This window comes from Neolamprologus brichardi, chromosome 14, assembly GCF_056152115.1.
Source record: "Neolamprologus brichardi isolate AB-2024 chromosome 14, ASM5615211v1, whole genome shotgun sequence".
Taxonomy (NCBI): domain Eukaryota; kingdom Metazoa; phylum Chordata; class Actinopteri; order Cichliformes; family Cichlidae; genus Neolamprologus; species Neolamprologus brichardi.
In genome coordinates, this window is record NC_142117.1 from 28,834,243 (window position 1) to 28,904,023 (window position 69,781).

The following is a 69,781-nucleotide window of genomic DNA, read 5'->3' on the forward strand; positions in this document are numbered from 1 at the left end:
GTTTCTCTTCAGCACTGTAGCCAGGCTGACAAAAAGTCAGAGCTCTTTTGAGCCAACCATCCCTTTAACGTTAACTAGTGATGACTTCATGAACTTCTTCACAAATAAAATTTTTATCATTAGAGAAAAAATTACCAATAATCATCCCACAGATGTAATATTATCTACAGCTACTCTTAGTACCATTGATGTTAAGTTAGACTCTTTTTCTCCAATCGATCTTTCTGAGTTATCTTCAATAATTACTTCCTCCAAACCATCAACGTGTCTTTTAGACCCCATTCCTACAAAACTGCTCAAAGAAGTCCTGCCATTGATTAATTCTTCGATCTTATATATGATCAACCTATCTCTAATAATCGGCTATGTACCACAGGCCTTCAAGGTGGCTGCAGTTAAACCTTTACTCAAAAAGCCATCTCTAGACCCAGCAGTCTTAGCTAATTATAGGCCAATCTCCAACCTTCCTTTCATATCAAAAATCCTTGAAAGAGTAGTTGTCAAACAGCTAACAGATCATCTGCAGAGGAATGGTTTATTTGAAGAGTTTCAGTCAGGTTTCAGAGTTCATCACAGCACAGAAACAGCTTTAGTGAAGGTTACAAATGATCTTCTTATGGCCTCTGACAGTGGACTCATATCTGTGCTTGTCCTTCTTGACCTTAGTGCAGCATTCGATACTGTTGACCATAATATCCTATTAGAGCGATTAGAACATGCTGTAGGTATTACAGGTATTACACTGCAGTGGTTTGTATCATATCTATCTAATAGACTCCAATTTGTGCATGTAAATGGAGAGTCCTCTTCACACACTGAGGTTAATTATGGAGTTCCACAGGGTTCAGTGCTAGGACCAATTCTGTTTACATTATACATGCTTCCCCTAGGCAGCATCATTAGAAGACATAGCATACATTTTCACTGCTATGCAGATGACACCCAGCTCTATCTGTCCATGAAGCCAGATAACACACACCAATTAGTTAAACTGCAGGAATGTCTTAAAGACATAAAGTCTTGGATGGCCACTAACTTTTTGCTTCTTAACTCAGATAAAACTGAGGTCATTGTACTCGGCGCTGAAAAGCTTAGAAATATGGTATCTAACCAGATTCTTACTCTGGATGGCATTAACTTGGCCTCCAGTAACACTGTGAGAAACCTTGGAGTCATTTTTGACCAGGATACGTCCTTCAACGCACATATTAAACAAATATGTAAGACTGCGTTCTTCCATTTGCGCAACATCTCTAAAATTAGAAATATCCTGTCTCAGAGTGACGCTGAAAAACTAGTTCATGCATTTATTACTTCCAGGCTGGACTACTGCAATTCATTATTATCAGGATGTCCAAAAAACTCACTGAAAAGCCTTCAGTTAATCCGAAATGCTGCAGCAAGAGTACTGACAGGGACTAGAAAGAGAGAGCATATTTCTCCTGTTTTGGCTTCCCTTCATTGGCTTCCTGTTAAATCCAGAATTGAATTCAAAATCCTGCTCCTCACATACAAGGTCTTAAATAATCAGGCCCCATCTTATCTTAATGACCTTGTAGTACCATATCACCCTATTAGAGCACTTCGCTCCTGGTCTGCAGGCCTACTTGTTGTTCCTAGAGTATTTAAAAGTAGAATGGGAGGGAGAGCCTTCAGTTTTCAGGCCCCTCTTCTGTGGAACCAGCTTCCAGTTTGGATTCGGGAGACAGACACTATCTCTACTTTTAAGATTAGGCTTAAAACTTTCCTTTTTGCTAAAGCATATAGTTAGGGCTGGACCAGGTGACCCTGAATCCTCCCTTAGTTATGCTGCAATAGATGTAGGCTGCCGGGGGATTCCCATGATGCATTGAGTTTTTCCTTTCCAGTCACCTTTCTCGCTCTCTATGTATTAACAGACCTCTCTGTGTTGAATCATATCTGTTATTAACCTCTGTCTCTCTTCCACAGCATGTCTTTTATCCTGTCTTCCTTCTCTCACCCCAACCGGTCGCAGCAGATGGCCGCCCCTCCCTGAGCCTGGTTCTGCCGGAGGTTTCTTCCTGTTAAAAGGGAGTTTTTCCTTCCCACTGTCGCCAAAGTGCTTGTTCATAGGGGGTCATATGATTGTTGGGTTTTTCTCTGTATCTATGAAGCGCCTTGAGGCGACTTTTGTTGTGATTTGGCGCTAGATAAATAAAATTGAATTGAATTGAATTGAATTGAAGCTACAGTTGTAGCCACAGCTGCCCTGGGGCAGACTGACAAAAGTTTTAAGTCATGAAATTTTTCTATGATCAGTTCTGTCTGTGTCATAGTTATGACATAGGTGTCACTGTGACTTCTGCATATTTTACAGTTTGAATTCTATTTCCAACCAGAAAAAAGATCTGAATCTCTTTCACAGCTCTTGTTTGTGACTATTAGACTTACAGAGTTCTTTTATTAATGTAAAACAAAACATCCATCAGGACGTTCCTTCAACCCCTGTTTACACTCAGGGGCAGAAAACCCAGATTAGACTTTGCTAGAAAACACTTAAAAAGGAGCTGCTGCTTTGAGAGGATAACTGAAAGATTCCCACTGGCTTGGAAAAACATGCAGAAGATGTGAAGTTTCCACAAATATGCCAAGAAAGGTAAAGTTAGTGCGGCAGCATGACTCAAATAATATTACCCAGCAGCTTTTGGTGACATGAGGCCCAACCATAGATTTGAAATGTAGAGATATTAGATATCAGAATGATCAATTTACATGATTCATGTTTAGTTTATAGATTCCAATCTGTAGGGTTTCAATATCTATAAATATGCTGTCTAAATAAAGTTTTACTTGTGTGACAACCCACTGCACCCTGCCTTCCTTTTGGCCTACTTGTGTCTTGTTTGCAGGCACTGGAGAGGCAGAGTTCCTGTTCACAGTTAGTGACACTGGCAACACCGGGGCCCAGTGTGCCAGGACTGCACAAAAAGCCATTAGAACCTAGATATGCGTCAGCTCATTCCCCTGAGACACCCTGTTGGACTGTGGTTGCTTTTGGTTGGGTTCTTGCATTTAACAACATTACATACATCATTTTTCCACCCATGCACTCCTCTACACCACTGATGGTACTGACTACACACACATCATAATTTATTCAAAGTTTATTTTTTCTGTTTTATTTACTTTAAATAAAATAGTTTGGATGACATCGCTATGCATCTCTGTTTTTTTGTCATGCATGCAGCCTGGTTTGTGACACTTGCTAACTTAAATGTTCCATGCTGCCCTTTTTCATTTTTTTATAATTTAATATTTGTTCAATGTCAGTACTGCTAATTATGTTATAGAATTTTATTATGATGACAATATTAATCTTTGCTTTATATTTCATCATCCTCTTCATGAATATTTCATATTTCATTTGTTTATTTTTTTCCATTTTGTTTTTATACATGCCATGGTTTTTAGCTTTTATTTTTCTGTTTTCTCCTTTAAAAGAAGGAAAAAAAATCTGCACTTTATTCCCACTTTTTAAAAACAGTCCCTACTGTTTTTTTTTTTTCTTTTTTGGGGGGTGGGGTATTGGTTAATTTAAGTTAATGCTGTTAATGCAAAATTTTTGTCAAAACCTGTAATTTAACAGTAATGGTCTGCATTTTACTCACATCTGCATTGCTTCATTTCAAATCCATATTGGTGGTATTGACAGTTATGAAAACGAACATATACCTGTGGGCATGACTGTAGTTATGTGTCGCCAGTCTATCGGGAAACCTAGAAAATATGAGAAAACACCTACACTTTGTTTATTTATTGATTTTCCCGGCTCTGCAACACACAGAGAGTCTGAATGAGCTGTTCTGGTTTGCAGCCTGCTGCAGCAGCAAAAGCAGAGAAATACCAGCCTCAGCTTGCATCGTCATTGCTGTCCACAGCTAACTTTCTTTTCCATTTCCTGTTTATCGCTACTATATATAAATAGATATTCTAATATTGGTTTAACTGCACTTATTCCTATCTTCGGGAGACACTGCTGGTCTGCAGCTGATCTGTCTGTGGCTGTCAGTAAGTGGAGTGTAACTTATCAATATGTTTCATCCAGACTCACCTTTTCTGTTTCACTCTGCCTTGTTACTTGACTCCACATGAACGCACAGTGAACAGCGGGACTATTAGGCTCTTTATTTTTCCCAAACCCCTCCTGCAGTGACAACATTAATTCATGAGAACACCCCCGCCCCACTCAACACTTGGTCGAATGTTGCCTCTGGTGATTTTACATCACTTCTCTCCACCTTCCAGAAATCCGATTTCAGTGCCTTGAGTGGGCTGGATCTCCGCCTCTAGAGCTCAGAGTAAGACCAGCCATGTGATATAACACTGGGCTGATTAGAAACTTGCCCTGCCAAACATTTTTCCCTCCCTGTGAGGAAAACTCAGTTGTAGAAATATGCTGTGCATCATTCTCTTAGTTTGGGAAAATATTAGGAGGGTTTTTGTTGATATCAGACATGAATAAACAATAATTTCACACATGAAATTTGTTCCCTTATTGAGGTGATCACATAATGTGAATAAACAGTGCAACTACTGATATATTATTAGTCAAATGAAAGTTTTTACTCACCTGTCAAATATACTATATCATATTGTGTGAAGGATTATAAGATATATGACTAAATTCTTGAACCACTAAAAAATTAAATACTGTATTAAAGTGGAAATATCAGGGAAAAATACCCATTTCGTCTTTTGTCCCAAATTTAAAAGTAACTCTATTATGTTATTCATTGCTTTCCTGTCACACATACTTTATCCTGTTATAATGACTGAAGCTCACATTAAATATGGCTAAAGCTTCACGTAATGAGTTCCAACAATCTGATTTGATTCTTAGACCTCATGGTGCTGGTAGGAATACAAGGCTGTAAAAGTTCAGTTAAGTCATATGATTTCAGAACATTGAAACTCTTAAAAATAAGTAATAAAATTGGACAGAAATGGACTGGAAGCCATGAGCAGCACAGGTGTGATTTGATCATGATGTATCTTTCCTGCAGCTTCAGCATTTTGCACAGCCGGCAGGGGACAAAGTAACAACTGATCAGAGTCAACAAAGTGACAGCAGTCTAATCGAGGGGTAATAGAGGCATGAATTACTCTACTAGTCATGTGAAGGGGCTTGTGTTTATCACTTAGAGGACAGCATATGCACAGGTAACCCCAATCAGCCAAAGGCTCAGCTTTCAGACTGCTCTAAACACAGTTTCAGACTATTTGTTTCAGATCTTGGCTCTGTATGATGGAGAAGGTAAGCTAAGATTGTTCTTCTAAGATGGTGTTTGGCTTGAGGGGCAACTCCTTGGACTAAGATAATAAGGATTATTTTTGATGTTCAGTCATGCAAAGCTATAGTAAGATCAAGGAACAGAAACATGGAGCTGGGATGGAAAATAGTGGGTTTATTTTTTTAAGGAAAACTGGCATCTTACATTATTATAGTGAACCCAGACTGTGCTACAGTACACACTTACTTCTTTGATAATCTGTGGGGGAATGTAATTTTTAATTTTTGTTTTGTTTTTGTAGTTCTTCATTACTGGAGAAAAAATTACAAAAGCTTCTTGAAGCTCTACATTTGGGTTCATTTGAATGATTGGCAACTAGTGTCAGCTTCTTGGGATAACTGGAAGCCAAGCAGTCATCTGATACCTCCATTATTTCAATGAGTTTTTTTTCTTTTCTGTGTCGGCCGTCAGACTCTGGGCCCCTTCAGTCACCCGGTGCAGAATGCGTGCGACAGAGGCAACCTTTTTCCACATTCCTGCGTAAATGAGTTTTGTCCCTACACTGTAATTTAGGTCATCACCAAATCAGCGCTTGTTTTGTGGTATTTGAATAATGTCCAGTGTGCTTGGTCGGCACAGTCACCCCATGCCTGTTACCATGGGAAACGGGCGTGAGCTGGAACCTCCTCCATGCATTTTCCCAAAGTCCTATATCTCAGCCTTCTAGGGTGGTGCTGAGCGGGGAGGGGTGGGAGGTTACTTGCGGTCATCTCTTTCTCTGCAGCTAAAGGTGCAGGTTTACGCGCCGCACACCCACTAATTAACCCTCCGTGGGTTAAGTGAGATAATTAAGGTGGTGGGGGGCGGAGGGTGGGATGATACCTGTTCACTGTGTCTAACAGATAAAGCTACTCTGCCAGGGCTACAGAGGTTAATCCTGCTGACTCCTCCCAGTCATTCATCGTAGCAAATATCGTACCACTTTAGGTTCGCCTTAAAACTGGGTGGGCTGCTCGAGAGCGCCGGGAAATCGCGAGGAGCTGTCTCCGTTACGCGTGGTGCTGAAAGTGCCACTCGCCGCATCATGTGGTCGGTCTTCTTCGTATTTTTGTCTTATCTGGACACAAAGGTCGTCAATGGCGACCTCCTGAGTGGCGCTTTGGATGCAGAAAATGAGGGCAAAGAAATGTTCTCCACGCTCAACGGCACCGTGTGCGCAAAAATGTCCACGGTGGGGGAGAATTTCCTCTACCAGGTGTCAGACGGAGCCGAGGTGGTGGGCTCAGTAGTCAGTCCAGCCGGGAAACTATTGAACTGCGCCGTAATAGTGGAACAGATGCAGGTGAAATCTTTCATGCACGAGTGCAGGTTGGGGCTGAAGAGACAGAGTGGCGGGCGGCAGGTGGAGGCGAGTTTTGCGCGCATGGATGAAGCCAAGTTGATGTGCAGAAAGTTTAAGAAGAGGGTGGAAAAGGAGGATTCGACTGTGCAGGTGCAGGTTCTGAAGAGATCCAAGAGAGGCTTTACTTATCCGGGGACCCTGTGGTGCGGAGCCGGGAACATGGCTGATAGCTATGACCAGCTGGGTAGGTTGAAAAGTTTTTATTCAAGCTGTCTGACTCCCGAGTGCAATACCTGAAATAAATAATAACGCTGACCTCTCTTTTACAGGAGAGTTTGCAGGCACTGACAACTGCTGTCGTATTCACGACCACTGCCCTCATGTCATCCACGCCTTCTCCTCAAACTACGGTTACACCAATTTCAAGTGGCACTCCATCTGTCACTGTGACTGCGATAATGCGTGAGTTAAAGCTTTATTTCAGTGATGCTCTTCTTCATTTCAGCAATAAAGAAGAAAAACTGGAGAGTGCAACTTAATTAGGAGCAGTTAACACATTAAATGTTTGGCAGGTCTGTATGTGGAATAGCTGATAAATTATGTTGCCAGATGTTAATATTACTCTATTGACTGGCATTATGGTCTCTTAAACTAAAACCTTCCTGGCTAATTTTAGATAGTAATGCCAGCCCAGTAGATACATTGCTGTATTAACAATATATAGTACTTGCTTGTCATTACGTCAGTTGTAGTTCTCTTATAGAGAACTCAAATCATCCCTTTACTCTCTCTGCAGGTTGAAAGACTGTTTGAGGAAAGTCAACGATACATCTTCCCGAGTTGTTGGTCAGGCATTTTTTAATGTCATCGGTGTCCCTTGCTTTGAGCTTGCTTATGAAGAGCAGTGCGTAGAGCGGCACTGGTATGGTCTGTAAGTATTCGTGTAAATCTTTAAGTAGATTTTAAACATACTGAGCCATTTTACTTTCGTAATACGTGACACATTGCCTCCCCTCTCTGTTTTCTCTCTCATAGGTGCAAACGATACAAGAAGCTCCCCGTTGCTGTGATGAGAGAGGCGGTGCCGTATGACTTTGGAGGCATTGACATCATTGATGAGCTGACAGTAGCTCCTCCCAAGTCAAAAGGTTCTAAGAAAAGCAATGAAGAAGAGAAACTGGAGAGTGCAACTCAGTCTACGATGTTGGGTCCCGAGGAGCCGTCGCTCAGAAACGTTGTCACCGCCGCCGAGGATTTCCTCAAGGTTCTCGCTACTGTCTCCACATCGCAAAGCTCCAGTACCAACTCTGATAAGGTAGAGGAGCAAAGTTCGGAGAAGAAGAAGAGGAAGAACACAGGGAAGAAAAAGAAAACCAACAAAAAGAAAAAAGGAAAAGGAAAGGGGAGGAAGAGAAAAGTGAAAACAGAGGCAGGTGTGAAAGCAGAGGAAGGAGCTGCTGTTTCACCCTCTGGCAGCAAAGCAGAAGTCAAGCCTCTGAGTAACTTCATCAATGACTCACAAAGATATGATCAGTCAAGCAGGAGCACAAAAAGAGTCGATGAGAGCGAATTTGAGCTCAGAGGAAAAGACGAACCCCTTAATGAAGTCATGAAAGATGAACCAGCCTTGGATAAGGAGATGGTTTCCATTACATCACCTGCAACAGTCCAGAAGAGGCCAGCAGAGTCGATCACTGCTGTGCTGACAGAAGAAGTCACTCCCTCAATAAGCACTACTGTTCCACATAAAGCTAAAACAAGAAGGCAAAGAAAGGAGAAGAGAAAGAAGAGCAAAGAAACAACTCTTCTTTCTTCTCCCAAAGATCTTGTAGCAAACAAAACAGAAAACTTAAGCCTTGTCCCCACCATCATTACCATAACCCCACCAGCGCAGCCTGAGCAACAAAACTTTGGGAGCGACACTGAAAAGCGACCTGTTGTCAGCATTGCCAATGCCCCCATTGTTATCTCCAAAGTCAAAAGGAACAGGTCAAAGGAGAAAACAGACACAGAGGGGAGAAAGAAAAGGAGGGAAGGCAGCTCTGCTTCCCCCATTGTTCCTGTTGCCCTGCAAAATTCCTCTCTGGACAATCTGAAAGTGATCCCTCTCACTGGGGTTCACACCACACCGTCGATCCCCACCGCAGACTACCAGCTTTCCCACAGGCTGGACGTTTACACAGAAAGGGTCAAAGTTACAGCTTTGAACACTTCCTTTAGTATTTTGAAAAGGCAACGGTCAAAAGAAAGAGGGCTGAGAAACAGCAAGAGGAAAGCCAGTGTGCCTTCTTCATTGGAAATCCCGCGTTCTCACAACAAGTTTGAAAATGTGCTCCCTGTTCTCACGACTCCAGACACTCGTGTTCCTCTCAACAGCCATGAAGCCACTGCTGCAGAAGAAGAAACACAAACTCAGAGTGAATGGAGGCTTTTTGCCACAGCTGCGCCCACTGTCGACACAAAACAGCAGCGGCAAGCAGCCAGACAGCAGAGAAAACCAAGAAAGAAAGCTGCAGCTCTCAGTGATGCATTTTCTGATGCTAAACAAACTGAACCAGTCACATTTTTAAGCATGCCATCCAGAGCTGCCACTACAGCAGAGCTTAGATCTAAAAACCCCTTTGTTACCACCTTAGCACCACCTGACATGAGTCCACTTCAGTTATCTATTGAGAGAGCTAAAGCACAATTCACCAGGAAGAAGAAAAGGAAAATGAGACTGTCTAACCGACAACAATGAGCCGTGTTTTTCAGGCACAGCAGGATAGATGGAGAAACACACAAACACAGCTTTAATTACTTAGATTAGCACCTGATGACCAGACATGCTTTACAGTTAGAATATTTACATATCACAGTACACTCTTTTCTGGCTTTAATTGCTGGAATTGACATAATCATATTTAATTGTAATATGAGAATCAAGTTTTGCAATACTTTATCCTGCATGTCAATAATAAAATTATTGGTTGATTATGAATGTGTGGCAGTGTTTCACTTTATTTATTCAATAAATAAAATATTAAATAACAGTATTCCATTTTAACATAAAATAATAATTCAAAATGTTTTCTAGCAAAAGCATCTTCCAGCAACCACTTGCCATCCTGTCAGGGAATACAACAGTACAACTCCCTAGCAATTAGTGGTTGCCAAGCAGTTGCCAACTGGTCTTTAGGACAGTATGAAAAGGCTCTAAAACAACTTTGTTCTGTCTGGCATCCCCCTGTCTTTTGTGCTAACAGTCAACGCTTTGCCCCTAAAATGAGTATATTAGGGATATACACTCTACACTGTGATATCAAAAAGGGATAAAAGTAGTGTTTAATACGAGCATCTACCAGTGTAAACGTATGTATGTCTGATAGCAAAATTAGCAAAGATGTAACAGAAGCTACCAACTTTAATGAGAAGCTAGCACCAGTGAATGTTAGCTTAAAACCACAACATATGCACGGATTAAATTTATTCAAATCTGATGTGCTATTTGGTGAGATTTAGCTTAGCTGCTGAGAGGATATGATTACCACTGACTGTACAAAACTAATGGATTACAGTCGACCCCCGATATTTGTGGGGGTTAGGGACCACAACCGCCTGCAAATAGCTGAGATCTGCAAATACTTGAAATCCCATCTAAAACGTTTATAACTGGTTATTTTAATAGTTCAAACACCAAATATATCTTATACTATCACCCTAATGAAAATAATTACTTTAGATATGCTTTCTATGCTTTCCAAAAAATCAGTGAATAGGCAAATTTTCCGCAAATAATTTTATTCGTTCCTCAGAAAAATCTGGGAGTAGGTGATTCTGCAGATACCGAACCACGAAGAGGCGGAGGTCAACCGTACTGCCCTTGGACAACACCAGGCTATACTAAGCTAACAGGCTGCTAGCTATACCATCTTATTTAACCTTAGGAGAATGGTAGAAAACTGCAGCTTTAACTCCCAAAGAAACAAAGCAATGTGAATGCTCCACATGGCAACAAATAGTTTTTCAAACTTTGTAAAAATGATATAAATTTGAATAACATACCAAGAGCTATTCTTATCTAGCTAATAAAATATAATCTTCATTTTGTAATTTTGCATGCACATCTTATCTCAGCTGGAGACATTTAATCAGAAGGAGGAAGCTGAAAGGCTTAAGGTTGACCTTCTTAACCTGACTCTCCTAAGTTTCTTCTGGGTCAGAAATAGCCTTTAAGGCAGTGGTCCCCAACCTTTTTTGCACCATGGATCGGTTTATGTCGGACAATATTTTCACGGACCGGCCTTTAAGGTGTCACGGATAAATACAACAAAATAAAACCAGTATGAGTACAAAAAAAAGAGAAGATTTATTCATAACACACGGGAAAAGACCCAGGGAAAGCGAGTTAACGATAAAAACTATTTTAAAGAGTAACGATAAAAACCCGCTAAAAACCCTGAAACCCATGAATTTCACACCTGAGCATGAACTCTCGCGGCCCAGTACCAAACAACTCAAGTATTATACTATCGCCCATCCTGTCCATGGCCCTGGGGTCCTGGACCGCTTCTTTAAGGGGTCGCTGAACCATGTATGGTTAGCATACTGAACAGGGAGTAGGTTTCGACAGAAACATGTGCATTTTCCTGTTAGCTGAACATTTGATAGTTGTATGTTGTCAGGGGGATGGGGTGAAAAATTCCTCAGTGCAGAAAAATCCCTGCTTTTCTTTCCATACTGCAAAAAAATCTGTCAAGAAAAAGCTGAATATATACATGCATGCTCTTTTCTCCAAGGTGACTGAGGACTTTGGTCAAGCTGCCTCCCCGTGTGTGGTTTAAGGCAGGGTCACATTCTCAACACTGATTAGAACCTCATTATTTTCACCTCTTACCATTGAGGGTTGTAGAGGCAAATCCTACAGATCAGCTGACTGTCACATGCTTGCATAAGAGGACTTTATCTGGATGGTTCTGGACATCCAACGTATTTCCAAATTAGACCTCAATCACTCAATCATTTAAAATGTGCTCTTAGAGGAAGAATATTCACATACAATATGGACATCTACATATCTTGCAAACAGTGGGAGTAATGTAAAAGTGCAGATTTTTATGCTGCAGCTCAAGTTCCCAGGACTTTTTGGAAGCCATCCAAATATTCAAAGGAGCTTTCAGGTGCAGTCCACAGTTGAAATGGGCAGAGCGACTAACACAGTTGGATGTGTGATAAAGCCATTTCTCACAGCGGGGGAAGAAAAAGTAGCAGGAATTTTCCAGTTCATCAAGTTTATGAGTTTTTTGGGTTTATGTTCGTATTTCAAAATGCATTACAGGTTGTTACTTGCACGTACAGATTAAAAAATATCACTGAAGGCTAAATTTTTTGTATAGTAAAATTTTCACATCATTAAAAAATATATATTTTAAATACGTTGGCATTATACATAAAAATGTACCCTCACAAATATTTCTGATTAGTAAATGCAACTGACTGCATAAGCTCTTTTTGATACTAGACACTTTGCAGTTCTTTCAGACTTTCAGACTTTCCCAAGGGGTCAAATATATATTTCAAGGGTTGTGAGTAACATGTGCAACAGGGTCTCACAGAAGAAAGCTCACATTTTGTGACTGAAAAGATCTTTGTTTTGTTTTTTTGCAGTCTTGTGAATTCTTGGATAATTTCCTCCATGTAGGCCTCCAAAATTATTAGAATTTTCGAGCATAAACATTGTGTAGAAATAAAGATATTCATGAAAACGTGATGTTTTTATGATTTTCTTTTTTCTTTCATATCTTAGTTATATTTATATGTTTGGGAAAAGAAATAAAACGAATAAAACAGTCACACATTAAATACACAAACTGAGAGATAACCTTGTCTTCACTGTTAGTACATCCATCAGATCTCCTTTTTCAATATTTGCTGTTTTTCATATTTTGTCTTTTAACTTTTAACACTACAATCCCATTTAAAATAAACTCACCGATTAAATCTTCTTGCTGTTTGATATCATGCAGCTAGTGTACAGTCACAGAGCAGTGAAAGTGAACCAAAACAATACATGCACTGTCCTTGCATGCAAACGAAGAACTGAACCTCACCGTAAAGCTGTAATTGTACAATGAAAAGACTGAAAAAAGAAAGATTTGCTGTCCATGTGTCATGTGTTGACCTCTGGTTACTATTGTGGCGATGGCTTTTAATATCCAGGGAGGAGGTCAAGCAGAAAATCAAACGAACAATGTGTGGTTTGAGGGAAGACATGATAATGAAAGAACATCGTGTTCTGTGGATTTGTTTGGCTGAAGTAGCCAATAATCCACTGTGTTCACACATGTAGAGGATTGACAGAAAATGACCTGGCTCACATTGCTGATGGAAGAAGAACTGCGGCCTATTTCTCAAAGAAGCTGGCACTCTGATACAGACATTGTATTCATTTGTGGTTACTCTGCATTGTTCTGTGTATCTTTTTGGTAATACGCCTCTATAGTTGCTTTGTGTCTGTTTATTGTATTGAGTCTCAATGTGGTCATTTTGGGTCTCTTTGTTTTGTGTTTCTCTGTATTGACTTGCTGACAGTCCCTTCATGCACAGCAGAGTGAAGTGCCAAACAGTGGGACAATTTCCTGACTTACACTTTTTGTTTAGGTGCAAGGACCTGCAGCTGCATTTGTGGATATATACAAATGTATGTCCAGTGTAACTGAATATATATACACTGACATGAGAAAGGTGGTGGACTGAGGCCGGGAGTCCTTAGCTAACCTTTGCTTTTCTCTGGACTGGGAGCCCTTCTGCCAGCTCTACATGGACTGAAGTACAGATTTAGATTAAAGCAGGCTTGCCTTTCATCAGAAAATCTTCCACGCTGTGTTATTCAGTAAAGCTTAATCCTACATCCATGTTGACATTTTAACACACAGGTCAAATATCTTTTGTCTGGTAGTTTGTCCTTTATTTTTTTTTATAAACGTACATACTCAGGGACCAAGAGAGCATTCTCAGCATTATTTTAATCTAGTTTATTTTAATCTGACAGATTCTCTGAGCGAATCTTCTAGCAATAAATATTAACCTGCACCTTTTATGACCCCTAGTGGTCAAAACACAAAGGGGTGGAATCAAGTATTTCTGAATTTGAGTGTCCCATTACCATCGCTAGCCACAGCCTGACACTGTCGCACTGTGAGTTTCTTTTTTTATACTTTGTATAAAATTGTATGTTTTTCACCATGCACTGCTCTTTAAATGAGATTTCCTTCAGGAAAATAAGCCAGCCAGTCTTCTCTCATTTTATTTTATACATTAGTAGAAAATTTCATTACAAACATCACAAACAAAACTGTTTTGTGAACAGATCATAAATCATCATTCCCATAAATGTAGTGAAGAAGTGCATAATTTCAGGGAGGTCATGTGGTTCAACTCTAAACCTGCTCCGTACCTTGCATCCGAACATCTCCGATCTGAAGGGAGAACAGTGTTTTAATATAAAATGATATTTATACAGAAAAAGAGTAAGGCATAAAAATAAGAGAAAAATCACCTGAACATGAAGAGGGGCACTGAGCACATACGTAACAGCATTGGCAACATCTGTTACTTCCAGAGGCTGTCAGAGAAGTGAAACATGATTAATGACTTATTATTTGAGTTACCACATCAACAGTACAGGAGGTGTAGGAATAATTATTTTACCTTGTATGCAGAGTATGCACCAGGTGCTTTTATAAGGATTGTTTTTGTAGAACCGTGACAAAAATTCTGTCTCCACCAAACCGGGAGAAATACAAAAAAGAGTGGATACTGTGTGTGAGTGTCTCATCACAGTAATGTTGGTTTTAAAGTGACTTTTGGAGCTGCCTACAGTGTTTTTAAAGCCTTACTGTGGCTCAGATATGGCTGTTTTCTACACGCAGCGCCTGCCGCAGGCCCTCTGTCAGGGCGGTTACAGCATACTTTGTGGCGGTGTAGAAATGTAGATCAGGATTGGTAATTACACAATGTCCACACATGCTGCAACAGATTTATAAACTGTTAACCAGGTGAGCATTAAACAGCAAGCATTAAACAGCAAGCATTAAACAGCATGCACAAATGTGCAAGTAAAGTAAGTCTTTTAAAGTAATGTCTCAATGATGTAAGAAACATGAGGCCTACAAAGCTGTTTTGTTGATAGTTAACTGGAAATATTCAGGTTCTGGATTGCTGGGTTTTAAGAGATTCTCAAGGACATTTTGAAATACTGCATGAGATTTTTGCTTATTAATTATGAAGACTAATAAACCTTTTCCCCAACGAGATCTTTAAATTGGGTGTCAGTTATTTTTCTTCCTAAATGTTGTAATAATAATAATATGATAAAATCCTGAGCTGCAGACCTTTTTTACTGCATGAGTGACACTTGTCATTAGACTAAAGAGTCTATAATAAGTGGAATTAGATATCTGCATTGATTCTGTTCCTGGCTCTGCTTTTAAAATCAAGGCTGCACTGGGAGATTTTGGCACAGTTAAGAAGTAAATCCATCCCTTCATCTATTTCCTACTGCTTATCCAGGGCCAGGTTGCAAAGCAGCAATCTGAGCAGAGATGCCCAGACCCCACTCTCCTTCCACTGTCTGGCTCTTTCCTCAGTTGGAGTCAGCAGCACTGCTGCAAAACTTGAACTGTGTGTTGTGGTGAGCCCGACTAGACTGAGTCAGTATGTTTTAATCTTGTGCACTAGCCCCATCTAAGAATTTTGGCAAAAAATTCTCAGTTTTGACAAACGGGGATCAGACCGCCAGGGCATCTGCCCCTGACCAGAATTGACTAACTATGGCCTCTGCTGTTGATGTAGCTCTTTTGGGCCCCCATAAGCTAAGGCCCAGCCACCAGGTAGTTTCCCTCTTCTAAAATGTGAATTTGTGGTAAAAGAAAACATAATAATATTAATAATAATAATGATACAGGTTGATATCACCAGTAAAAATATCGAACCCGTTTATGTTTACGATGTGTCCATCATCCACATTTCTCTCTTTCATCGACTGATACGCTTCGCGTGTGCAGATACTCAGAGCAAGAACATTTACCTGCAAGAAAAAAAAAACAGAAAAGGAAATATCAGGAATCAGCACATTCTGGTTGATGCACTTACTTGTTGCTTCTTGCACACAGTGGGTGAAAAACGGTTATAAGCAGCTTCAAAAACTATTAATGAGTCAGTTTAAGAGCTGGAGTCACTGTGAGGTTAATGCACACTGATCAGCTACAATATTAAAACCAGTGACAGATGATGACATGTTTCACTTTTTTACAGTTCAAAGTTCTGCTGTGACGTTATTCCTGTGAATGTTACTTTTGATAAAATGCTACAACAAATATTATATTTCTACAATAACTCTGAGCTCTTACATCCATCATGTTCTTCCAGCCACTGGCTTTGGACAATTTTTATTTGAAAATCACTCCCATTCACTTTTTAGACTCTTTAACTCATTACACATGTCACATCAGAATTTTGAAAACAGACCTGATTTGTTTGACACAGTAATATATAGGGACAGCTATATTTTTGTTCAGTGATATCAGCACAAACTTCTACAGGCCATAGTCATAGTCTGGTTTTCCATCAACGAAGGACTTGAAGAAGGCCTTGTGGGCATCTACGCTGTGTATTGTGGCTTTGACAGCTGGATCTTCCAGCATGCGCTCTGTCCACATCTTCATCTCAGGTGTGCCATCCAGACAGCTAGGAGACAAAAGTAAATTACAGCATGTGAACCCACATTTGTTTGCAAAACATCCAGCAGACAGGAAATAAATATAAGATATTCAGTAGATGCTACAAAGGAAGAAAAGCTCAAATTAGATATTAAACTGTTACTTTAGTTGTGTTACAGTTTTGCAGACTGGGCACTGTTATTTCTTCATTTGAAAGGAAGAAAAATAAGTCCACATGGAAGACGTAAACCTTTATGGAACAACAAGATCTGGAAAACCTACTGTTGCAGCTCAAAGACCTCCAGTCTCTCAAACCACGGCCACATCATGTAGTCAATCATTGTTATGGAATCACCACCAAAAAACTTGATCTTCTTGTTAACAAGGTCCTAGAAATTGAATATTACTTTCATTAGAGTTGCATTTAATACTCTAAAATAACCAGGTATAGATAATCTTAATAATCCTTTGATTAGTAATTATGAGTGGCAAGCAAAGTTGCAAGCATACTCATTCACACACAGTCTTTCAAATTATATGTTTATGTGTAAAGAAACTAGAAGCCTCAATTGTGCCACCTACCTCATTCAATTTGGAAAGCTTTTCTTTCAGTTCAGCTTCCAGTCCTGAGACATCCTGACCATTCTTTCTCCCTGATGAGATCCTGTAAAAATATCCTATCCTCTAAAACAGTGACATTAAACTGATTATTTGGTAATTAAAAAAAAAACAAAATATAAAGATTTATGTGCAAGTTTCCATGTGACCTACTTTGGAAAAATACTCCAGCATCATTCTTTGCTTTAGCAAAAGGAGAAGAAGGAAGCAGCTGCTTTTCAGGGTAAACTTCATCCAACTATTCACAGGTGATCGGTGACTCATATATCAACTCACCAGCAGGTGTCTCTAGTGTCGGGACAATCCCAAATGGATTCTTTTTAAGGTACCACTCAGGCTTGTCTGCCAGATGGACATTTATGATTTCATGCCTGAAACACAAAAACAGGTTGCACATACGTGTTTAAGTAAAGGTTAGGATTGTCATGACTTTCCATTCGTAAAGTAAAGCAGAATAAAAAGTAGCCTTACTTGATTCCTATGGCTTTCAGCACTAATCTGGCCCTATGGGCAAAAGGGCAGAACCTCATGCTGTAAACTTTGATGTACCCTTTAGGGACTGGGCCAGGTGCTGCACTACCTGAGGGAAACAAAAACCTTCATCCATGAGAAAAAGCAGCTTGGAGAAGAAGTTAACTTGTGTTTTCAGGCCAGTAATGCAACATTTTAAAATGCTGAATTGTTTTAATGTATCCATTGTACTTCCCATGGAATATAGGAATCATTAGGAAAGCACAAAATTCACACAATGTTCAATAAATTAAAGGAATTCTATAGTTGTCAGTTTGGAACATGTTGTGCTTCCACGAGGGCAAAGTGAATTTTATATTTGTTATTAGCAGGTGGGCCCCATGTTTATAGTTAATTGTAAGGATTTTAAATCGTTACAATACATTCCTATTTTAATTTTACACAACATCCCAAGATTTTTGGAAACGAATTGTGTATAAAAATGTGAAAAGAGCACCTTCTTTAACATTACAAATACCTCCATGGTAATATTTATATACTGTAGACTTTAAATGGATGTTGTATATTTACATATTTGTACCCTTTCTTTAGCAGGAAGAAGTAATTTTCTGACGTCTGTTTGTTTTTAGAGAAGCCACAGTGTGTCACTATTTGTTCTGACTTTTTTTTAAAGTCGTTTTCAGTCGCATGCTTTTAATCGTCACGAATAATATCAATATTGACCTAATTACAATGCATGGTAAAACTGCAACTACACCCTAACCACAAGCTAGGTAAGGGAGCATGACAGAGCTCAGTGAGCAGAACGGGTCAGGGAACGGAACAGCGCTTACTACACTTCAGAGGCTTCACTTAACGCAGTAATATCTTAAAGTCTTACCTTTAGCGAGATGCTTTTCAGCAGACGTGTTGGCACCTGAAGTAATGAATGAGACAAAAAGAAGACGGGCTGTGAAGACTGAGCTCAGATTTTCACGAGTGAATAGTGCGGCTGAAGTTCTGAATTTATACACCGCGATGTGCGTGTATGAGAAGTCTGTGTTGTTCTTAGAAAGAGGACTCTTTTTCCCTCTCTTTCCCACTCTTTTTCCCAGTGTGTTCTTAGAAATGATGCTCCAGACCAGAAAACTGGTAAAAACCTCAGATTTTATAGAGGTGCTCATACTTGCTGATGATCAATATATTTAATAGCAGCACCTAGCTGCTACTTAATTCCTGTAGAGGCAGTGTACAACAGTGAACATTCTTTTTTGTGATGCACGTGTGGGAATCACGTGTTGGATGAATTCTCTGAACTTCGGGCTGAAGTGTGTTTGTGTAGGCTGAAATAACAATCTTAGAAATAATTCCTTGACTAATCTATTACAAAACACATATTGCATACATGACCCTGCTTTCTACAAAGTATTTATTACCTTATTTCTTATGAATTTGCAGTAAAGAGAAACCACATTGTCCACTGTGACAGGCTGTGCTCTTCTGATTCAGTCATATAAATATCATTATTGTAATAGACAATACTCACGTCAACAGTGACTCAGCTGGTCTACATTTACAACCATCAGGACAGATTATGTAATGCTCATAATGACTTTGCAAATACATCACTCCCTTACTTGACATGCAGACGGGAGGAGCCAGGGATCGAACCACTAACCTTCCAATCAGCAGGTGACCTGCTCCGATCCCTGGCTCCTCCAGTCTGCATGTCAAGTATCCTTGGGCAAGATACTAAGTCCCCAAATTGCTCTCAGATGCTTCCATCAGAGTATGAATGTGTCTGAATGTATTTAGGAAGCACTAAGAGTAGAAGAAAGTGCTTGGTTGAATGGGTGTGATTGGGTGAATGTGGCATGTTGTATAGAGCGCTTTGAGTACTCTGGGAGAGTAGAAAAGCACTATATAAGAATCAATCCACTTACCATTTAACAAAGATGACTGGTGGCGCCATTGCACTGTCTTGTGTCTCTATCGTCCTGTTCTGTATAGTCATGCACTGTCTTGCCTTTTCTATTTTTCAATTTTGCACATTCCACTTTACGCAGTCCTGTGTTTGTCTGTTATGTGTCATCTGTAGCACCAGGGTCTTGGAGGAATGCTGTCTCATTCCTCTTTGTACTGTACCACTGTACATGGTTCAAATGACAATGAAAGCTGCCTGAACTTGAACTTGAACATCAACATGACTAACCATGACATTGCAACAATGCTGCCCCTTTTGTTTCCTTCTGACATTCCTCCCTTTATTTGCGGAAAGTTTGGAATCAACTCCAGGTTATTTTTTAACCTACTTAGATTGTCATGAAATAAATTGGAAACAGGCCTCACCTGACCACAGAATTGCTTTAAGGCTTACAATTTGTTAGTTTTAATCCCCTCTTGATTTTTTATTTCTTATTTTTTGACAGAAGTGTGTGGAGGAAAAGCTAAAAAAAATAATCAATCATCAGTCAAAAACGTATGGGCCTAACTATATATACTGTAGAATTTTGTCAAAGAATCCTTATGGTTTACATTTACTATATTTCTGTTTGTAGAAAAGAGTAATGGTAAGGTCTCACTCTGCTTTTCACTGTTATGATATAGAAGAGAGGAAGGACTAAACCACAGGTGTCGAAGTCCAGGCCTCGAGGGCCGGTGTCCTGCAGGTTTTAGATGTCCTTGATCCAACACAGCTGATTTAAAGGCGAAATTACCTCCTCAACGTGTCTTGAGGTTCTCAAGAGGCCTGGTAATGAACTAATCATTTGAATTAGGTGTGTTGACCCCGGGTATTATCTAAAACCTGCAGGCCACCGGCCCCCGAGGCCTGGACTTCGACACCACTGAGCTAAAAGTGGGATATTACTGCCTGCATCTGCTGTATGACCGAGGCAGCAAACAGTCTTCCTTTGTTTTATCTTTCACACATGGATCAAAAATGTTAGTGTAAAAGTACACGACACACACAATGATTGTGCTTACTATTATTGCATTTTATTGACAGTTTTGAACTCAAGAAACAAGGTCTGTTCCAGTCCAGCTCTCTTCGTCTCCACTCGACTGCTTTCACTATATACAGAAACGGAAAGAGACACCGTGATCAGTCAATCGCCACCACCTGTAGCTCACTTGCCTCCTGGTACCGCCCCCTTGAGCTCACTGCACCACTCCTCCCCTGCAGCCAAGGGCGTAGATTTGGCATGGACGGAAGGGACATGTCCCGACCAATATTCAGCTGTTATTGAATTGTCTCCACCAATAATTTGATCTCTTCGCGTAAAGAAAAACAAACCCGATAGAAAGAAAGAAAAAAGATCTGTCAACGTCTCATTCACCCAGCGGTGCAGAAAGAGTTAAATTACGTTCTCTACTGGAGTCCTACCTCATGTGACAAATATGGCCAATGTGATTGGCTGTGCCTTTCAGGGAGCTCTGTTTAGTTTTAGCAGCGGCAAGTCTGCGCTGCGAGGAGGAGAGGAGGACGGCAGAAAAAGGAAGAACCTAGATATAAGAAAGTATTTTTCAGAGAAACCTGTGAGTCACTTAAAGTCAAGTTCACTCATATAATGTGTCCGTCCTAATAACGTTACAGGCTATGCTAGGCTTTGGCCCACATCAGTCTAAAATTGTATGTAACCATGAATAACATGTTTTGGAAACTAACTGCACAACATGCAGCACTATTAGTTATCTCAGTCTCCCAGAGTAGCATTTCTAATTTTGATTGAAACTGTCAGAGAAAACGGCAGCCTCGAGCGAGCCAGGATATTAGTTTACAGAGTCTGTTAAAATTATGTCTAACGTTAAAATGTCGGTGACACAAAAATTTCATCCTAATGGTACTGACATATTCATAGGGTTGATGTTTGAGACAATATATCATGAGGTAGGTTGTAATGCAGTTTGCACAAATTGTTTTAAAAATGCACTCACCCTACAAACATTACTGATGAGTCAAGATCTGCACAAATTGTCAGAAGCACTGAAGCAGCTACATATTTTATTCTTATTGTCATGTATGTCCTATTTGTCAGGTGACAGAAGAACCAACACAAAGCACAGAGAGCAAGGGTGACACAAGGTCACAGGTGGAATTGGATGATGACTTGGTGGTTCATGACTGTATTTGAAGCACATGTGTGACTGCATGTATGTGGAATGTCTCACTGTTATTTATCAGGTGACAGAGGCAGCTCTGCCATGTTGTAGCTCGGACAGAGATGAAGAGGCGAGGTCACAGGTGACTGACTGATGATTTGGTGCTATAGATTAACTAGTATTTATTATCATGACAATTGTTAGGCTGCTGATGTAAATTGATTCATTAGTGTATATTTGACAAAGAATCTGAATTGACTCACTTTTTATATGGCACGAATCAATGTGTTATTTTATCAGGTGGCAATATGTCCTAGTGCAGTCAGAGGGGAAGAGCCAGGGCCAAAGGTGAGGCAAAGCAAGCACATAATAATAATTTTGTGGTAATCTTAGATGAGTAGTTTTATGGACAAAAACCACCAGGTCATTCAGTGTTCCCTTAGTGCTAATGTATAAGATATGTTGGTGTACTATAACTGAAGTAATGTTCTTAAGTCCTTAAAGTCATATTCTTTTATTGTCATGACTATAGTTGAAGCTATTTTTATTTTTGTATGATACTTGATTTATATGGAATATGGCTGAAGTAAACTAAAGTCTAAAATACTTAGTCAGTCATTTGTTTAATAGTAATTTAACATTATATCATTCACATATATAAAACTATGAATTGTAATTTTAAATGGTTTAAAAGCATGCAGAATAGCATATGTAGACAAGTATATTTCTCCTTCTTTTTATCAAGAAGCAAAGACAAAAAGGGGGAAAAAAAGAAACAGGGCAGGGTTCGGTGGTTGAATTATCCGTCCCCACCAATGCCAAAACCAAATGTACGCCCTTGCCTGCAGCTGAGCTAGGGACCACACCTCCACCACAGCTAGCAAAAGAGATGTGCATAAAGTGCATTCAAATTCCTCCCCTGAATGGTTCATAACCCCACAAACAGCTCTCCACACCATTGCTGGGTTTGTCAGCATAGATGCCCCCTCATTAGGTTTACTGGCTAATGCACAACAGGTGTGCCAGTCACCTCACCTGACACTGCTGCAGCTGAACCCAAAACCACACCCCACTATGACAAGGAGAAAAGTACTGACACGTATACAAGACTGAAGGAGGAAAAATGGAAGCAAGGAAACAGAGACATGGAATCAGTGGGGAATACTGGAGTAACAATACGAATAGGAGCCAGTCATCTAAGAAATAAGAAATCAAAGCTAAAAAAAACCTCATCACAACGACCCTGGACCATGACATTTTGTCAGCATGGTTGGGTTTGTGTTGACGTTATAGAGGCAGCTCTCCCCCTGCATGGACGCATGCAATTAATCTTGTTTTTGTGTTTATGAAAACAGTTTAAGGCAATTTTTAATTTAAGATACGGAATACTGCCATTAGATGGTAAATGTGTATTTATTACATTTTAATAAACATAGTACATGTGTAATATTGATTTAACATAGTATTGATGCTAACAATGAATGAACTGGTCTAAACATCAGGAGAGATTATGTAACACATATTTATAATGAATTGGCAAATATGTCGCTCCCTTTCCTTATATTGCCTAATACACAAACATGACTTATTGTCACAGCAGGCTATAGTTCAGATCCGTCACTCTCTCTCTTCGTATTTGTGGTTCTTTCGTGTGTGTTGCAAGTTGCCGAACTGTGATGGAGCGCTGGCAGGGAAGAGTGGCTTTGGTGACCGGCGCCTCGGTTGGGATTGGGGCGGCAATAGCGGTAGAGCTGGTCCGGCTCGGTATGAAAGTGGTGGGCTGCGCCAGGGATGTCGGGAAAATCCAGGTTTGTTTTGAAGTGAAAACTCCTTTTCAGCAAAGAGCAACAACTGCATTTTTTAAAAGGTTTTTTTTGTGTTTTTTTTATTTGTTTTGTTTGTTGTTGGGGCAAGCATGCATACTCATAGTTTGATGATTATGTTGATACAGCAAAAAATGATGAGAGGCTGGACAGTAGCCGATTTTATGGCAGTTAAATAAACCTGCAGAACGAGCTTTGCAACACATAATCCATTGTAAGACTGAAATGAACTATAAGTCTTTGTAAAGTTTTTTTTTTTTCTTTTACCGCCGTTATACAGTATTATAATATTGCATGCTGACTGTTTGGTAAATCAGATTCAATGTAAAAGTTCACTGCTAATAGATTTTCAGTTAAGTCCAGCACAGAAACAGAAAGCTGGGCAAAAATTAACTGACGACACATGAAGGATTTAGAGTTTAACGACTTGAAGAATATTTGTATATTATGCAAGTCCTGGTTTCAACTGTCTTTGTTTGTTCTCTCGATATAGCCAAACAAAATGAATCTGTATGATAATGAATATAATGCATGTATTTATACATATAGCACTTTTCAAAACCCTTCTTTGAGGATCAACAAGGTGAGAAACATTGGTAACTAAACTGCAGAATAAACTGTGGGGAAAATGACAGGGTTTTTTTAAATAACAATTTGAAATGAATTGTAAAGTGAAGGACTTAAAAGCAGGACTCAGCCCAGGTTGAATGATAGAAAACACAAACAATATGAAAAAGACTACAAGAAGAAGGACTGGACTATTTGTACACATCCAGCAGCTTAACTGTTTACAGTCTACAGTTTTCCACATATGAAATGAGTGATCTCCCTCGTGAGGGTCTCGGTTATAATATACTGTCAGAATGTTTTCATGTTAAAATAGTTTTTGTTTTTTAAGGTACTGTACAGCAGTCTTGGTGAACCAGTGAGGGCAGGATGTGTTCAGACATGGGATTTCCAGTTTTGGACAAATTACTGAAATGAGTTGTGAAATACAAGCTCAAATCTTAAAGCAAATCTTAAACATATTTACAGTAACCTTACATATACATTTGAAGGGCAGTGTTATACAACACTAATGTTATTTTGAAGCTGAACATTTGTCATCGTTTCCTTTTTGGTTTCAGAAACTGGCAACAGAGTGTCGGAGCGCCGGCCACCCTGGTGTTTTGGTCCCATTCAAGTGTGACTTGAGCAAAGAGGAGGAGATTCTGGCCATGTTTGCAGCGATCAAGGAACAGCACTAAGGCGTGGACGTCTGCATCAACAACGCTGGCTTGGCTCACCCAGAGCCGCTGCTAAACGGCAAAACCAACAGCTGGAAGAACATGATGAATGTAAGAGCTCAGAAATGTTTTAGAAAATCTGCAGCTGTGTGAAAGTTGAGTAATGGCTTCCCCAGCAGAACACTGAAGTGAACTTCAATGATCACTCTAACGTTGACTCATTCGTAGTTTGTAGAATAAGCTAAGACAGAGCTTGTAGTTTTATCACCGTAGTAGGTAAATTACTACAACAGAAAACAATCCAGTTCATAATATCACAAAACTAAATAGCTGAGAAAGGTAAGAAAAAAAAATACACAAAAGTGGGTAAAAAAATATATTGAAAAAATACAAGAAATTTGTTGATTCAAAATATTGTCGTTACTATTTTCTGCAGTTTTTGCAGTTATTTAATCTAAACAAACTATGCAAAATTTTGCTTTTTTATATTTTGAATATTTAAATTTTGATGTTTAATGTCACTGTCATGGAGAAAGTTTTCAGCTGCAGCAGACTTATATATGACAGACAGAGAAAAAAAATATTTCAATGTAAATAAACCACTGTGACCAGTTTTCCAACAAGTCATCCATTAATCACACTGTAAATCACATTCTGTGTAAAAGTTCACTGTAAATAGGTGGGGTACATTATGCTCAGTTTAATCCATCCCAAAAACAGGAAGTATGATTCAACCGAACTCATGAATCATCTGAATTACAAAATTGTTACACAATCTGACAAAACTCAGGGAGTTAAAAAGGTATACAAGTGGCTAAAAACTACTTAATGCTTCTTATGCACAAGAAACAAAAAGTAAATGAGTCATTTGGAAAGTGTTGATTTTCCTGGTTGTTTATTTCTCGGCTTGGTTTCTTACAGGTGAACGTTCTTGCACTGAGCGTCTGCACACAGGAAGCTTATCAGTGAATGAAAGAGAGAAACGTGGACGATTGGCACATCATAAATCTCAACAGGTGCAGTTTTATTTGTTGATGAATAATGATGGGGATTTGTGAAGTCTGTAGACTTAATCATCAGAAAAATATCTTGACCAATACCATCATGATTGTCCAGGACTCTTTAAACCCTTTTCACATCAAATATTTGGTTAACAGGAAAAGCACAGGTGGTGGTATTAACAATACTGCTAGCTCTTTGACATGGAGATTATTATCTTCTCAATTCAAACAAAACAAGGCAAGACACTGTTAGGCCTTTTACGCATATTTTCCACTGTTATTGTTCTTTTTTATCTAATTCATATCCCCTCGTCTGGCCTGATGTAGACTAGTGAGAGTTTCCTAACATAGGCTAGATTTTTTTAAACCTTAAAGCAGCACCCAGTGAAATTACAAGGGGTCTCGTACCACTTCTTACTGTACAAAATGGATTATGCTGAAAGGTAATTTATGGACTTTTTAGTTCAGTTACACCAAATTACATGTTGGCTACAGCATAAGCTTCTTTTACCCAACATGCACAACATCAAATCCAGGATCAGACAATAGAATAAAGCCAATATTGTGTATTTACCTATTTATTTTATTTGTTATACTGTTAAAAAGGTCTGTAGCTCTCTGCTATTAAAACATTTAGGAAGCAAAAAGAGTCAAACCCCATGTCGGATGTTCACTAGTATAATGATTATTTTAATTAACTGTTAATTTGAAAAAAGTGCCAGACAGTAGTGAAAAATGTCTATCACAATATCCTAAAACCTAAAGTGTCATTTTCATTTTAATTAATTGACCAACCAGCAATTCAGAACCTAAATATGATTGGTTGGGGATTTTTCTCATATGAAGATCTGAGATCAGATCAGTGTATCAGTCTTGGTAAATGCTGATTTGGTAAAAGCTTGTAAACCTTCTGTTGCAGCGTGTGTGGACATCACGTCTTACCTGTTGCTGATCTGCATTTCTACACCGCCACCAAGTTTGCTGTAACCGCTCTGACTGAGAGCCTGAGACAGGAGCTGCGTGCAGATAAGACCCTTATCCGAGCCACGGTGAGTATTTAAAAGACACTAATTGACTCCAAATGTGTCTTTAACACCAAGATCGGCTGCTTTGAGACACATACACATTGTTTACTGAAATTTCCATTTTTGTTTTTTCTCAGTGCATTTCTCCTGGTTTAGTGGACACAGAATTTGCAGCACGGCTCCACAGTGAAAATCCCAAGAAAAAAGATGGGATATATGCTGCGTATAAGGTAAAACCATTAATCCTATAGTTTGTGTACTGTTGATTTGATTACTCAGATAAAAAATAATTTAAGCATTTTTTCACTTCTTTGACAGTCTTTGGAAGCAAAAGATATCGTCAGTGCTATCGCATATGTGCTCAGTGCTCCTCCTCATGTTCAGGTTTGTAATTTTCACTTTTACAACAGTTTTTTGACTCATTGAATTTTGCGCTGCAACATTCTCAATATCACCAGTTTACTTATAATAATAAAGCATTATTTTACTTTTCTTTCAGATTGGAGACATTCACATTGAAGCTGTGTAGCACAAGTCACTGAAGTTGTTTCTTCGGCAACTGCAATATTTTTGTTGCCTTCCTGTTTTCAAAATGGCCTCTGAGGAGGTTACTATCACTGTGTGTTTCTTCAGTCTCTTTGACAAGTTGCATCATGTGCTCTCTCATATAGTCTTACGTCTTAACTACATTTATCAGGGTGCTGAAACATTTGTACTGAAAAGTTTGAATGTGTGAAATAAAATGATTTTCAGGGGACCTTTATTGCGCTCCAGTATTTATTATTAATATATAGAGGATATTTCATTTAAAAAACAGTTTATGATGGAAAGAATTCAACCAGTATAAAGTATAAAACAATAAAAAATTCTGAAATATACATTTAACTATCCGACATAAATCCCTTGGGTTTATTTCAGGACAGGCAGCATAAAAATCTACTAAATTAAATATCCAAAATTTTATTCTATTGCCTTTATTCTGAAAATACTAAAATAATAATAATATAGAATATATATATTCTATATTATCCATCCATCCATCCATCCATTTTCTTTCGCTTATCCGGGGTCGGATCGCGGGGGCAGCAGCCCAAGCAGAGAAGCCCAGACCTCTCTCTCCCCAGCCACCTCCTCCAGCTTATGTGTGGGAACACCAAGACGTTCCCAGGACAGCCGAGAGATCACCTGATGAAGCCAACAGAACCACATCATCTGCCAAACGCAGAGATGACATCCTGAGACCACCGAAGTGAAAGCCTTCCACCACTTGGCTATGCCTAGAAATTCTGTCCATAAAAAAATAAGTACAGAATGGCCCGTAACAATGGGCCAGACACCCCATACTCCCGGAGCACCCCCCACAGGACCCCACCAGGGACACGGTAGAATGCCTTCTCCAAGTCCACAAAACAGATGCAGACTGGTTGGGCAAACTCCCATGCGCCCGATGGACTTTTTTGAATTGCTTTTTACATCAACCTGTAATTATGTCTATCCCACCAGGAAGTGTGACCAAAGTAGCGGTACAGACTCTAATGAGTTAGTAATGATTGGTTTGCCCTTGCTGAAGAGGGAAGTTACATAAACAATTCATTAAAGAAACATCTAAGAAACTATCCAAGTAATTTGTGCAGAAAAGACCCACATTCGAGCCACAGTCACAGTTAAAGTACACCCCAAGCTGCTATGAGATACATATACATTGCTTCCTTCAGCTCCCTCACTATCCACCTTTTTTGTGCATCTCTCCTGCTTTACTGGACACAGTATTTGCATCACGGCTCCACAGTGACAATCCTGTGAAAAAAGCTCCTACAGTTCATGTACTGTTTATGTTATTAAACCACATTTCACCTCCTGTATCCAAGGGTCAACTCTCTTTTCCACCCTGTTACAAAATTTCCCAGGTAGGGGAAATAACAACAAATTCTTTTGAAAATATTTTTTTATTATATTAGCGTCAAATTTTCAGGAACACATCAAAAAGTTATTTCATGACCAGTTTGATAGCACTTTGTTAAATGTAATAAAGAAATAAAAAAATGCCAGTAGAATATATGACAGGGTCACATGGTGCAACTTCTCAAAGACACTAAAATACACAGTGACGGTAAGATCCTCACAGACTGTCATAAGAGGTAGGTCACAGTTAAACATGCGACAGAGGAAGTGCGTCATGTTCCAGCATTTTTAAGAAGAAGACAGTTAACTCTTGGACAAATTTCCTTATTGTTTCTTTCCGTATTCTGTAAATTGATCTTGCTGTGTTGGGTAGTCAGATGAGTCAATCACATCACCTTAATGTGAAGACTACCCTGATCCTGGAGTTGCTGGAGCAACAAAAGCTGCATGACACCTACTTTATAGCTTCGAGCACAAGTTCTCCAATCTGAAAGAAAAGTTATGTGAATGTTATATGATCATCTTAAATTATTATAAGGAAAGTGTTGTTATTTAAAATGCTAAAGAGGAAAGTTCAAAACAGAAAGGACTGAAAATAAAGAGAAAAATCACAAACCTGAACATGAGGAGGGGCACTGAGGATGTACGTGACAGCACTGGCAATGTCTTCTGCTTGCAGAGCCTGTTAGAGAAGTGCCAAATGCGTCATTTGATTTTATCTGAATGATCATGTCAACCCTCCACAAACTGTAGGATTAATAATTTTACCTTATATGAGGCATATATGCCAGCCACGTCATCAGGATTGTGTGCCCGTGATACAAATTCTGTCACCACTAAACCAGGAGAAATGCTCTGCAAAAGGAGACAATGATTAAAGAACTGTAGGATCTACTGTGCATGTGTCTCACAGCAGCTTATACTTGTGTTAACTGCACTTTTCCAGTTGGTTACAGTGTGTTTTAAAGCCTTACTGTGGCTCGGATATGACTCTTTTCAGCACGCAGCTCCTGTCTCAGGCCCTCAGTCAGAGCGGTCACAGCATACTTGGTGGCGGTGTAGAAATGCAGATCAGCAACAGGTAAGACGTGATGTCCACACACGCTGCAACAGAAGGTTTACAAGCTGTTACCAAATCAGCATTTACCAAGACTGATACAGTGATCTGTTCTGAATTGCTGGTTGGTCAATTAATTAAAATGAAGATGTCACTTTAGGTTTTAGGATATTGTGATAGACATTTTTCACTACTGTCTGGCACTTTTTTCAAATTAACAGTTAATAAAACTAATTATTATACTAGTGAACCCCTGGCATGGGGTTTGACTCTTTTTGCTTCCTAAATGTTTTAATAACAGAGAGCTACAGACCTTTTTAATAGTATAACAAATAAAATAAATAGGTAAATACACAATATTGGCTTTATTCTATTGTCTGATCCTGCAAATGTAGATCAGCAAAATCAAAGACATGATGTCCACACAAGCTGCAACAGGAGTTTTATAAGCCATGAACGAACAAATTCATTTTAAACTATTTCTACGTTTTTCAGATTAACTAGCAATTAAAGTAATCATTGCCCTAGTAAAGTCCTTAAACAAAGATCTGTTATTTCCCTTCTTAAATCTTGTAATAATGATGTGATTACAAAATAATCCTGATCTACAAACATTTTCCACAATAGAAAAAAATCAAATCAATAAATAATGATTACTGCATTTCATTTAGTGGCTTCGGGTTTAAGTGAAAGAAGCACGGTCTGTTGCAGTAGGAAACATGTTTTTGGTGTCACTGGACCAAAAGCCCATAAATGACCTTTATCCATATTGTAATTCTTATACTAACAAGTGGTACTATGTTCCGCACCTCCTCTAAGTTTGTTTTTGGGTTTCAGAAAATCTAGTCTATGTTAGGAGAATTTGGCTTCTCGCAGGTCTACATCAGTTCAGAGCAGGGGAGATTTATCAGACAAGAAACACAAAGAGGAACAACATCAGTAGAGAAAATACAGAAAGACATGCCCAGGCAAGACAGATTTAATCATCGTTGTGTGTTGCATTATTTGGCTTGAATTCAACAGATAGTCATCTCTATGCATAAGAACAATGAGTATTGTTAATAGCGCCATCTTTGCTTTTCCTGTTAGCCAAATGTGTGCTTTGAAAAAGGTCTGTTGAGTCATGTTGCTACAGGATGGTCTTAATCAGACTATATGATGATTAGAATCATATTATGACATTTATGTGACATTTAAATCGACAGATTTCAAAGTTCTGTCACTTTCTATTAGCAAGTAAAACTGCACCTGTTTATGTTTATGATGTGCCCATCGTCCACGTTTCTCTCTTTCATTGACTGATAAGCTTCACGTGTGCAGATGCTCAGTGCAAGAACGTTGACCTGTAAGAGACCAAGCGGAGAAATAAACAACAAAGAAAATCAAAATTCTCCAGTGGAGTTGTTTGCCTACTTTCGTGGAACTTTTCAACTTTTTGAGTTTTGTCCTATTGCACTTATTTTAACAAACTATGTTGTTTTGCAGGATTTTAGGACAACAACTTTGTAATTCAGATGAGAGTCATGACTTTGGTTGTATCAGACTTTCTTTTTTTGTGATGGATTATATTCAGCAGAATGTGATTTAATGGATGACTTGTTTGGAAATGGTTATACTGGTTCATTTACATTAAAATAAACTTTCTTTCTCTCTGTCTAATATAAGCCTAATGCAGCTGAAAATTTTCTGCATGATAATAAGTTTTGTTCTGTCCAAATTTCTGTTTTTGATATGGACTAAATTGAAAGTTTCATATTCTAAAAACTATGAACAAATCGACTTAAAACGGATCATTTAATTGCTCTTCTGGGAAATCACTCCTGTGAACGCTTCTTTCAAACAGAACTGCAGATAATTTTTTTCTAAAATAACTCTGAGGTCTTACATCCATGATGTTCTTCCAGGCACTGGTTTTGCCACTTAGCAGTTGCTCTGGATGAGATAAGCCAGCGTTGTTGATGCACACATCCACACCTTTGTGCTGCTCTTTGATCGCTGCGAACATGGCCAGAATCTCCTCTTCTTTGGTCAAGTCACACTTGATAGGAACCAAAACACCAGGGTGGCCGGCACTCTGACACTCTGCTGCCAGTTTCTGAAACCAAGAAGGGAATGATGACAGAGGTTTAGCTTCAAAATAACTCTGCCCTGTAATTACTGTAAATTTGTGGATTTCAGTTTTCATAACACAGCTGATCAGTAACTTTGTACAACACTGGAAGTCAGATTTTTTTCTCCAACTGCAAAAACATTCTTCTCACTGGGTCTCAACTCATGTCTGAACACATCCTGCCATCAGTTGTTTCATCAGATCTGCTGCACAGTAACTTATCTTTCTATCTCAAAAGCAACAAGATTATTTTAGTAGGAGGAGTAGTTTTTATCTGACTGGAGCATTTTTACTTAACAAAAGATTCTACTGAACCACTGCAGACTGTAAAAAATTCAGCCCCCAAACATGTTTGAATAGTTCTGTCTAGAGCAGGGGTGTCGAAGTCCAGACCTCGAGGGCCGGTGTCCTGCAGGTTTTAGATAATTCCCTGGGTCAACACACCAGGCTTCTGGAGAACTTCAAGACACGTTGAGGAGGTAATTTAGCCTTTAAATCAGCTGTGTTGGATGAAGGGCACAACTAAAACCTGCAGGACACTCGAAAATACCCGGTTTACCAGATTACCAGTCCGGTTTTGTGCCAAAAAGTGATTGCCTGCCAAAAACTGATTTCCAATGTTTCCGTGTGTTTTTTACGTGTAATATCGTAACGTATGTTGCTAAATAGCCTTTGGTGAACAGGTATTACAAAGAGGTTATATATAAAATTAAAAAATTACCTGTTTCTCAAGTATCTTTGTAACTGGTTACATTATAACCAACCAGCTCCATTCTGTCAATTAAAATATGTTTACAGAACTATTTTTGCTTTTGTTGGAATTTCAGCTGTCCTCTTGGCCAGATTACTCTTAAAAGAGACATTTTTAAAGTCAACAGAATTTTTTTTAAGTGCATAAATAAAGGATACATAAAAGTCACTGCCAAAAACTGATCGCGGCTTCTACCTTGTTACAGGAATGTGTTTTGTTGCTCAAGATGACTTGATATCATTGATGAGGGATACATTTGAAATATGTTTCACATATTATAGACCAATAAGTTCTTTATAGCAGTTTAAATACATTAATCAGTTTTTGCCAAATACCGGAAATCAGTTTTTGGCAGACAACCACTTTCAGGTCAAGATACTCTACGCTGAAACTGAGTTTTCACTTCAGAACAAACCTGGATTTTTGCGACGTCCCTGGCGCAGCCCACTACTTTCATACCGAGCCGGACCAACTCTACAGCTATAGCCGCCCCAATGCCGACCGAGGCTCCGGTCACCAGAGCCACTCTGCCACGCCAGCGCTCCATCACAGCGGTAACCTGCAACAAGCACGAAAGAAGCACAAATACGAAGAGAGAGAGCGACGGATCTTTCACTGTCCCGTGTGAGCATTTATATATAGAGAGAAACATCTGAGTCATGTCAGTCCGCCTTTTCCTCTCAAACAGCTACAGTTCTCCGCCCTGCAGGGAGGCTTTCAGCCAATCCTGTTGTCAGGTTTATAAAAACAGTTTGAGATAACTTTTACTCTGTGACACGTTACATCATCATTGTTAGAATGACAAACACGTGATGAGCAAGTAAAACGCTAAATGATGTAAACCGTGCGACGTGAAGCTTACACCTTTATTACTGCCTGTTACTACTGCAATCTATGTTTATGGCTCCGAGCGTGCAGCGACAGTCGCGAAGGCTTCAGCTATTAATATTTTTATCCTCATATTTCTGTTCTTGGCCGCAGGAGCCTGATGTGGTCTTCAGCTGATATAGCCCATCGAGATCTGCTTGCTTATTCTTAGCACATCATACCTGCAAAGACTGGTTATTCAGGCTGATATAATTCAACACAGCACAGCCAAAGTCAAATGACTGAATTTTTACCGCCTTTTTTATTGCATGATAAAAGTAGGTATGCAGGTGTGCTGTAAGCTCGGAAATAATCAGTTTCACTTTAACAGCGACCAAAGGGATGCCGAAAGGATACGTAAGAGTAAATCAGTGTCATGATTTGTCGCTATTTCCACAACTGAAGTGTTAAACAAAGTACTCTTTTTTAACCATATGTACTTTACATATTTTAAATATATTTTTAATTTACATTTAGTGTACTATAGGTTTACTTGGGTAAAAAAGTCTAAGTGTTTTTTTTCTTCAATATGCAAAACACTTATCTAACACAATACTAAAATAATAGGTCTTTAATAGGTGTACAGACTGGTGGGCTGTGCCTGGGACCCTAGGAAAATCCAGCTTAGCTTTGAAATGAAAACTCAGTTTCAGCAGAGAGCAAGCAAATGTTGTTGTTTTTTTCCAGCAGTGTCACGGTTATATAAGACAGGAAGGCTGGGTGTGTGGGGCGGTCAGTTTATCATAATGTAAAAAAAACAGTTTAACCACTTATACCGGTCTTTTACTCACACTGTAAATCTTGCTGTGTAAAAGGTCACCATCATAATTGTTGGACAGAATTATTCGTTTAGTCCAGTACAGTAACACTGGTTATGGGACATGGACATGATTTAAATTTGCCACATGACCCTCAATCTGATTTCAATCCATTTATTTGCTTCTTTTTATTTTGTCATGTTTTATTTTCAGAATAGACTCTGGATGATGTCACCAGTGTGAGTGTGTGTCTTCAATCTCTTTGACAAGTGACACCATGTCGTCCTCTCTAGTAATATAGAGGGCCATGTTATGTCCTTACTACATTTATACTCAGATGATGTACTCATCTTACTTTAAGATTGGAAATACAAAAATATGAGTGTGGGCATTAGAGAGATTAGGTACCCTGCTTATGCCATCACAGCCTATATCAGTATCTCTGCAACTGTAAGGTACTGTGTGGAAGAAAAGACAAATAGTTTAGAGTACTAAAGCAAATACTAACTGATTACTAAAGTAACAAAAAACAATGGAATTGAGTTTTTTAGTGGTATGAAAAAAACATTTAATTGTATAATGAACACCGACATATAGACATGTAGTTTTAAAATTTGTGCAAATTATTCACACAATCATGTGTTTTGCATATTTTAATGCATTCAAACCAGTGTATGTACAATAAAAACATTCAAAACAATATTTCACATGAGAATAGTGATTTTGTTACTAGAAGATCAAAATATTGTGTTCAGTGCATGAAAGTATTGTTAAAAATGTTTAGTAAAATTTAAATATTTATTTCTGGACATTTCAATTTTGGACAGGTGTCACTTTATATTATAAAATAAAATACCAGATGGCAATGAAAGTTTGCAACTGATAAACAGCATTACGAGGGAGCAGAATCATAAAAATGTGAGAGTAGAGTTTTAAATTCATTAAACACTGCAAGCAACTCAATAGTAAGGAAACCTTTTGGGAATTATCTAAAATTATGCCACATTATTTATTGTTGATTCCCTTATTAATGTCTTCATCAGAACTACATTTCACACTGACGTGCAGTTCTGTGCAAAAACCTTGAATCACCTCTCATTTCTTTTGGTTTTGCTTCACTGAAGCCATACTTTCTTATAATTTTTAAAGTGGTCTAGAACAGCAGTCTTCTGGTTTATTCTCTGGACATTGGCTGCTTTTTAACCAATTTTTAGTTCTGTGGATTCACCTCTTGTTGTTTAAGCCACATCAGAATTGGTCTCAAAGCAAAGAATGGCTTCTTGACAGCCACTCTTAAGAAAGGGATGGGTAGAAAAAGCTGAGGTGTGCCAAATAACACACAAACTGAAAATGACTGAAAATAGTGTGGCATTCAAACGTGAAATTTTTGGTTCTAATTGTTGTCAGTATGTACAGAGGTGGTCAGGAGAGAGGTACAGCACTCATCTACAGTCATCTGTAAAACACACTGGAGGTTCTGTCACGGTTTGGGGCTGTTTTCCACCAGAGAGGTTGTGAATCTTGTCAAAACTGATGGAACTATGAACACAGAATAGTACTGTCAAAGTTTGTTCCACCATGTAATACCATCTGGAAAACATCTGAGTGGCAGTGTTTTCATTTTTTAGCTTGACAGTGATGACAGACACACTGCCAATGCAGTAAAAGCACACCTGTATAGAAAAAAGACACAGTGGAATACTATCAGTCATGGACTGACCTCCCCAGAACCTGAACCTCAATATTACTGAAGCAGTGTTGGATCATCCTTGCAGAGGATGAAACAACAGGCAGACAAGATTTGAAGAAGAGTTTTGAATTTCCCTCAAAATGCCTGGAGACCTATTCCTGAAGACTACTTAAATTACAAGAAAGCATGCCTACATGAGTTCAGGCTGTTTTAAAAAGAAAAATGGTCATCAAGCTTATTTTTGTTAACTGAAATAAAAATCACAAGTAGACTTCAAAGGAAAATAACTCAAATGATTTTGTGAATTTGAAGACTAAAAAACAAAAAATACAGAGGAAATAATTCACGCAATATTCATTATTTTGGTAACATTTTTTTATTACAACTTGCCTGTTGAGGCTTTCATTGGTGTGTTTACTGAGACTGTGTACACAGCTTTTATTGTAACACCCCTCCATACAGTAACAACTAAAAAGAAACTAACAATGAAACTAATAAATAACTAAGTCAAACTAAACTGAATTAACAACAGAAAGATCTCATATTACATTTTTTTTGTGATGGTAGATATCAATAACACCACAAGCTGTTCCGGCTTTAATTTTGGTGAAAATTGGGTTAAGGTTAGGTTAAGGTCAAGGTCACAACAAATATGAAAATCAGAAAGAAACTTTAAATTACCCACAATATTTTACAGGTTGTCTTTAAGCTTCAACAATAAACTAGGCCTTGTGGGACATGAGTAACTAGATTGGCTAAGCATTTGACCTTGACCTCTACTGTTAGCCCCTGAGGTCAAAGCTGACCTTGAAAACAAATGTCAAGACACCATATTGAGTATAAGACATCATAGCACGGAGAGAGCTGCACAATAGTCCTTTTACTTATTTATTTTTTTAATCCAACACCCTACGGCATCACAATGATGCCATGTAGTTTCGCAAAAATCACACATGGATGAATATCTCTAAAGTTTTTACAGTTTATATTAGCCAAAGATTTCAGCCAGTTCTACTCCGATCATACAGGTAAAGATAATAAAATACACCATTTTAGTATGTAATGCTAAAAGGTCAGAGGTCAAAAGTCAAACATCAGAGTGTTGATTTGAAAACAGGGTGCCGTTAGCATCTTGTAATAAAATATTTTCATATAGCCTTTGACCTTCATGGGAGTTGCGCTCTTTGACTGCACTTGTTAGATCTGGTTTTGCCCTGTATATTGTTTTTCAATTTATACATGCATGTTTCGATAAATCACTGCAGCCATTTTCCTAGAAAAATATAAAAGAAATATGTAATGGGGAAAGAAATAAGACATTTGCACAGTACTGAATGTACTTAGTGCATGACTCACCAACATACAGACATCTACCCAGAACCAGTAAGTGGTACAGCATTGAGAAACTTCCTGTGGTCTTGTAACACTCAACCTGCCTGTTTCTGAGAATAAGCTGAGAAACTCACTGTTCCTCAGGTTAATATGTAGCATGCGCACAACACCAGGCGACTGCTCAGAGTCCATTTCAATTTGTTCTGTAGGCTAAAGACACAAATGACGTATTAGATTTTGACTATCCAAAGAATTTCTGGTGTAGAATAACATTCAACTGTTGAGCAGAAATGTTATGTTCATAGTGTCATTGTAACACCTCCATAAGATGAGGAAATATAACCTAAAATTTGTATAATTTGTAACTATCACTCAAACTGTTAGATCGCTGCCCTCAGTCCAAAATAAGTATTTGGTGAAGACTGAGTTTTGCAATGAGAGAGAAATGGAATTTTCTCTCCGTTTCTCTCCGTTTCTTATCAGCACTGTGCAAAAAGGCCCCCCCCCCCCCTCGCTTTCCTTTTTACTACTAATAGGTAATTGCCTGTGGCTCTGACAAAAGGCAATTGAAGGAAAGACAGAGAGAGTGAGCGAGAGAGATGAGGTGGAGAGCAGAAAAGGGTATTAGACTTGGAGTGTATTTTGTCAACAACACAATATGACATACTTAAAATAAAGGCAGAATAAATGAAGTCTGGCTATTCTTTGTGTTTCGGCCAATTATGTTCAGGACATATAGATGAGAATACATTATGTAGAATTTATTTTTGTGTCTCGGTGAGTCATGTCTCCATGTTAAAAGAAATATTTTTCTACAACTTCAGTAGATTTCCTTTCCTGTTGCTGTTGAGGGTTACAGAACGCCCACTTAAAGGATTTGGCAATATCCCTCACACATTGCAAAGTGTAATGACAGACTCACCGCTATTTCCCCTTTTTGGTTTTATTTCTCACAGTATACAGTGTGTTTTGAAAAGAGATTTAAAAGGAGTTAAAGAATTGATTAGTTTTTTCTTATCATGGCTGTTAAGACATTCTGACCTTTTATGTGGGCAGTATCTAAAATCCCAGACCGATTGAATCAATCTTTTTAACTTCCAATTTTTAAACTGTCAGAACATGTTTTATGACTGCAGTTTTCTTCTAATCACGAGGGCAACAGTATTTTAGTGTATGGAAAACATGTTCTGACCTCAGGGGCTAACAGTAGAGGTCAAGGTCAAATGCTTAGCCAATCTAGTTACTCATGTCCCCCAAGGCCTAGTTTATTGTTGAAGCTTAAAGACAACCTGTAAAATATTGTGGGTAATTTAAAGTTTCTTTCTGATTTTCATATTTGTTGTGACCTTGACCTTAACCTAACCTTAACCCAATTTTCACCAAAATTAAAGCCGGAACAGCTTGTGGTGTTATTGATATCTACCATCACACAAAAAATGTAATATGAGATCTTTCTGTTGTTAATTCAGTTTAGTTTGACTTAGTTATTTATTAGTTTCATTGTTAGTTTCTTTTTAGTTGTTACTGTATGGAGGGGTGTTACAATAAAAGCTGTGTACACAGTCTCAGTAAACACACCAATGAAAGCCTCAACAGGCAAGTTGTAATAAAAAAAATGTTACCAAAATAATGAATATTGCGTGAATTATTTCCTCTGTATTTTTTGTTTTTTAGTCTTCAAATTCACAAAATCATTTGAGTTATTTTCCTTTGAAGTCTACTTGTGATTTTTATTTCAGTTAACAAAAATAAGCTTGATGACCATTTTTCTTTTTAAAACAGCCTGAACTCATGTAGGCATGCTTTCTTGTAATTTAAGTAGTCTTCAGGAATAGGTCTCCAGGCATTTTGAGGGAAATTTAAAACTCTTCTTCAAATCTTGTCTGCCTGTTGTTTCATCCTCTGCAAGGATGATCCAACACTGCTTCAGTAATATTGAGGTTCAGGTTCTGGGGAGGTCAGTCCATGACTGATAGTATTCCACTGTGTCTTTTTTCTATACAGGTGTGCTTTTACTGCATTGGCAGTGTGTCTGTCATCACTGTCATGCTAAAAAATGAAAACACTGCCACTCAGATGTTTTCCAGATGGTATTACATGGTGGAACAAACTTTGACAGTACTATTCTGTGTTCATAGTTCCATCAGTTTTGACAAGATTCACAACCTCTCTGGTGGAAAACAGCCCCAAACCGTGACAGAACCTCCAGTGTGTTTTACAGATGACTGTAGATGAGTGCTGTACCTCTCTCCTGACCACCTCTGTACATACTGACAACAATTTGAACCAAAGATTTCACGTTTGAATGCCACACTATTTTCAGTCATTTTCAGTTTGTGTGTTATTTGGCACACCTCAGCTTTTTCTACCCATCCCTTTCTTAAGAGTGGCTGTCAAGAAGCCATTCTTTGCTTTGAGACCAATTCTGATGTGGCTTAAACAACAAGAGGTGAATCCACAGAACTAAAAATTGGTTAAAAAGCAGCCAATGTCCAGAGAATAAACCGGAAAACTGCTGTTCTAGACCACTTTAAAAATTATAAGAAAGTATGGCTTCAGTGAAGCAAAACCAAAAGAAATGAGAGGTGATTCAAGGTTTTTGCACAGAACTGCACATCAGTGTGAAATGTAGTTCTGATGAAGACATTAATAAGGGAATCAACAATAAATAATGTGGCATAATTTTAGATAATTCCCAAGAGGTTTCCTTACTATTGAGTTGCTTGCAGTGTTTAATGAATTTAAAACTCTACTCTCACATTTTTATGATTCTGCTCCCTCGTAATGCTGTTTATCAGTTGCAAACTTTCATTGCCATCTGGTATTTTATTTTATAATATAAAGTGACACCTGTCCAAAATTGAAATGTCCAGAAATAAATATTTAAATTTTACTAAACATTTTTAACAATACTTTCATGCACTGAACACAATATTTTGATCTTCTAGTAACAAAATCATTATTCTCATGTGAAATATTGTTTTGAATGTTTTTATTGTACATACACTGGTTTGAATGCATTAAAATATGCAAAACACATGATTGTGTGAATAATTTGCACAAATTTTAAAACTACATGTCTATATGTCGGTGTTCATTATACAATTAAATGTTCTTTTAATACCACTAAAAAACTCAATTCCATTGTTTTTTGTTACTTTAGTAATCAGTTAGTATTTGCTTTAGTACTCTAAACTATTTGTCTTTTCTTCCACACAGTACCTTACAGTTGCAGAGATACTGATATAGGCTGTGATGGCGTGTCTGGGCGCTGCTTTGTAAACCAGAACAAAGATTTCTGTGAATTTTAAACTTCTGTGTAATGGTGAGTTCCCTAACTGATTCTCGAACTAAAGAGCAAGGTTGACTTTATATAAAAAGTGCAGTATGTTTGAGAAATGCTGCCAGAACTTTACCAACCAGTTCTCATTTTGCTATAGTCACACTACGGACCGTGACATAGGAAAATTATTTGTCTCCACAACAGCTTGCCATCAATCTCAGACAGAAAAAAAAAAGAATCATTGTAATGGCTGATAACAACTGATTTTTCGTTTTTCTTGGTCATAGGAGTGTTGCTGTCATACTTTGACTCTAGCCATTTTGCCTCTGAATCTCTATACAGCACTGACTCAATAGAAATCTGCTGCGTCACCCCCATGCCTCAGGAACCCCTCCCTCTCTGATCCCCCCAGGAACCATACCCCTCCCTCTCTGTAGCCGTCGCATTGAAATGTAATTATTATGTGATTGCAATGTTCAAAATTTGGTGTTTAATCTGGATTCATGTTGTGTTGTCGCCACCTACTGGTGGGCCTGAGTGTGGCGCTTTGTGGTGCGCATGCTTTGGGGTGATGCTCAATTAAGCGCACATGTCACCAGAGACTGAAGGTTCGAGCCAGAAAGAGAATGCTGGCTTGTGTAAAAGGTGGAAATATAGAAGATATGGACTACAATTGCTCATGAATGTTCAGTAGAAAGGCACACACGGTATGCTGGTGCATTTACTTTGTGTGTATGTTTTATTTGAGTTGTAATTTTTGTTCTGCTGATGTAATATCCGTGTTTTTCATTGATCATTTCACCATAGTTTTTCACGTGTTTGCTGGTGAAAAGATGATTAAAATACTGGCTGAACATCAGTTGGAGCATGGCCCTTTATTCTACTTCGAACATGAAAAACCTTCAGGAGCAGTTACACTCTCTGTTTTTAATTCTCCTCCCGCCACAGACCCCCCTCCCTCTAAGGGAGAAAACATAAATTTTCCCCCCACCGGTTGCATTTCATCACACATATGGATCATATTACACACTTCCAGAGTACTTCCGGTGGGGTCAAAAGGTCAAGGCTAGGGCCATCAATCAAATTGGAGACATAAGCAGGGTACCTAATCTCTCTGTCATGCTTGTGACCTCTAGTGCTCAAAACAGAAAGGGGTGAAAGCTTATCCTCCCTCTACATCGAAACATTACTTCAGACATATAAGTCCATTTTAGTACAAAGGAAAATAGAAAAGTATAAACAACACAAAAAACAGGATCATCAGTGGATAAAAAACATGTCAGCAATTGTTCCAATGTTTCCAAAAACAAGAAGATTATTTTTTTCAGAGTAGGCTCAGTTAGAGTCATCGTGACCACAATTAGGAAGAATACTAGCCAAAAAAAGACTTTGCTGCATAATCCATCTGGTGGAGTCCAGTGTTGTTATAGTTTAAAGTTGGAATATGCTAAGACATGAAACAAGGTGTGAAAAAAGTATTTTAGTTAACCGAAATCTGAAGCTACTTTTCACTGTTCCCTTGTCACAAAGAGTCACCACAGTTTTTGTTTTTACACACGGTGGGTTAACTTTGTTAACTAATATTCTCAGACTCTACTTTCCCATGAATTAGTGAGGTATTATATATTAACTTTACATTTTATTACTATTGTTGGAGGAATGAAACATATGTTTGAGATATTTTTACACCTACAATTGTATGTTTTCCACCATACACTACTCTTTAAATCAGAGTTCCTTCAGTGAAATAAGAACACAAATTTCCCCCACAAAAACATTTTATTTTATAAATCAGTGAAAACTTTCAGGACAAACATCATAAACAAAACTGTTTCATGACCAGATCACAACTCATCATTTTCATAAGTGTAGTAAGAAAGTAGGTTAATTCAGGGGGATCATGTAGGTCAACCCTAAGCTTGCTCCGTGCCTTGCATCTGAACATCTCCAATCTGAAAGAAAGATGTTTTTTATATATTATTACAAGCAAATTGCTGATGTTTAAACAGCAAATCAGGAAAACCAATAATTCACAATAAAAAAATAATTAAAATAAGAGGAAATCACCTGAACATGAGCAGGCGCACTGAGCACGTATGTAACAGCATTGGCAACATCTATTGCTTCCAGAGGCTGTCAGAGAAGTGGAACATGATTAACAGCTTTAAAAATATTTTTATTTTGGGCCTTTTCTTCTTTATTTTTATAGATCAGTAGAGTAGACAGAAACGCAGGGAATGAATCACATGCAGAAAGTGGCCAGGCCAGATCATACCCGAGCCCCTATAGTGGCCTTTTGGCATATGGGTCACCTGCTTGACCCAGTGAGCTAGACTGGCATCCAAGTGAAATACATTTTATCTGAGTTATCGTATTAGCAGTGCATGAATAGTAGGAATAATAATTTTACCTTATATGCAGAATATGCACCAGATGCTTTATCAGGACTGTTGCTGTAGAGCCGAAAAGCAAATTCTGTCTCCACTAAACCAGGAGATATACACTGCAAAAAAGAGCTGATATTGAGGGATCTTCACAAACTACTACATGTGTGTATCTGAAAACTGTAATATTGGTGTTTCAGACACTTTTAGATTGGCTGCAGCCTTACTGTGGCTCGGATATGGCTGTTTTCTGCACGCAGCTCCTGCCTCAGTCCCTCCGTCAGGGCGGTTACAGCATACTTTGTGGCGGTGTAGAAATGCAGAACAGCTTTGGGAACTACACGATGTCCGCACATGCTGCAACAGATTTATGAGGCATTAACCAGGCGAGCATTAAGCAACATTTATTTTGTGTTATTTTTTTTTAAGTCATTTCTCAATGATGTAAGACACTCTGCTGCCCACAAAACTGTATACAAGGTTGCAGCAGTTATTTTATCCTGATGTTTTGCAGTTTCTCTTTGACTTTGTTAATTTGTTAAATGGACCCACAACCATTCATGGCTGACTCGTCCTATCAGAAGTTTCTTCCTGTTAAAAGGAAGTTTTTCTTTCCTACTGTTGCCAAAGTATTTACTCACAGGAGGTTGTCTGATTGCCAGGGTTTTTGTGTATTATTGTAGAATCTTTACCTTACAGTATTAAGCGCCTTGAATTGACTGTTGTTGTGATTTGGTGTTATATAAATATAATTAAAATGAATTGAAATATTCAGTTACTAGACTGATGGATGCCAGTGGGCCCCTTAAGCTAAGGCCCAGTCACTAGGCACTCTCCTTCTGTAAAATGGGACTTTGTGGTAAAATACAGATAATGGTAACAACAATATTACAAGTTTCTGAAAAATTGCACACCTGTTTATGTTTATGATGTGGCCATCGTCAACATTTCTCTCTTTCATTGACTGATAAGCTTCACGAGTGCAGATACTCAGAGCAAGAACGTTAACCTGTAAGTAACCAAGAAAATAAATAAAATGTAAAGAAAATATCTGGAATCAACAAATGTGAATTACTTTTTACAATGCAATGATCTGTAATGCAAAACGTTCTTCCAGATCAAAACAAGTATTTTATTTCTACAATAACGCTGAGCTCTTACATCCATCATGTTCTTCCAGCTACTGGTTTTGCCATTTAGCAGCAGGTCTGGATGAGCCAAGCCAGCGTTGTTGATGCACACGTCCACACCTTTGTGCTGCTCTTTGATCGCTGCGAACATGGCCAGAATCTCCTCCTCTTTGCTCAAGTCACACTTAAAAGGAACCAAAACACCAGGGTGGCCGGCACTCTGACACTCTGCTGCCAGTTTCTGAAACCAGAATAGAAAAAGATGACAGACATCAGAATCCACTTTGTGTTTTTAATGTGTACGAATCTACTATTCAAACATGTAGATTAAGTTACTGTAAATACATTGATTTGAGTTTTCAGTTTGCATATCAAAGCTCAGTGACCCATGCGTATCATCCACAAACAGTAGTTTGCCTGTGTTTGGATGTTCTGCCCGTTTTTGAGTTTTGCTTATTTCACTGACCTAATAATCATTTTGTAACAGCAGGCACATGATGATGTGATGATGCCTGCAAAAGCCTTTTCTCTGGTTTTGTCTTGAGGTATGATTCAAACAGTTCATGCATTTCATCAACGAAATAAAAAAAATTTCAGAAAATCAAGTTCTTCATTTATTATATGCTAAATGGATGGTTGTGGCTAATCTTTGAAAACATCATTTTCTATCAAAGCTAAAGCAAAAAACAAAACAAAACAAAAAAAAGCCCAGTGAGTACCAAATCGAAAATGCTGACTTGTGTGTTAGGATGGTCTGCCAGCTTAGAGCTAGGCAATTCAAGAAAAAGAAGACAAAAAGGGGAATTTCATTGTTGTGTTTAACATTTTGATTTATGAAAACTACAATTCAGATGAAAGTCACGTGTCCAACTTCCTACTTTCTGTGCCATATTAAACTTAACGTTCCGTGCAGTGGCTGTTAACAAAACACTTGTGCAGTTAAATAATAATGTAATATATTAGTGTACTTTAACTACATGCTTTCGTCAGTTTATAATAGTTTAATGCTTCCTGCTCGCCCAGCCTCGTTTTGTAAGTCTGAAAGCTTTATTTATTTATTTATTTATTTGCATTACGGCAACTTTAACATCAAAATTTACTCCGTGCTAGCTAGTTTACATCAAATTACTCTCTGCAGGATCTGAGTTTCCACTTCAGAACAAACCTGGATTTTTCCGATGTCCCTGGCGCAGCCCATTACTTTCATACCGAGCCGGACCAGTTCCACGGCTATAGTCGCCCCAATCCCGACCGAGGCTCCGGTCACCAGAGCCACTCTGCCTCGCCAACGCTCCATCACAGCCCGGTAATCTGCTACACGGACGAAAGCACCTCAAGTATGATGCCAGGGACGCTAAGTCTGAAGAAAACGGACTCTGGAACTCCAACTGTCTTGTGATCGAGAACACGCGATGCTTTTAAACACATCATATGCTTGTGTGCTGCGTTCAAGTCATCAGCAAACTGTAGGAAAACAGTTGAATCGGTTCTTTTGTTTATTCAAGTAAAAACTATACTATGATATGTTTACTTGCATCAGGGGCGATTTTAGCCCAGTTTTGGAGGTGCTTCAGCACCCCCAAAATGAATCAAAGCACCCCCAAAGATGTCTTACTTTTTTTGAAAATATTTGCTGTTTGTGGGACACACTACTAAAAGTATAAAAAGCATACAGTACTTAATTGAGATGGAACATTTTAACAACAAAAGTATAGATAACCCCTCCCCCCTCCCAAAATGGTTTGTTCCAGCTCGGCTCTTTCCTACTTGCTTTAGCACTGTTGCTGCCAGAGCAATGGTGGCTGAGGCGCAGCGGAGCAGAGGTGGAAGTGCCTGGCTTAAAACAGGACATATTAGCTGCATTTAACTTTCAGTTACTCTTTATATAGTTAGGTAGGAGTCAGACCGTGTTTCTTTTTAACTGAAAAACATTACACCAGGTAACCTGTAGGGGTGCAACGATACTCGTATCGATATCGAACCGTTCGATACAGTGCTTTCGGTTCGGTACGCATATGTATCGAACGATACAACATTTTTAATTTATTTTATCAACTTTCCTTCTGACGATGCTGTCTGTGTTGAGCGCTCAGTGGATCTGCGCTCGACAGTGCAGCCTAGGCAGAGTAGTCGAACACAGATTCACTGAGCGCAGGGCAAGCTAGCTAGACAGAAGTTAAGCTCGTTGCAACATGGCAAATTGAACCTCCCCCACCCTCATTCAGATCTGGCGTTTGGAACTATTTTGGTTTTCATGTGACGTATGACCCTGAAGGTAAGCACGTCATGGACAAAAGTAAAACAGTATGTTGGATGTGCCAGCAATGCTCAATTGGTGGGAACTAGTGTGTTAGCGCAGTTAGCTCGTTAATGTGTTGACGTCTTCCAGCCCCACTCATGAGGCGATCCGCGGTAGCTCGTTAACGGAGATTTGCCGTGTTGTGACCTTAACGTCATTTCAGATTAACGCTGACAGCACTAGTGGGAACACAACCAATATGACTGCACATTTACTCCGACATCATCCTAGTGCAAAGACAAGTGGAAGCAGACAAAAACAAGCACGCATGCTACAAACTTTACCCGAGTCATTTAGACAGCCGTTAGCACATGATTCTCCTTATGGGGACCTGATATGTTTAATATGCTGCTGAGAATATAGCCCAGAAGAAGCATATAGTATAGCTTTTATTTTGGAAAGAGCCATTTCTCTGTAATAAACTCTCTTTTCCAAAGATGAGTGATTCCTCAATCAGATACAGGGCTCGCAAAATCGCTAGCCCGACGTCCTGGGGCTTTTTTCCAGTCGGGCTACCAAAATCTATCTCTGCCCTGCCCGTCGGCCTATCGTAGGAAGGAAAAATATATGTCAATGCTTTTGCATTCTTTCGGAAATGTAGCTGGGTAATTATGTCATTGGCATCGGCCACTGTCAATATGTGACATACTGAAATCGCGTTTGAATTTGCGCTTGTTTTTTGCTTTCACTTTGCAATCGCGTGAACTGTGTATAGAAAGCGACAGTACTGATTGGTGAGTGATGATAATTTGCGCACCAATTCCTCTGACATCGTCTTATCAATCGTTAGCTTACTATGCAAACATGACAAGTGAAATCTCCTGCAGCTTAAACATGTGAGAGGTTGATCGCGCAGAGAATCGCTGAGCGTTATGTTAGTGCGTGTGTAAAAGCAGCAGGATATATATTTTAGTTCTGCTGAGCCAAATAAGACAGGTCAGGGTGAAGAAGTGACAAAACGGAAAGGTTATGACAAATCAGACTATAAGGCAAAAAGAAAGTGCAGCTTTATGGTTTCATGGACAAAAGAATTTCTGTGGCTGCAATATGACGAGCTAAATAACCAGGGCTGCACATAAGTGGTCCGCAGGTGCGCATTCGCTGTCAAAATAAAAACCCGCACAAGATAAGAAGTTGCAACGCGTGTTTGCGTACATAAGATTTTAAGGAAGAGGACAGACATTTGTTTAGAACTCTTAAAGATGTCGAAGAAGCTCCTTTAAGCAATTACTGTGATGTTCCTCCACCTCCAAAGAAATGTCAGGAGTCCGAACCACAAAAGAAGCACGTATTCTCGGAAAAGTGGTTGCAGGAGGTGAGCTGGCTTCAAACAAATGATGAACGCACAGAGATGTGGTGCAGAATGTGCCGTGAAAATTTAATAAATGACAAATTAATAAAAAGGCATGAACATTTTTTTTGTATCGAAAAAATATCGAACCGTGACACCAAAGTATCGAACCGAACCGAACCGTGAATTTTGTTGTATCGTTGCACCCCTAGTAACCTGCTGTGTTGAAAATAGGGCTGCCACGATTAGTCGACTAGTCACGATTACATCGACTATCAAAATCATCGACGACTGATTTAATAGTCGACGCGTGGTTTGAAGCTTTGTAAGATCACAAAAGACGCAGGAACAAGTAGTAGAATTTAAGAGTGTAATAACGGACTGAAACAGAAGATGGCAGCACTGCATGTACAAGGATGCCAGCTGCCGTTAAACCCCGAAGAAGAAGAAGGAGCTGTGTCCCAGAATTCATAGCGCAGCCCACCTCAGTTTCCAACAATGGTGGCAGCTAGTTAGTTTTAATATTACTCTTATTATTCTTTCTGGGTCACAAAATAAAGGTTTAGCATATTTTCAGGCGAGAATGTAGCTGTGTACAGATTGTCAGTCCAAAGAGGGAGAGAGGAAAGAGGGGAACATGAGGACAAAGTACAAGATCAGGAAGTACCAGGTAAGAAAACAGACAGGGAGTACTAACAGGCAAAACAGTAACTGGCAAAGAAAAAGAAAGACAAACAGCTAATACAAACAACTCATACAATCTGGAAGTTGTGTTCTCCCTATATTAAAGCTGCTATACAGAATCTGCAAAACAAACTGGGTTGTCAGCCCTGGCACTGCATTCCCATATTGAGCTTCAGTCAGAGGAAGTCACGGTTGCCAAAGACTTTATAAAGCTCAAGAGTGAGGCTGGTGCCATTCCAGATATGTTAACATTGTACAATCTTCTGGATAATCAGATCTTCCCCAACTGAAAACTGTTATTCAGGTTGCCCTAACAAACCCAGTTAGCAGCTGTAGCTGTGAAAGGTCTTTTAGTGTCTTGAGTCAGCTCCATACCTGGCTGAGAAGGACCATGGGTCAAAGCAGACTCCAGCACCTGGCTGTGATGTCAGTTGAGAAAGAGATGCGTGAGAGACTTGACCACCAAAATGTGATAGACAGATTTACCAACCTCAAGGTGAGGCGACATAGGTTAAAAGAAAAGAAAAAATCTGCAGAGCCATAGTAGTATCTGCAGTAAAGATATTTTCATACTTTGTATACATTGTACCAAAGGCCAAGTGTCTCCATTTTCTAATAATATTTTGTATATTTCAAGAACTCTTCTATTTTTGGAGTGTATTTTTTATGTATGTGTATTGTATTATACATACACTTTAGAAGTGAATCTCTGTCCAAAAAATGCACACAGTTTACTTTTTACTCACTATGAGCATCATTTATCATTTTTCCCCAGTAATTAAGGTTAGGATATGTATTTTTTTTAAATTCCAATCCATTCTTCTTTGGCAGCATTTTAATAACCTTGATCAGATTTGATGGTTTTGTTACAGACTTTTCAAAAAAGTGTTTTGCTATTCTTTCAAAAATGTGGGGATTAAATTGTGTTAAAATGTACAAAACAGTGATGTCATGTTTTGTGACGAGGACCCAGGCACAGAGAGACTTGATGAATTTAAGAAACTTATGATTTAATAAAGAAATTTGCAGACTTGCACAGAGAGGGGAAAATTATGATGACTGATAATGGAGATGAAGACAACAGACGATGAGGACAGGGAGGAACAGGGGTTTAAATGCACCAAGGAGGCAGTCAGAGAGAACTCGGGACAACTGGAGGCATTTAGGGATGCAGGGACTGACAGAGACGGGGAAGAAGTCTCATTGTGATGAGTAAAGTTTACCTTGCCTGGATGGGCAGCTCTCTGGATGCTCAGCACCCCCAAAGCTCTGATCCTAGAATCGCCCCTGACTTGCATTCATGAAAATAAAACCTAATTCAATCGCATTTTCTGGAGACATATATATATATATGTCTGAACTCGCTGCACACACAGAATGAGTTAAACCTGTTTATTTTTTAAAGTTATGATTCATATACAAGGAATAGACAGGCAAGGTCTTAAATATTAAATTGAATGATTTTGTACGATGTAGAAGCAAATTCATATTTCACTTGATTTACAGAGATGTGTTTATGATGTTTACAGATGTAATTATGTACACATTTCCATTTATATTTAATATTTACATGTTTTGGTATTTACACGATTACATGCTTATAATGTTTACATATTCACTTTCAAAACAGAGCCTTGAATCTAGCTAGTTGGTTTATATTTCATATTTATCCATGATGATGATCAGGTTGGACCCCTCCCCCTTGCCAGCATTCAGCAGGCAATGGCGGACAACTCCAAGTTTAGCTTCTATTTCCAAACTCCATATCCAATCAGATCCACCTCGATTTCCACCGTGTCCACTCTTGGGCTCTTCTGTCCAGTCCCAAGCTCTGCAGAGCCCCAACCCATGGCCTCTCATATCTGGAGCCCCCTCCTTTCAGTACTCAGCACATCTCTCCAAATATCTTGGCTCCCCTGGTTCTGTACAGGCCTCCTTAATTAACAAACTCCACACCATAACTGCTAATTGACCCAGGGCAACCCATACCAACAGGACTCAAGTCAATTAGACAATCTGGTTAGGGAAACATGATCAGTCAAAATATTCTCCCAAAAACATGAAATAAATAAAACCACCACAAAACAAAACTTTAACAAAACTGAAACCAAACCCATGCAACACAGTAATTTAAAACACAATAAAAAATGTATTAAAAACATGCAAATTGCAGCATATTAACGATCTGCCTTATAACTGAAAATCAAGGGTGCATCTAGAGAAAGACGCCCGTGGAAGCCAAAATCAGGGGAGGACGTTAATTGATTAACTGATGTGCAGAAGGACATCATGGGAGACGGAGCTTGGATGAATGAGAGGTCAACAAGGTGTCTCTAACGGAGGTTCAAAAAAAAACAGTCAAATGGACCACTGAAGAGCTGAAGTGATGTTCATGGGGAAGAAATGTTTATTTTTATCTGAATCATCATTATGGTCAAGATTGAAATCTTAATGCTCAATGAATTTTAAAATACATATGAAACCCTTACTGTACCCCAGAGATCTCTGTGAATTCATCAGGTAAGCGTTTACTCATTTTCTAATATTTGAACTGTGCCAAATGTATTTTTAACCAATTATATTTCATATATATTGTTGAACACTCAGCACAGTGATTCATATTGTAGAAGTGTAACTGTGTAACTATGAGACACTTCAAAAATGTCATTAATTGAAGTTACCCGGGAGGAGCTTTATTGCATTATAATTGCATTATGACACAAAACATCAGTTTTGTGTCATAATGCATTTAACATTTACTAAATCTCTAACAACAAGCTTCACTGAGCACATCAGACATTCTGTGTATTCTGAGACATTCAATATGTTTAAGTAACTCTGTTAACTAATATTCTCAGGACTTTACTTTCCTGTGTATTAGTCGGGTATTATATATTAACTTTACATTTTAATACTATTGTTGGCAGAGTGAAATATATTTTTGAGATAATGTTAAAATGACAATTGAATGTTTTCTACCATAAACTGTTGTTTATATCAGGTTTCCTTCAGTAAAATAAGAACACTCAACAAGCCCCCCACCATCATTTTATTTTATACATCAGTGAAAATTTTCAGTAAAAACATCATAAACCAAACTGTTTATAAATGTAGTAAATTAAAGTAAAGTAAAGTAAAGTAGGTTCATTCAGGGGGAATCATGTAGGTCAAACCTAAGCTTGCTCAGTGCCTTTCATCAGAACATCTCCAATCTGAAAGAAAGATGTTCTTATATATTATTATACACAAAGTATTGACAATTAAACAGTAGATGAGGAAAAACAATAAGTCAGAATAAAAAAAAGCATTAAAATTAGAGAAAATCACCTGAACATGAGGAGGAGCTCTGAGCACGTAGGTAACAGCATTGGCAACATCTATTGCTTCCAGAGGCTGTCAGAGAAGTGAAAATTGATTAATAGTTGTATCTGAGTAACCATATCAGCAGTACACGAACAGTACGAATAATAATGTTACCTTATATGCAGAGTATGCACCAGCTGCTTTATCTGGATTGTCTTTGTAGAACCGTGATGCAAATTCAGTCTCCACTAAACCAGGAGAAATGCTCTGCAAAAAAAAAAAAAAGATAAGATAAGATAAGATAAGATAAGATAAAACTTTATTAATCCCTTGGGTGGGTTTCTCTGGATAATGAAGGAATTTCAAGAAGCACCTTGTGTATATTATAACAGGTAATACTGCTGTCTCAGACACTTTGTGCATGTGTTTCTTAGAAGCTGATATTGGTGTTAAAGGCAGTCTTGGAGCTGGGTGCAGTGTTTTTAAAGCCTTACTGTGGCTCGGATATGGCTCTTTTCTGCACGCAGCTCCTGCCTCAGGCCCTCCGTCAGTGCGGTTACAGCATACTTTGTGGCGGTGTAGAAATGCAGATCAGCATCTGGAATCACACTATGCCCACACAAGCTGCAACAGAAGACAGTTCGGAAGAAGTCGTAACCTGGTCAGCATTTACCAACATGCACTCATCTGTAGGTTATTCTTTTAGAGACACGATTTGGAGTTTCTCATTGGCTTTTTTTTTTATTTCCAGAGAGAAATAGCTGGTGCTGACAGGTTTAATCAGCATTGTTTGCTTTCCTTTTTTTGGCTTGAATGCAACAGATAATCATTTGCTCCTTATTATTGGGATAGAGCCGTTGCCATTGTTATTACCCTCTTCTTTGTTTTTTCTATTGTTTGCTGTGAAAACAGTCTTCTGTGTAGTGTTGACAACTTTTATTGGATGCTTCCTAGACTTTCTTAGGTGAACCAGTCATTGTTAACTTATTAGAATTTATAGCACCACTTTGGTTACCAGGTCACTCTGATAAAAGGGGACTTCATGGTAAAATAAACATGCTAACATGCTAATACTGGAGGTTGCTATGTGTCATGGCACAGATAGGGAGTATTGGCGTGTTTGGGTTGAGTGTAAGGGAAAGTCCTGCCCTCCAGCTTTAACAAAAGGTCCACTGTGAGGTCCAATGTGTAGTGTTGTCATAATCAGAGACTGACTGTTTAATAAAGATTATAAGATATAATCTTTGTTTAATAATTAAACCAATTTCACAAGCACACCCGTCGCAAAGCATTATTAAATAAAACTGCACCTGTTGATGTTTACGATGTGCCCATCATCCACGTTTCTCTCTTTCATTGACTGATAAGCTTCACGCGTGCAGATGCTCAGTGCAAATACGTTCACCTGTAAGGAACGAAGCAGAGAAATAAACAGTAAAGAAAATGTGGAATCTGGAATCAACACCTCCAAATGGCACATCTACTTATTGCATCTCACACACAGTGGGTATAAATGCATTAAGACCACTGATCGTTGACCACGCGCATCATGTTGTTACATTTTAATGATCTGTTGGGAAAACATTCATGTGAATCTTACATTCAATTCAATTCAATTTTATTTATATATAAATAAATCACAACGGAAGTTGCCTCAAGGCACTTTATATTGTACAGTAGATCGTACAATAATAGATACAGTGGAAAAACCCACAGAAATCACACACTAAAACATTCGTAGACCAAACCAAGATGTGAGCTCTTACATCCATCATGTTCTTCCAGCTGCTGGTTTTGCCACTTAGCAGCGGCTCTGGGTGAGCCAAGCCGGCGTTGTTGATGCACACGTCCACGCCTCTGTGCTGCTCTTTGATCGCTGCAAACATGGCCAGAATCTCCTCCTCTTTGGTCAAGTCACACTTGAAAGGAACCAAAACACCAGGATGACCGGCACTCTGACACTCTGCTGCCAGTTTCTGAAACCAAGAAGAAAAAGATGACAGACTTTAGAATCCACTTTGTGTTTTTAAAGTGTATGAATTTGCCATTCAAATGTTATTTTGCCACAGTCCTGGGTCTGCAACCCAGTGTTTTGGTTTAAGTTTTATTCCTTGAATTATTGTTCTCTGTTATATTATGTTTATAGTTCATGGTTTCTGTTCTTGTTCTGTGCCTCATGTTTCCTTGTCTCTGTGTGAAGCCCGTGTTTTTGAGCCTGTGTCGGTAAGTTCAGTACTTCCTGTTTTACTTTGGTAGTCTTCAGTCTGTGTGCATCAGGTTCTGTTTTGCTGTCCTGTTTCACTGTGTTTCCCAGGTGTTTGCTCTTTGCCTTGTTCCCCTTTTGTATTTACTGTGTGTTTGCCTTTGCTGTGAAGTTACTGCAAATATGTAGATTGGAGTTTTCATTCTGCATATCAGAACTCAATAACTAACAGTGCATTTTCTTTTTAGCGTATCATCTGACTCTAGCATATTCTTCTGTCATGCCAATTAACCTTCACTACATCATGAATCTTCTCTGTGGTCTTCTTCTTTACTTTCTGCCTGGAACTCTATATTCCATATCCTTTGTCCTATATATCCACTATCCTTCCTCTGCACATTTCCATACCCTCTCAGCCTTGCATCTCTAACTTAGTCTCCAAACAGTTCAATGTGAGTTGTTCTTCTGATATTCGCATTTCTTCCTTCTCCATCATATCAGTCAGCTGCCTCCCTTTACTAGTCACAGTCCCATCATTTAAAATCCTTATTCTCACTTCAAAAAGAATCTTAGCAGCTTGTCTGTGTTTACGTGTTCTACTAACTTGTGTGTTTTGTCTGGGCCTTCCCAGTGTGAACATCTCACAATGGGCATATTTCATTGGCCTAATAATCACTATATTACGGAGGAGTATGATTATATGATGATACCTACAAAAAACATTTTTATCTTGCTTCTTGAGGTATTCCTCGAACTGTGAACTGAACATTTGGTACACTTTACACAAGTAAATCAAAAGAACTGTACAAAGGCAAATCAATGAGAGTAATGAGAGTAAAGAAAATACAGAAAAAAAGTCGGAAACATATGTTTCCGGCTTTTTTCCTGTATTTTTTTTTTCTTTCTTTTGCATAAGTCTGCCCCAGGGCAGCTGTGGCTACAACTGTAGCTTGCCTCTGCAGTGTGTGAATGGGTGTGTGAATGGGTGGATGACTGGGTGTGTAAAGCCCTTTGGGGTCCCTATGGGGGACTAGTAAAAGCGCTATACAAATACAGACCATTTACCATTTAAGTTGTTAACAATAGAGTCACAGAGTTTGATTTACAGAACTATAATACAGGATGTGCTGGATGCTGGCCAGCCTCTCTATGTTATGTAAGTCTGACACAGCTGGGAATGTTATGCAAAACGGTAACTTTAACATCACAATTTACTTCATTGCTCGAGTCACTTATATACACAAATACCCGGTATGCCAGATAAGAGCATACCAGGTATTTGCCGACGCAGTCCAGCCCTGTATAGAGGTTAAATTACTCTATGCGTAAACTGAGTTTTCACTTCAAAACAAACCTGAATTTTTCCGACGTCCCTGGCGCAGCCCACCACTTTCATTCCGAGCCGGACCAGCTCTACTGCCACAGCCGCTCCAATCCCAGCCGAGGCTCCGGTCACCAGAGCCACTCTGCCCCTCCAGCGCTCCATCACAGCCCGGACACCGGTAACCTACTACACGCACGAAAAGCACCACAAGCAGTGTTGCCAACTTAGCGACTTTGTCGCTATATTTAGCGAGTTTTCAGACCCCCTTAGCGACTTTTTTTCTAAAAAGCGACTAGCGACAAATCTGGCGACTTTTTCTGGTGTTATTGGAGACTTATTTATGACGACTTTTTGACGTGAAAGCAGGTATCGCTCTTACTCTCAACAAGCAGCGGTGCTGCCGTGGGCACCTCGCCCGTGCCAAAGCGCTCACGTTGGAGGATAGTCCTCCCCCAGCTGCTCTCAGGGCAGGAGATGTTCACACCTGTGCATCCGAACTGCAAATGAATCGTGCATGAGCGAAGCCGCTGCTCCGCACCGACTGTAACGCAGTCAGTTCTTCTTTTACTGTTATGCTGTTTTGTGGATCAGGTTTAAAACACACACACACACACACACACACACACACACAGTAACTCCACCAGAGTGCCTATTTCAGGTCACTTTTGCCGGTCCAAGCCCGGATAAAGGAGCAGGGTTGGAATTGTGACATTTTAAAAAACAATTATTGCTAAAATAAATTTAATTCGTAGTTCTAAATAAACTCTAAATGCATTTAGGACGTTTTTTACTCACTTTATGTCTCTTCCACGATGTTATTTCTCTCTCCAACAACTTAAGTTACAATTATATTAGCATGACCAATTATGCAAATTAGGCGATGACGTCATTTAGCGACTTCTAGCTACTTTTAGGACAGCCAATAGCGATTTTTCTTACTGAGGAGTTGGCAACACTGACCACAAGTATGAAGAATCTGCCGCAGAATGACCCCGGAGCTTCTGTAATGCATCGGTGAGAAGTCGATGTACACACGACCAAGGACGTCCGTTCAATGTGCTGCGTTAAAGTCATGTTCACACTGTAGGGAAAAAATGATAAAATGCTGAAAAACTGGCGGTAATACACTCGTAACAAAAAATATTAAATGAAATGAAACTATTTCTGTCTGTTTCGGCTCTTCCTGCACATATTTGCATAGGTAAATGCCATTTTGAAATCCACAGAACAGTTCGTAGCTGTTGCTTCACTTTCATTTGCAATTTGCACTAGTCTCTATGTATTTATTTTTGTCATGGTTTCCCTTGGCCCAGTATATAATCAGACACATTAAGACACCGACGTGGCGCTTAGAGCTTGCTGAGATTAAATCTATACATCTACAGAGATGCAGTGTAACAACAGTTTAAGTTTAATATTTAAGAGACAAAAAAAAACTTTTAAGTCATTATTTTGTTTCTTTTTAAATCAAATTTGTTAACCTGGATGGTTCCTACTAATAACTGTCCAGCATTTTAAGAAGGGTTTTCCTGTCACAGAAGGTTCAAGAGGAGAGAAGCAAACAGATTAAAAAACGACTGAAACCAAACTCTTTATTCCACAGATGAAATATTTCCAAGCACAATGAACAGACGTAAACACACCAGAGTCCTGAGGCCTGAGCTTGAGCAGGTTATGTTGATGATAAGTAATAAATGGGTATAAAATCCTATTGGTCGGTTCCTTCTTGGAAAACATTCCATTTCCAACATCTCTTGGAAAAGCACGTGGAAAAGCACAAATGTCAGCAGAGTGTTTTATAAAAACAAATAGGGATGCACCGATACCGATACTGGTATCGGGCCCGGTATCGGGCCGATACTGTAAAATGTGTGTGTACTCATACTCGTAAAAGTTTTATTAAGATATTATTTATTATCGGCAGAGAATAAATAAAACCTGTCTTCCAATTCATTGAATTTGTGTGTGTGTGTGTGGTAGAAGTATCGGTTTTTGTATCGGTATCGGCAAGTACTCAGATCCAAGTATTGGTATCGTATCAGTTTGAAAAAATTGGTATCGTTGCATCCCTAAAAACAAATATAAAATCTAATTAATATTTAAACCACGCTGTAAAAAATAATTACGTAGAAAAACAGAAAATGTCCTGGTAATTTTCTGTTTTGACTTCGCTGCACTCAAATGAAGTCCAGAGTCACCAGATTTCAATCCAACGGGATGTGGGAACTTAAAAGACTCACATTACGGATGTGCATCTAAAAAATCGGCAGCAACTGTGTGACCAAAATCTTGGGAGGAGTGTTTCCAGCACCTTGTTGACTCTCTGCCATTTAGAGTTTAAGCCGATCTGAAGGCAAAAGGGGTCCAACTTTGTAATAGCGAGCTGTATCTAATAAAGCGGCTGGTGACTGTTTTTCAGGCAACACTTTAACAAAATTAATATTTTATTACAGCAGTTAATTATGTTGATCGTTTTCATGAACAAGTGTTGATGGCTTTATCTTCTCTCGTTTCATAAAGGATGATCTAGTGTATCACATGCCAAAGGAGGTAATGAAGAACGCCCCTCTGAATTCAAACAGCTCTTACTGTGGCCGCCACACAGATATTTCTGTGTCACTTCACTCAGCTTGTGTATGTTCTGGGAAATTCAATATGTTTAAATAACATAACATAACATTAACATTCTCAGGACTTTTTACATTTACTTTCACATATATTAGCAGTATGTTATTCATTAACGGTATCCAAATATTTCAGCTATTTTTCAGCCCTTTCTGTGCCATACAATGTATACATTTAATTTCCTTTAAATAATACATAATAATTATGTAGATACATAATTTTCTAATAAAAAAATAACAGAGTGCAACAAAGTTTCCTTGAACACCATTTTATTAGATAAATTAGTAAAATTTTCCAGCACAAACATCATAAAGTTATTTTAGGACCAGATCATAAACTGTCCCCTGTGTTTCAGTCATTACTCACATTACCTGTGAGATTTTACTCTGTAAGATTCCCTGAAATACACTATCATATAATTACCAAGAACAACATGACCTTAGGCTATAGCCCCACACACTGACACAAATCCCCAACTTGCGTGGATATGCATTTCTTTTAGCGTTTAATTCTAAACGCTGAAAACCAGCTCTAACACTGTTTAAAAAAAGACTGCCACTGTGATTACACTGTAGAAACAGGTAGAGTGGGTAGAAATGGAACCTCCGACCTCATCACTGCATTTGTTAGATGTTTAAGATCAGGCTCTGGCTGCTGGGCTGGGGTTAGCATACACTCAGCTATCTCTCTGGGCTTTTAACTAGCCTTGTGTTTGCATGGTGTGTGTGCAGATATTTGCAAAGAGCTAATGTTGAGTTAGTTGTATAATGCAGTTGCTTCCATCATGGATGCAGTTTGTGCTTTTACCATTGTGCTCTTATCAATTCATGCAATACAAGAAATACAAGTAATGTCCTTATTTTTACTCCTCAGAAGTTGATTCCCATTTTACAATTTTCCTGCTGCTTACACACGAACTAAAATCAGCTGGTTATAGAGCAACAGCAAGACATGATTAACAGTTTTTTCTTTCTATTTGGCCATCCTCCAGATGATTGGAAGAACCTTCAAAAGGCCAGTAGTGCTATAATTGTTACAACTGTGTTGTATTACTGAAAAAATGTAATCTGATTACAGCAGCATGTTACACCCAATGCTGGTCGTCAGTTTCATAAAGGAGAAGAATTGGTCTTATTAATTCAGGAGGGTCTCATGGTGCAACTCTAAAACTTCTGCTCTGTTGCTAGCACCTGAACCTCTCCAATCTGAAAGAAAAGTTATGTTAATGTTACCTTATTATAACGCCACATAATACAGGAAAACAAAAAAGTTCAATAAGTCACAATTAAAAGAAAATGAAAACAAGAGTAAATCACAAACCTGAACATGAGGAGGGGCACCGAGCACATATATAACAACGTTGACAACATCTTTTGCTTCCAAAGGCTGCAAGAGAAATGAAAATATTATTTTCTTGAATTCGAGTAATCATCTAAATAGTACATGAACTGCCGAAATAATAATCTTACCTTATATGCAGAGAAAACTCTGGCTTTTATATCTGGATTGTTGCTATAGAGCCGCAAAGGAAATTCAGTCTTCACTAAGCTGGGAGAAATGCTCTGCAAAAGAGTAGATACTGAAAAGAACTTCAGGAAGCATTGTGCATGTGTGTCATAGAAGCTTATATTGGTGGTAAAGGCAGCCTTGGAGCTGGTTACAATGTCTTTTAAAGCCTTACTGTGGCTCGGATATGGGTGTTTTCTGCACGGAGCTCCTGCCTTAGGCCCTCAGTCAGAGCGGTTACAGCAAACTTGGTGGCGGCGTAGAAATGTACCTCACCATGGGGAATCACATGATGTCCACATACACTAAAACAGCAGGCAATTTGTTAGCTTTTACACAGATGAGCATTAAACAACATCTGATCTTTAAGTTATTCCTTTAAAGCCATGTCTGAATGATTCAAGAAAATCTGTGGCCCACCACAGAGCTGTATCAGGTCTGTAACAATCATTTTGTTTTGATGATTTGATAATGATAATTCCTGAGCTGTGTACCTTTTCCAGCGCAGACATTTTTTCTGTGTTCCATGTGAGCCAAGAGGTTTTTGGATTCTCTCGGCTGTTTACTGTTCTGTTCTTGGTCCTTCAGGGTTTCATTTTCTAGCCATAATTCCTGTTTGGTTTTCTGTGATTTTATCATCAGCTTAGATTGTGCTTTCTTTCATATTTCTCAGGTATAGTTATAATTTAATAAATCTACAAATTAACTAAATCACTTTTTTCTGATTTAGCTCAGCTGTTATCCCTGACACCTTGTCTTATGGACTGTGTGCTGGCTAAGAATAAATGAGGCATCTTTGGTTCCTGCACTCTGCCTCTCTGCATCCTGCATTTGGATGCATCTCTTCAAGATTCTAAAACCGTAACAGTAGGTTTTTCTATCATTGTTAATGTAGCAGGAATGTTGTATTGTATCTATGTGTAGATGAAACCAACAGTGTATGCGACATGCGGGCGCACCTGTTTATGTTTATGATGTGGCCATCGTCAACATGTCTCTCTTTCATTGACTGATATGCTTCACGCGTGCAGATACTCAATCCAAAAACATTCACCTGCAAGAGACCGAGAAGAAGAAAAAAACTTTACATTTAATCATTTCTTCTTGTGCACAAGTGTAAATTAACCCCACAGTGTTAATTCTTACTCAGGTGCAACATTAAAAGCACTGATAGGTTACATTTAATATTTTAATTTATTGTTCTGCTGGGACACCCTTGATGTTACTTTGAAAGAAATCACAAACATCGCTGCAGACCAATCCAGGAGATAACACTGAAAAAACTGTTTGAAAGTGTTAATGTTTAAACAATACCACAGCAGTAAAATCACTGATGGGTGACCTTTGTGACATTTGTTATTTCAGTTCAATGTTTTACTTGAAAACCACTCGTGAATGTTACATCAATGTAAACCAAGATCTGAGCTCTTACATCCATCATGTTCTTCCAGCCGCTGGTTTTGCCACTTAGCAGCGGCTCTGGGTGAGCCAAGCCGGCGTTGTTGATGCACACGTCCACGCCTCTGTGCTGCTCTTTGATCGCTGCAAACATGGACAGAATCTCCTCTTCTTTGGTCAAGTCACACTTGAAAGGCACCAGAACACCAGAGTGGCCGGCGCTCTGACACTCTGCTGCCAGTTTCTGAAACCAAGCAGGAAACAAAAACAGACTTCAGAATCCCATCTGTGTTTAATGTATGTAAAAAATCGTTCACAATTTAGATTTATATAAACTTATATAAATAAGTAGATTTAAGTTTTCACTTTGCATATCACCTGTAAACAGTAAGTTTACAGATTGAAGTCAACTGAAGAATCATTACCAAAAGTCTTAAAGTAAAAAAAAAAAAAACTGCACAAATGCTGTTTTAACATAAAGCCGTCGTTATATTCTGTCTGAAAAGATGACAGACTTCAGGATTCCCTTTGTGTGTTTGCTCTGTGTTTCAATCTACCATTTAAACATTTACAGTGAGGAACATGAGTATTTGAACACCCTGCAATTTTGCAAGTTCTCCCACTTAGAAATCATGGAGTGGTCTGATATTCACATTGTAGCATTCCCTCCGTGAGATACAGCATTTAAAACACAATTCAGGAAATCACATTGTATGATTTTCAAAGAAGCAAGAATTCTGGCTCTCAAAGACCTGTTACTATGCCTTTAAAAAGTCCACGTCTACTCCACTTATTAATTTAAATTAGTAGCACCTGTCTGAGCTTTTTAAAGACACCTGTCCACCCTACAGCCAGTCAGACTCCAACTGCTTCCATGGGCAAGACCACAGAGCTGTCAAAAGAAATCAGAGACAAAATTGTGGACCTCCACAAGGCTGGAAAGGGCTACGGGGCAATTGCCAAGCAGCAATTGTTAGAAAATGGAAGAGGCTAAAGATGACTGTCTCCCTTGGACTGGGCCTCCATACAAGATCTCACTTCATGGGGTATCACTAATGATAAGAAAGGTGAGGAATCAGCCCTCAACTACACAGGAGGAGCTGGTTAATGACATGAAGAGAGCTGGGACCACAGTTTTAGAGGTCACTGTCAGTAGAACACTACGCCATCATGGTCTCAAATCATGCATTGCACGGAAGGTTTCCCTGCTCAAGTCATCACATGTCCAGGCCCGTCTGAAGTTTGACAGTGACGATCTGGATGATCCAGAGGATGTGTGGGAGAAAGTCATGTGGTCAGATGAGACCAAAATAGAACTTTTTGGTCTAAACTTCACTTGCAGAGGAAAAAGAAGGATAAGTTGCATCCCAAGAACATCATCCCTACTGTGAAGCTTTGGGGGTGGAAACATCATGCTTTAGGGGTGCTTTTCTGCAAAGGGGACAGGATGACTGCATTGTATTAAGGACAGGATGAATGAGGTCATCATTCAGAATTCTTGCTGATTTCCAGGTGTTCAAATACTTATGTGCAGCAGTGCAATACAAATAAATTTTTGCTTGAGGCTCTTTGTGAACAGCTCGCAAAGAGTATACTATAGAGACAAAGACATTTCTGTGGTTTTGAGGTGTGACACAAACTGTGAATTGTACAATCAACACCAGAGATGGGCAGTAACGCGTTACTGTAATCTGATTACTTTTTTCAGGTAACGAGTAAAGTTAGGGATTACTATTGCAAAAACGCTAATTAGATTACCGTTACTTTCCCGTAGGAACGCTGCGTTACTGCGTTACTAAAACCATGATTTATTTGCGAGAATGTCTCATGACAGTGACATAAGCGAGTGCGACGTTTGTGACAACAGCTGTGTGCAGATCAACAATGGATAATATATCGAGTGCGGGAGAGAGTATGAGCGTGCAGCGTTTAAAGCGTGGAAGTACTGACCTTATTTTGAGTTTTATTCCATAAAAAGTGACAAAAACATTAGTGTGCGTTGTGTGTGGGAAGAAAACTTCTTTTTAAAGATAAAAACCCCCTAAACTTCCAAGCAAGCACCGAGTGCGCTACCACGTAATGGGAAACTCACAGAGAAACTCGCGGATTCTTCAACTGACCGCTGCAGTTCACCTGCACCAGGGCAAACCTCCGCCTACCCCACTCCTGCTTTACAAGTGAAAATAGAGCAACAGGACCTCTAGTCTTTGATGTTATTTATTTTCTGCTGTGTTTTACTTGCATCTATTTGAAAGAGTGAGTGTAAACACATACACACAAAAAAAATTATGTGCTGGAATGTGCAGAAAATAAGTTTAAATGTTAAACAAATTTCTTCCAGTCAGAGAATGTTGCATTTAATTAAATTTTTGCTTGATGCATAAAATTAATAGGTTAAAACTAATAAAACATTTTGATTACATTTTGTATGATGGATTATGCAGAAAAAGTAGAATTGAGCTGAAAGATCTATCGCTTTATCACCTATTCAGGTTGTAAATCGTGTTTTTAAAAAGTAACTAAGTAATTAATTACTTTTGAAAATAAGTAATTAGTAAAGTAACGGGATTACTTTTTGGGGGGAAGTAATCGGTAATTAGTTACTCTCTCTTTTCAAGTAACTTGACCAACACTGATCAACACAGATGTATTTTTCTCATAAACCTAACTCTGCTGAAAAATGATCCTCATAGCATTAGATATCAAACAATACTTCGTGACAGAGTCACTTTACATTAAATGACTCCCCGCAGAAATTGCAAACCTGGATTTTTTCGACGTCCCTGGCGCAGCCCACCACTTTCATTCCGAGCTGTGCCAGCTCTACAGCTAAAGCCGCCCCAATCCCGACCGAGGCTCCGGTCACCAGAGCCACTCTGCCCCGCCAGCGCTCCATCACAGCCCGGACACCGGTGTTCGGACACGCACGAAAGAACAAGGAAAGAATCACAAGTATAAAGAGAGCGTGAGTGACGAGTGTCCTGTGATATAAAGCATTTATATAAACATCTCAAACATAACTCCAGGCTCCCTTTGCTCTCAAACAAAGCTCCAATTCTCCGCCCAATCGACCACTTTTCGCCTACTTTGATAGACACCGAGGCTGCAGCACAGTGGCACAGCAGAACTCCTCCTCCTCCTGAGTGTACCCTGGTACCACGCTACGTCCCACGCTCTAAAACAGGTTTGTGTGCTGTATTGTGTGCAAACATAGGAAAACAGATCAATCAGCTCTGTTGTTGTAATTAAATACTTCAAGGGAATTCAGATTGCCCAAACTGATCAAAAGCAAGTAAAACTCCGACTTAAATTTAAGAGTCACATCTAGTATTAGTATTTGTTTCAGTACTGGCTAGACATTCCTTTGCACCATCTAACGTGCTTCTAAACGGACACATGAAAAGTTGAGTTTATATAACGATAAATAGATGGATAGATTTATGCAAATATTTTTAGGATTGGTATGTTCACTTATTTGCAGGTATTAGTAATGTGGAATAGACATTATAGAAATATATATGAGCTATTTTACCACTGATTTATGTATTTTTTATCTTAAATATATTACTATTTTAAGCAATTCTTTTTGAATACTGAAATATATATTTTCAGATATTTTCATACTTAAGGTTTAATGTTTTACACCATAAAGTTTTTTCTAACAAATATCCGTGAAGTGCAATTAGATAGGGAAGTACAACAAAGTTCCCCCCAAAATAATTACTTGATTATTTCATACCTTAGTAGATAATGTCTATAACAACTTCATAAAACTGTTTAATGACAAGTTAAAATCATCTTCATAAATGTAGCAAAGAAGTACAAAAAAAAAAAAATCCAGTCCATTATTTGACAGGGTCACATGGTGTAGTTCTATAAGGACTGCTCTGTCACTTGCACCAGCTTTATCGGGAGTGTCCTTGTAGAGTAATGGAGCAAATTCAGTCTCCAATAAACCAGAGAAAATGCACTGCAAAAAAGAATGGATACTGAGGAAACTCGGAACAGTTGTGCAGGTGTCTCACAGAAACTGAGATTATGTGATTAATGTATGTGTGAGTTGGAAACTCCAGCAGATCCCGGGAACAATATCACACCTCTGTTCAGAAGAGCACAGTCCTAGAAGAGCGCACCTTCATACTCCCAGGGTCTGGTAGAGGACCCGAGCTTTAAGGATAAACTACCCGCAGGAGAGAGGATTTAAAAAAATGAAGTCTAGTTACAGAGTTTCAAAAAACATGGCATTTGTTTACGCCATTACTACACATTAACTAAACACACAAGAAGCCAGCAGGAAGCACATTAGGAGCAAAGCGAGCTGGAACAGTGTGACACAACAGAGCACACAAGCAAACAGAGACTTTAAAAACACACAGGACATGGGAAAACAAAACCAAAGGCAAAGCAGAAAAGACAACTCAAAGTAAAGCCGAAGCCGAAGTAAAGCCAACTAGACACAGCACTGTGACAAAAACACACAGTATAGAGAAACATGTGTGAGGCTACAGTTAACTAAAACACAAAGAATTCGGGAATTCGTGGCTCAGGGGGTTGGGAAGCATATCTGTAACCGGAAGGTCGTCGGTTCGTTCCCCGGGCTCTCTGTCCTGGTCGTTGTGTCCTTGGGCAAGACACTTCACCTACTGGTGTTGGCCAGAGGGGCCGATGGCGCAATATGGCAGCCTCGCTTCTGTCAGTCTGCCCCAGGGCAGCTGTGGCTACAACTGTAGCTTGCCTCCACCAGTGTGTGAATGTGAGAGTGAATGAATAGTGGCATTTTAAAGTGCTTTGGGTGCCTTGAAAAGTGCTATATAAATCCAATCCATTATTATTATTATTATTATTATTATTATTATTACCTCTAAGACTACTTATCATTTTAAGTATAAAACAGAATGTACAATGCTGGAATACTGACAGAGAAAAAAAAAAGAAACTCAGTCAATTAGTAATCAAAACCACAGCTTAAGAATAACAATGAGTCAGTAGGTTCACCATTTTATTTAATTATTTACATGTATTTGTGATGTGTCACTTATTAATATTACATAAATATATTTACTATTTATTTTTGCATTTTCTTTTTCAACAATTTTTACAATTATCTTACATATCTTGCTATACTTCATTAATACTACTAATGCTTAATTTTTCAAGTACATTTATACTTAAGGTTCAGACATGGTTTTTAAACCATAAAGATTTTGTTAATTTATTAAAATTTATTAAAAATTAAAAAAAAGAGAAAGAAAAAAGAAATGCAACAAATTTCCCCTGAAGATTGTTTTTTATTTTATGCATTTGTGAAAAAAAAACAACACCATAAAATTGTTTCATGATCGTATCAAGTCATTATCTTTTAAAATGTTGTAAAGAAGTGAAATTTATTGTTTGAGAGGGTCTCGTGGTGCAGCTCTAAGACACCTGCTCTGTCCCTCGCATCTGAATGTCTCCAATCTGAAACAAAAGTTACGTCAACGTTGTCTTATTATGAGTCAAAGTTAAAATGTAAAACAGGAAAATCTTAATAAGACACAATAAAAAGCATAAAAACAAGAGCAAAGCACAAACCTGAACATGAGGAGGGGCACTGAGCACATATACAACAGAACTGGCAACATCTTTTGCTTCCAGAGGCTGTGAGAGAAGTGAAAAGTGACTGAATACTCTTTACTTGAGTAATCATATTAACGATACTTTAATTATAGGAATGATCCGTTTACCTTATATTCTGAGTATAGACCGGCAGCCTTATCGGGATCGTCCTTGAAGAGCCGTGGACCAAATTCAGTCTCCACTAAACCAGGAGAAATGCTCTGCAAAAAAATAATAATAATAAAAAAAATAATAATAAAGAGATCATGAGTAAACTCCATGAAGTACTGTTTATGTGTCTCATAGCAACTGTTACTAGCATTATGAATTATACTAGCACTTTATGAGCTGGTTATAGTATATTTTAAAGCCTTACCGTGGCTCGGATATGAGTTTTTTCTGCACGCAGTTCTTGCCTCAGGCCCTCAGTGAGAGCGGTTACAGCGAACTTGGTGGCAGTGTAGAAATGTGTACTTGCACTGGGAAGCACACGATGACCGGACATACTGCAACATCAAACAGATTACAAACCTGAGCAGGTCAGCAGAAATAACATTAAAAGTTCTTCGTTTAAAAGGCAAATCTGACTGAATGATGCAAGAACTTCTGTGGCACACAGAAGCTGAGGTCCAAAGCTGCAAAAACTGTTTTATACTCAAAAAAATTGCTTAAGTCCAAAATCTGGATTTGATACTTTGATACTGATCTCCAGTCTAGATTTTCCTTGAGCTTTCATATTAGTTTGGGTTCTGGTTGGCCAAAATAATTGGAGATGTCACTTTATTTAGGACAGTTTTATGAACATTTTAAATATCGTCTGACATTTTTTTGATGGTTTATCCTGCAGATGAATAAACACTGACCTCAATGAGGTCTTTAAAATCTGCACTCAGTTATTTAGCAAATTTCTAATGTTGTAATAACAGGCATTTTGTCAAAGCAAAGTCATGGCTGTTTCAGTGCAAAAAAGGTCCGATCCCTACAGAAAACAGAAATCGCTTAGGTGTTAGGGCTGTTCGATATAACGATATATATCGGAAGGCGATATGAAAAAGTCTATCTTTTCATATTACGCTATCATTTGTTTCATGGTGTCACAAAATAAACTGTTTACGACCATATTTTTTCATCGTTTTGATGGTCACTGTAGTGGCTATATTAATTTCTTAAAAATCTCTCTTTCTCTTATATTTAAAATAATCACACTACGGACGGACAAGCGACTGAGTTTACACGTTGTCGTTAGCAACTACGATGGTAAACCCAGTGTGTGGCTCCGTCATCTGCTAGTTTATTTTCCACATAAACCTTTTACAATAAAGCTCAAGATCCTGTTGAGATTTTTCAAAATAAACTGAAATGATGACAAACAGAAAGACCACTCAAAACAAAATGAGGACCTTATTTCTAAACGAGGGGTTTCTGTAGCATGGATATGGTTTGGTTATGAAAAGTCTGACATGGACCAAAAAACTGTGCTCCTCAAATTATGCAGGAAACCGATCTCCACCTCAGACTCAAACACGGCAAACCTCTTTAACCACCTACGCAAGAGTCACGCAAAAGATTATAGAGAGAGTTCATGGATGAGAAGCAAAAAAGAGCAGTCAGGTGCTTAAAATAAACCTTAGACTCAAACGTTAAAAAACAGGCTTTTCCCAGCAACACGCCATGTGATAAATTCATCTGAGTCAAGGTTTCTGGATAACTGGAGAAGATTCCTCATTGAAAAGGGTGCCAGAGGGGTGTTAAAGCCAGATTAATGGCTTAGCGAACTGAGGCTTGAGCATAAAGGCACAATTTTCTCTCTAACTTGGCCAAATAAGCACAGTAAGAGCAGGTTGTGTTCTGAGTTTTCATCTAAAATTGACTGGTAGCACAATGCTTTAGCTGATTTCTTTCTTTTCTTTTCTTTTTTTAATTCATAGCATGTTTTAAGTGAAATACAGATTGTCTGCTGGGGGAAAATGTTTTATATGTCCAAGTTTTTAAGCTGAACTTTATGAAAACCACTGAAGGAAGCATTGCATTGTCATGGGAATGTACATGTATTAGTTTGGTGATTTGTTATTAACTCTGATTCTGCTGGAAGTGCAGCAGAACACACACACTGACAATAGGCCGCACCAAGAGGGAACTCAATGGTAAAATGATTTAATTAAACTTAAATTTGTTTATTTTACCGCTCTTTGTGCCAAATCCCAAGATTTGCAGCATTAACCTTTTGTCTTATTTGCAAGTGTTGCATTTCGCTACTATAGGTTTTATTTTTTTTCTTTAGTGATTTTTAATCACTATTTTAACATTATCGTCAACAAAACACCTGTTTTTAGTGTGCTCAGCGCATGAAGCAGAAAGTCCCATTCAACAGAGAAAGTTGATAACCAGCATTGTGACAACCGTTACTACCATAATGGGGCTTTAGATTTTGCTGAACCAGCTAATCTAAAGAAAGCCTGGCTGTGTTGAACTTCATCCGTAATACACCCTTCAGCACAACTGCACTGACAGGCAGCATTGTGTAAACATACCTGCTTGAATGTGACGAAGTTCATTAAAATGTAAAAGTCCTGCCCTCCTTTCACTTGTAGCTTTCTTTCGAAGTTAGAAAATGTCGGCCATTTAAAAATAAAAAATTGTGCAGTGTTGCAAAATTAATATCATATTCACAATCTGAATAGAGAACATGCCAACATGAAAACATATGTGTGTTCTTATTAATTCAGCAGTTTTTCACTTCACAAGCTTGCACAAGCAAATAAAAACGCACCTGTTTATGTTTATGATGTGGCCATCATCCACGTTTCTCTCTTTCATTGACTGATATGCCTCACGCGTGCAAATACTCAACCCCAGGATGTTCACCTGCAAGAAAACAAACAGAAATCTTGCACAACAACAAGGGGTACCAAAGGTTTTTAAGCAACTTTGAATTCTGTTTAAAACTGTTTGAAAGTGTTAATGTTTAAACAATACCACAGCAGTAAAATCACTGATCGGTGACCTTTGTCACATGTTATTGTTATTTCAGTTCAATGTTTTACTTGAAAAACACTCGTGAATGTCACACCAATGTAAACCAAGATCTGAGCTCTTACATCCATCATGTTCTTCCAGCCGCTGGTTTCGCCACTTAGCAGCGGCTCTGGGTGAGCCAAGCCAGCGTTGTTGATGCACACGTCCGCACCTTTGTGCTGCTCTTTGATCGCTGCAAACATGGCCAGAATCTCCTCCTCTTTGCTCAAGTCACACTTGAAAGGCACCAAAACGCCAGAGTGACCGGCGCTCTGACACTCTGCTGCCAGTTTCTGAAACCAAACAGGAAACAATAACACACTTCAGAATCCCATCTGTGTTTAATGTATGTAAAAATCGTTCAAATGTTAGATCTATATAAAGTTAGTCCAAATAAATAGATTTGAGTTTCACTTTGCATATCACCAGTAGCGGGTTTTGATACGGGCGGCATCACAGGCATCCGCAAAAAAAAAAAAAAAAAAAAATTGCTCGTACTCATGCTGCCCCGACATTATGCCAGCGCATATTGGGAATGGCATAGGCACCGATCGGTTTTCTATCGCCCATTTGCTGGGAGTAAGGCCTTACTCCCAGCAAATTCCCATTCCCAGGCGCAAACGGAGGGCGCTGCTGCTCGCGGCACAGGAAGGAGAGGGCGGGGCAGCGGGGGATTCACTGGCTGGCTGGAGCAGCGTCTAATAACCCACCCCCAAAATAAAAACAAACCAACAAACA

General features: G+C 38.8%; 7 protein-coding genes and 2 pseudogenes across 9 annotated transcripts in view; 2 read left to right on the forward strand and 7 right to left on the reverse strand.

Annotated features, from left to right (window-relative positions):
* Nucleotides 1-6,282: 6,282 nt before the first annotated feature.
* proca1 (protein interacting with cyclin A1) lies at nt 6,283-9,574 on the forward strand. The gene is made up of 4 exons (XM_006801507.3): nt 6,283-6,838; nt 6,924-7,056; nt 7,391-7,525; nt 7,630-9,574. The coding sequence occupies exons 1-4, from the start codon at nt 6,337-6,339 to the stop codon at nt 9,332-9,334; spliced, it is 2,475 nt and encodes an 824-aa protein (XP_006801570.2). The 5' UTR covers nt 6,283-6,336; the 3' UTR covers nt 9,335-9,574.
* Nucleotides 9,575-14,012: 4,438 nt separating this feature from the next.
* LOC118454971 (dehydrogenase/reductase SDR family member 11-like) lies at nt 14,013-16,075 on the reverse strand (annotated as a pseudogene).
* A 94-nt stretch (nt 16,076-16,169) lies between these two features.
* Nucleotides 16,170-19,515, reverse strand: LOC102775757 (glutathione S-transferase omega-1-like; annotated as a pseudogene).
* Nucleotides 19,516-21,896: 2,381 nt separating this feature from the next.
* LOC102776047 (dehydrogenase/reductase SDR family member 11-like) lies at nt 21,897-27,287 on the forward strand. The gene is made up of 7 exons (XM_087851082.1): nt 21,897-23,269; nt 24,412-24,621; nt 25,432-25,526; nt 26,431-26,560; nt 26,674-26,766; nt 26,855-26,920; nt 27,036-27,287. Exons 3-7 carry the CDS (start codon nt 25,480-25,482, stop codon nt 27,063-27,065), a joined length of 366 nt encoding a protein of 121 aa, XP_087707208.1. The 5' UTR covers nt 21,897-23,269; nt 24,412-24,621; nt 25,432-25,479; the 3' UTR covers nt 27,066-27,287.
* A 1,176-nt stretch (nt 27,288-28,463) lies between these two features.
* On the reverse strand, nt 28,464-32,928 carry LOC148098937 (dehydrogenase/reductase SDR family member 11-like). The gene is made up of 7 exons (XM_087851084.1): nt 32,772-32,928; nt 31,381-31,590; nt 30,744-30,838; nt 29,413-29,542; nt 29,207-29,293; nt 29,055-29,120; nt 28,464-28,925 (listed from the first exon to the last, which is right to left on the reverse strand). Exons 1-7 carry the CDS (start codon nt 32,901-32,903, stop codon nt 28,893-28,895), a joined length of 753 nt encoding a protein of 250 aa, XP_087707210.1. The 5' UTR covers nt 32,904-32,928; the 3' UTR covers nt 28,464-28,892.
* Nucleotides 32,929-39,978: 7,050 nt separating this feature from the next.
* Nucleotides 39,979-45,258, reverse strand: LOC148098938 (dehydrogenase/reductase SDR family member 11-like). Its single transcript, XM_087851081.1, has 7 exons — nt 44,966-45,258; nt 43,832-44,041; nt 43,585-43,679; nt 42,898-43,027; nt 42,697-42,789; nt 42,354-42,419; nt 39,979-42,238 (listed from the first exon to the last, which is right to left on the reverse strand). The coding sequence occupies exons 1-7, from the start codon at nt 45,095-45,097 to the stop codon at nt 42,200-42,202; spliced, it is 765 nt and encodes a 254-aa protein (XP_087707207.1). The 5' UTR covers nt 45,098-45,258; the 3' UTR covers nt 39,979-42,199.
* Nucleotides 45,259-50,936: 5,678 nt separating this feature from the next.
* Nucleotides 50,937-55,391, reverse strand: LOC102776413 (dehydrogenase/reductase SDR family member 11-like). 2 transcript variants are annotated; one of them, XM_087851607.1, is made up of 8 exons: nt 55,284-55,389; nt 54,935-55,090; nt 53,144-53,353; nt 52,688-52,782; nt 51,872-52,001; nt 51,552-51,644; nt 51,402-51,467; nt 50,937-51,286 (listed from the first exon to the last, which is right to left on the reverse strand). In XM_087851607.1, the coding sequence occupies exons 2-8, from the start codon at nt 55,064-55,066 to the stop codon at nt 51,248-51,250; spliced, it is 765 nt and encodes a 254-aa protein (XP_087707733.1). In that variant the 5' UTR covers nt 55,067-55,090; nt 55,284-55,389; the 3' UTR covers nt 50,937-51,247. The 2 variants fall into 2 exon arrangements, with proteins under 2 accessions (XP_087707733.1, XP_087707732.1); XM_087851606.1 differs by having other exon boundaries at nt 54,935-55,391.
* A 2,390-nt stretch (nt 55,392-57,781) lies between these two features.
* LOC102776710 (dehydrogenase/reductase SDR family member 11-like) lies at nt 57,782-63,540 on the reverse strand. The gene is made up of 7 exons (XM_006801506.3): nt 63,198-63,540; nt 60,468-60,677; nt 59,995-60,089; nt 59,211-59,340; nt 58,999-59,091; nt 58,850-58,915; nt 57,782-58,734 (listed from the first exon to the last, which is right to left on the reverse strand). Exons 1-7 carry the CDS (start codon nt 63,327-63,329, stop codon nt 58,693-58,695), a joined length of 768 nt encoding a protein of 255 aa, XP_006801569.2. The 5' UTR covers nt 63,330-63,540; the 3' UTR covers nt 57,782-58,692.
* A 1,879-nt stretch (nt 63,541-65,419) lies between these two features.
* LOC102779581 (dehydrogenase/reductase SDR family member 11-like) overlaps nt 65,420-69,781 on the reverse strand; it is a 5,923-nt gene continuing 1,561 nt past the window's right edge. The window contains exons 1-7 of one of the 2 annotated variants that reach the window (XM_087851080.1): nt 69,458-69,488; nt 69,127-69,336; nt 68,799-68,893; nt 66,405-66,534; nt 66,157-66,249; nt 66,005-66,070; nt 65,420-65,890 (exon numbers count right to left, since the gene is read on the reverse strand). In XM_087851080.1, coding sequence (XP_087707206.1) covers nt 65,849-65,890; nt 66,005-66,070; nt 66,157-66,249; nt 66,405-66,534; nt 68,799-68,893; nt 69,127-69,246 — 546 coding nt within the window. In that variant the 5' untranslated portion in view covers nt 69,247-69,336; nt 69,458-69,488 and the 3' untranslated portion in view covers nt 65,420-65,848. Of the gene's footprint in view, nt 65,891-66,004; nt 66,071-66,156; nt 66,250-66,404; nt 66,535-68,798; nt 68,894-69,126; nt 69,337-69,457; nt 69,489-69,781 lie in introns of those variants that run through there. The other variant, XM_087851079.1, reaches the window with a different exon arrangement.

Coding starts and splice junctions, on each gene's coding strand:
- LOC148098937 (XM_087851084.1), bottom strand. CDS start 32,903: ATGGAGCGCTGGCGTGGCAGAGTGGCTCTGGTGACCGGAGCCTCGGTC. Junction 30,839..31,380: donor CCTGGAAGAACATCATGGAT/GTAAGACCTCAG, acceptor GGTCTCTTACAG/GTCAACGTTCTTGCACTGAG. Junction 28,926..29,054: donor GTGCCCCTCCTCATGTTCAG/GTTTGTGATTTT, acceptor CTTTTCTTTCAG/ATTGGAGAACTTGTGCTCGA.
- LOC102776047 (XM_087851082.1), top strand. CDS start 25,480: ATGAAAGAGAGAAACGTGGACGATTGGCACATCATAAATCTCAACAG. Junction 26,767..26,854: donor GGATATATGCTGCGTATAAG/GTAAAACCATTA, acceptor CTTCTTTGACAG/TCTTTGGAAGCAAAAGATAT. Junction 26,921..27,035: donor GTGCTCCTCCTCATGTTCAG/GTTTGTAATTTT, acceptor CTTTTCTTTCAG/ATTGGAGACATTCACATTGA.
- LOC102776413 (XM_087851606.1), bottom strand. CDS start 55,066: ATGGAGCGCTGGAGGGGCAGAGTGGCTCTGGTGACCGGAGCCTCGGCT. Junction 53,354..54,934: donor GGGACGTCGGAAAAATTCAG/GTTTGTTTTGAA, acceptor TCTTGGTTTCAG/AAACTGGCAGCAGAGTGTCA. Junction 51,468..51,551: donor GTGCATACTCTGCATATAAG/GTAACATTATTA, acceptor CTTCTCTGACAG/CCTCTGGAAGCAATAGATGT.
- LOC148098938 (XM_087851081.1), bottom strand. CDS start 45,097: ATGGAGCGTTGGCGAGGCAGAGTGGCTCTGGTGACCGGAGCCTCGGTC. Junction 43,680..43,831: donor GCTGGAAGAACATGATGGAT/GTAAGAGCTCAG, acceptor GGTTACTTACAG/GTTAACGTTCTTGCTCTGAG. Junction 43,028..43,584: donor CACATCATAAACATAAACAG/GTGTGCAATTTT, acceptor AATCTGTTGCAG/CATGTGCGGACATCGTGTAG.
- LOC102776710 (XM_006801506.3), bottom strand. CDS start 63,329: ATGGAGCGCTGGCGGGGCAGAGTGGCTCTGGTGACCGGAGCCTCGGTC. Junction 59,341..59,994: donor CACATCATAAACATAAACAG/GTGCGCCCGCAT, acceptor CTGCTGTTTTAG/TGTATGTGGACATCATGTGA. Junction 58,735..58,849: donor GTGCCCCTCCTCATGTTCAG/GTTTGTGATTTA, acceptor CTTTTCTTTCAG/ATTGGAGAGGTTCAGGTGCT.
- proca1 (XM_006801507.3), top strand. CDS start 6,337: ATGTGGTCGGTCTTCTTCGTATTTTTGTCTTATCTGGACACAAAGGTC. Junction 7,057..7,390: donor CACTGTGACTGCGATAATGC/GTGAGTTAAAGC, acceptor CTCTCTCTGCAG/GTTGAAAGACTGTTTGAGGA. Junction 7,526..7,629: donor GAGCGGCACTGGTATGGTCT/GTAAGTATTCGT, acceptor TCTCTCTCATAG/GTGCAAACGATACAAGAAGC.